The sequence below is a fragment of the Electrona antarctica genome (assembly GCF_951216825.1).
Source record: "Electrona antarctica genome assembly, chromosome: 8".
Taxonomy (NCBI): Eukaryota; Metazoa; Chordata; class Actinopteri; order Myctophiformes; family Myctophidae; genus Electrona; species Electrona antarctica.
Window position 1 is genome coordinate 8,830,501 of NC_136789.1, and position 72,089 is coordinate 8,902,589.

Sequence of the window (72,089 nt, forward strand, 5' to 3'; positions counted from 1 at the left end):
ATTTTAAAACAAATCTCGAAAAAACTTTGAATAAATTTTTAAACAAAGTCTTATACGGTGCGTCCCTGGCACAACATATTTTCATATGGTGGTCTGCAGCCAAATACACTTTTTTTTTGGGGGGGGGGTCCTTTGACAAAGTTTGAGAACCACTGCGCTACGTTATGGTGAAGAACTGACCAGTAGTGTTTGACAGTACTCTTTGTGTTCTCTCAGGACAATAGGGATGGGGGGGGTAAAACTGGACGTCCACCCCCACACGCCCCACCATTCCCACCCCCCCCCCCCCCCCCCGTCTGTTAAGTCCACGCCTGGTGACCCTTAACCCCCGCTGTCATTGTCCACCTAAAAATAATAAAATCTGTTCCGGCAAAACGACTGGCTGAGAGACTTCTGTCCTCATTGTTCTTATAGCATGTGTGGCTCTTTCTTCCTCTCTGCCCACTGTCCCAATCAGTGGTGGAAAGTTAAGTGCATGCATTTACTCATGTAGTAGAACATTTAGAGATAGGCCACTTTTAATTGTGTTTATAGGCGATAGTAGTCCACTACATCTGAGATATTGTACTTTTTACTCCAACTACAATACAATGACAGCTTCAGTTACCTTGTAGTATTAGTACAACACATTAAGCGATACATTGTGTATAATCATAGGTTAATCGAACCACAAATTCAAATTAGCCTAATAGACCAATTATAATTTAAATTGTGAAACGGTCCATTCTGCAGTCTTTTTACGTTTGTAAAGTATATATTTTGATGCCAATATGTCTACATTGTTGTATGGCTAATGCTTTTACTAAAAAAAAAGTACTTCTTCCACCTCTGCTCCTAATATGGAACATCAGCACTAAAGCCTGATGTATACTTAGTCATATAGCCGTGTCGCGCATAAAACATTTTGCAGATCTACAAGCTCACATCGCAATGCGCTGTGAACTCGTAGATCTGCTATTTTCATCGCGGGACACCGCTCTGCCACAGAGTATAAATTATTACGCATAAGATTATGCCAAGATTATGCTGGATTCTTCTGGCAGATGGTGCCTGTACGCCTCCCGTGCCACTCGCCCTGGCGACTTTCCATTTCTTAATGAAAGAAAACAAATAAGAATTGGGTTGGTAATGGATCCAGCAGGATTAAGCACTATAATTGTACTAAACACATGCTTAAATTTCAACTGCTCTGGTTTGGGTGCAGAGGTGGAGGTTGAGATTATTTTGGAGTCCTTTCGGTTTTTGGGGGTGGGGGGGTGGGGGGTGTTCACGGCGCATGGGGGATTACTGCCGAGTATTGGATGTCACGTGAGAACAAAGATGACTGAATACAAAGCGTTGGGTTACAACGCAGTTGCACGGTTTTGGTACAGTTTCTTTTTTGTGTGTGTGTTTTTTTTTAGACTGCATAGCAGGTCAAGTTATCTGTCACACGCATGTAGGTCAGAGAGTCACTCTGGGACATGTGAAGCTATGCCCGCAGTCATTTATGAAGGTGTAGGGTTTTCACTCGTCCAAAGCAATACCCCAGCAACAACAGGAAAAACAAAAGAAAGAAGCATTCATCCATTCTTTCGTCGTTTTACTCCCCCCCCACCCCACCCCCTCGGGTTGCGTTGAAAGAGAGACACACAAAAAAGTTCTCTCGCCTGTCAATGCTTTGCTCGTCCGAGAGCCGGCGATCATTCCCTGCCTGATCAATAAGAAAGAGTCCGACATTTCACTGTGAAGCGAGCGACCCCCATCGCCTCGATTTTGTACCCTGTGAAACAACACACACACACACACACGTCAGGTCTGTAACCCCTCCGGCCCCACCCCCGGTGCTCTTTGACCTATGTGGAGGGCCTGGCTGAGCAAAAACAGTGGTGCTCTCCCCAAGCCCCCGCCCGGCACCCCCACCCTGGCCCGGCAGCTCCCGTTTCACTCGGCCAATGAAAGAGCCTACTGTAAATAATGGAGGCCAGGCTGACCCTGGCCTTTGTGCGGGCCTGAGACCCCTGCATCCATCCTACTGTAACAGAGCCCACTGCTCACAATAGCCTCTCTCATGGGTCTTAGGCGGCTGGGGTCTCTCCCCAACGCCCACTCAGAGTAGGATTAGACAAAAAAAATGGGGGGAAAAAAGAGAAAAAAAGGGCCCCTGTCAGGTTTGTTTAGCCTTTGTCCCCCCGATGTGAGACTTGGGAGCCGAGCCGAGCAGGAGGGCACGAAGGGGTGCGGGGTGGGAGAGGGGTGTGTGTGTGTGTGTGTGTGTGTGTGTGTGTGTGTGTGTGTGTGTGTGAGAGAGTGAGAGAGAGGGGGCTGGTCTAAATCCTGGTAAAACCATGGGACCATGGGATCACGAATGCAATATCGAACCGATGACTCCCATAAATAGGCGAAGCCCAACGAAACAGGTGGGCTTCCCAGCAAAATTTGTTAACCACTTTATCCATTTATATGTTGGCTGTTCAAATAGAAGATATACAAGCTACATATTTTTTGAATACTCTTGAAGATGCTTGAAAATGTTCGAATCATTTTGCATTTTTTTATTCTCTTCTGGGGGTCGCCGACTCCCTGACCCTGGCACAAGCACTTTTCATCAAATGGGGATCCGCAGCCAAATACAATCAATTTGTGGGTCCTTGCTTGGCACGGAAAAATGGACACAAACACACGCATGTGTTTGTGTGCATGTGGAGAGAGAGAGAGGGAGAGAGATAGAAAGGAAGGTTTTGGGTCAGAGGCTAAGTGAAATATATCCCCACACTGAGACATGCAAGGCAGAGGATGCAGGAAGCTGAGGGCCAGAGATAAGGGGCAGAGACGCGGGCGATAAGGACCCAAACACCTGTTAGGGAAGCTCCAGCCTCACCGGACCCAGGCTCCCCGCCGCAACACCAAACACACACAGGAGACTGGCAATAAAACACAGCAACAACTACAAAGTCAAGAAGAACGAGAAGATGCCGGAACACAAACCCCCAGACAGACAATCAATGGCTCTGTTCTCCCCGTCAGAATGTTGTTGAAGGCAGGATGGGGTGGTGAAGGAGTGAAAATTTCCCAGAAAAAAAGGACAGAGGAGGGGAAGCATTATTTGTTAGCCCCCCCGAGGAGAGAAGATTGCTTTTACGGCTTTGCCCAGCTGATGGATGCTCAGACGGCTTTGGTGATCACACAGGAGGGGGAACAGTTAGGGGGCTAAGTATCTTGCTCAGCGACAGTTCCGACACGTAGATGGGCAAGGCGGCGGTCGAACCGGTAACCTTACGATTCCCCGACGACCTTGTCTCCAACCGCTCAGCTAAGGCTGCCCTGTAAAACCCCTGAGTGTTCATTTAACTCTGTGTACATACATACATACATACATTCGTACACTCAGAGAGCTGCAAATGGATTAATTAACTGTGACGTTTTTACTGTGCTCATGTGTTTTTATGTGTATCAGGGGTTTCGGGTGGGTTGGATAAAAAAAACAAAAAAAAAAAACAATCCAGTCGTATTTTACACGATGCTTAATGGCGTACGGCGGGAGCCTGCGGCATCATCTGTAAGGTCAGCGGCGAGACGGGAGCAGCCAAAGAAATGATGCTGTTTGAGTCATGACATGTCAGAGCCGACCGCTTCGGTGATCAGTCCAGGAAATGGAATGCCCCCCCCCCTCTCTACTACCCATCCCCCCCACCCCCCCCATCCTCATCCCCGCTATCCCGCTTCTTCTTGCCCGTTCTCCCCGAGTTCCAAACAGACACAAACACACAAAAAATCATCATCTGCGACGCGGGGTCCAGAGAGACCTCGCAGGGAAGCTTGACAGCCGGATTGGTAAACATGAGGCGAAGGATTAATATCTGTGTCGACGGGATGTCGTGAAGTAAGGCCGTTATCAAAATCATTAACAACGTGTCGCTAATCAGCTGGAGAGAGCAGAAGGTAGGAAAGTAAGAAATAAAAAGAATACTGCAAGACATATACAGTGAATCACTCTACACTAGGTGTGCAACAGTAGATCAAACTAATCGATTTAAATCGATAATTAAGGGTTCATTGATAATTTAGTAAAGAAATACATTCATATACATTTTTAGAACTACAAAGTCATTATAGAGTTATTAAAGATTTAATATAGCAAAAATAATGAAATATGTAGAGCATTTTTTTAATTCTAGTTTATTTTGCTAGCTTTAGTTATAATAATTTCTTCTTCTGTTTTCTACATGCATATAACCACATTATAACCATATAAAATGAAATGGGAGTTAAATGCTGCAATTTGTACAAATGACTCCCAACGACGAAGTGTGACTCCCTGTCCCTGGGACTCATCTAAAAGACCACCCCTTCATCCCGGGACCCATTACATTGAAAACCTATTTACATCTATCCCATTCTATCCCTATTTTGGTCGTTATGGGCAAAACATTTTAATGTAAAACTGTGAAAATACAAAATAGCCGATCTACAAGCTTAAAACATGTCACAATGCGACACATAGTAGTAAGCTTGTAGATCTGCTATTATTATTGCACGACACGTATGTGTGAAGTTTAAAATAATGCTTAAGTGGTTAATCCATTCGTTGATTTAGTTAAATGTTTAATATATATATATATATTAAACATTTAACTAAATCCGTTTCTTGATTATTCGCTTAATCGACTCAAAAAGGTTAAACAGAATAATGAGCAAGAAGATAATTGCCAGCTGCAGCCATGAAAACTGCATGAAGACATGCTTTCCTCCACGCACTGAGTGCGCATGCAGTTACCTCTTAAGTATTTACACATTGCACACTGCAACTTCTAACCAGAATCCCTATTCAGTACAAAGGCCAAACATTCCAGTGCTACAGGCAGACAAATCTCTCTTCAATTGAATCCAACCCCCACCTCACTCACATGTGGCCTCTAGGAGGGGGCAGGCCTATCCATCATCAGCTCCCTGCCTCGGGTAATCTCTCTGGGCGTCTTCGGTCAGCAAATACATAAATCAATTATGGTTTTAAGCTTTATGCCACGATTTACCCAACTGATCCCTCCTGGATTACAGCAAGGCTTAAAACGCATTGGTCGGCACTAAAGCTCTGTGCCGCCTTGACATTCACTGCGGTGCCCGTGCCACCGAGACTCGACCAGGAGAAAGTCATGAAGAGAGAGAGAGAGAGAGAGAGAGAGAGACACAGACAGACAGACAGACAGACAGACAGACAGACAGACAGACAGACAGACAGACAGACAGACAGACAGACAGACAGACAGAGGGGAACGCATGGTTTAGGATTCAATATGGGGTGACGTTGATGTTGTTTGTGTTATGGCACTAAGGACCCAGCACTATAACCTTCACAGAGCAATGAATCCTTGTCCATCATTTTTTTATGTACTGTGGTTCAAATGACACATTTTGACTGGCACCGTCAGATTATTCAAGGACTTATCATTACATCAACATTTTTCTGAAAATGTGACTTTTTAAAGCAAACACATCATGCATATTTGAATGAATTTGATAAATAAAATTCATACAATACAAATATGAAAAAGCAATGCATTAACCAATTAGGAGCAAGGCCATTTTGTTTATCAATTAAACCATTAAAATGCTATATATATATATATATTATATTTCACACCATTACTGGCTTTGCCCCATAGGAAATTGTTGGCTTGCTAACACACAAAAGAGATTAATTGATTTGGGACTACAGCTGATTCTATCCACAGTGGTTGGGGACCTTTAAATAATGTTAAAACGATCCGCTCTGTTGTTGGGACATTTTAAATTCATGCAGGCAGGGAACTGAAATGGTTGGCAGGTTTTCTTTCCAAAAGAAAAAATCTTGCCCACTTTTCAAACTTTTGTAGGTGTTAATTTGGGACACTGTGCATGGCTTTATAAATACATAAATAGACAGCAGCAGGTGATTGTGCTCGGCACAAACACAAGCCATTTAAAACTTAATAAAGTTAAGTCAGACGGATTCTTGTTTGTGAAAGTGAAAACATCTAGACAAAAAGCATGCAGATAGCCGGGAGTACAACTCATAGTCTAGACTCTAGATTGTAGCTAACCTTTTTCAATAATGCATGCCGTATACCTGTACCACTATACATAATACTATACTATAGAGATGCTCCGATAATCGGCCAGCGATCGGTGATCGGCCGATATTCACTCTGATCGTTAATCGGCATTTACCCTATCCATGATCAGCAATTTACCCTATCTGGAGAAACTGATCTTTTACACCATTTAAGTGGTATAAATGTCAATTAAATATATAGTATAACATCATTTTGCATTTTTGTGACAGGCCTAAACATTCTCCCCTTCCTCCCCACACACACTAGGAACAGTTTTGACGTGGGTTTTGACATAATCATTTTGGAAATTTCACATTTCACAAGATCAGTATTGTATTGGACCTATCGGTATCGGCCGATCATGAGAAAAACAATCGGTGATCGGTATCGGTCCCAAAAAACCTGATCGGAGCATCCCTACTATACTATACTACTTATCGTAAATATAGAGCCAAAACCTTACCGAGCTCAAGTCAAACCCTAATTCACAAGTGTGTTAACCACTTAAACCCTTTATATTTCATTGTCTGGGGTCCCCCAGGGAATAGGGATCTATACTTGGCCTTTTCACTCTATAGGCTACAATTTCGCCGAAAATAGCTGGTCTACAAGCTAGCAACATGACACATTGAGAGCTTGTAGATCGGCAGCTTTTTGCCAAATGCCCCCCCACCATTATGACATGGCCAGAACAGGGACACCGGGGTTCACCTGGTTAAGCACTCAGGATGTCTTACCTGAGTGCTCCTTTGTGACAGGTGAAGCTGCTGGTGGTGGTGGCGGGAGGGATTTTTATGACTCTCTTCTTTAGCGTACTATCACTCCATTGGGGCCCCTTGCCAATCTCTGGCCCCCCATTCACCAGGCAACAAAGAGGCTAATTAGAAGCTCTCTCAGTGGAAGCCTGTGGAGGGCTCTGATTTGATACTTCCCAGGGAGGCTAGGGGGCCTCTGTGGCGGCAGCTCTCTCTCTCTCTCTCTCTCTCACTCTCTCTCACACACACACACACACACACACACACACACACACACACACTCTCACACACACACACACACACACACACACACACACACAAACGTGTGAATACACTTGGGCTGGCCCTTTGGCTCGAGCGCGTTGGCTCATTCATTATGGTGGTCTTCTTCGCCTCTCTCCCCGCGGTCTGCTGGCGCGTTACAATCAGAGCGGGCCAACCGACACGTCTTCTTTCATGTGGCAGGGACCCCGGCGAGGGGATGCTAATGGGATATCGACGGGATCAGAACCCACGGCGTTCAGGTCCAGGAGAGCGGGAGGCTCTGCTGGGCTGTGCGTGAACTAGAACTAAGACGCTGTTGGCTTTTAAAGCCCAGATCATTCTTTAATTCAATTGCCTTTTATTTCTTTATTTTTATTTAAAAAAACGCGACAGGTTGATGAATGCATGTGCAATACCAAATGCCGTATACATACAAAGTCTAGCCGAGTGAAAAGTCATCAGATCTATTGAGTCAAGCCACTATTTATCTGCCTTACCCCGCACTGCAATTTTAACTATGCATGCACCTTATGTATAAATCATGATTATGTATTTCACATTGCTCCTATTGACATCATCCGACTTGCTTTTCTCCCTTTCCACCTTACTTGAACTGCAATGAAGGAGGTTGTACGATAAGATTAATTTCGCCAACTTTTTTCACACCTGTAATGTACCCACAAAGTTGAATTTAAACGGTGGTCCAATCAAAAAAGAAAAAAAAATTAAATCCCAGAAAACCTAAAGAGAGAACGCTCTCCCTACCGAATTCCACTCGACAAAGAATACAGTGCTCAACACCTCTGATCCTGCCAACAGCTCCTGGGAGCGCACAGATGTATATCAGGGGAAGTTGGGGCCGATAACGCATTTGCATGTCACCTGATAACCGACTGTAATTACCACTACACCCCTTCAGCGTGCGCATGCACGCACGCACGCACACGCACGCACGCACACACGCACACGCGCACACACACACACACACACACACACACACACACACCTTACAGTATGTGTTGCCCCCCAGTCCCTCCCAGCTACTCCCTCGTGACCACAGAACCCCCACAGGGACCAGAGATATGGTGGTGTGTGTGAGCGTGTGCGTTTCAGAGCAGCCAGCCCCTGCCAGACGGCATAAGCCCAGGCTCTGTCTGAAGAGCGCTTAACTGTGCCCCTGGTAAGCCACACAGGGGCAGGTGAGGGAGAGGGGCAGCTGCTCTCGCCAAAGTTAAGCCTGGCGAACTACTGTCAAACAACCGCCTCTGCTCTGCTCGTCTCAAAGCAGGCACTAATGCCAGATATACTGTAGGTATGGCCGTAATTTGACTTTTTCTATGACTATCGACAATATTTGTGATAGTCATAAATAACTGCTTTGAACTTGGCATCTCAATTTTGGGCATGTAATTATAGGCAGATATATGTTTTAATAATCTAAAAGCTCAAGTTCATATGTGTATTTTATATTTACTTGTTCAGTGTATAATTAAAGTTACAGAATCAATACAAACATTTACAAGCCGACTGTTAGTCACAACACGTCACATCTGTTTTGTTTTTTTAACAATCGTTCATTAAATCGTAAACCAGGCAAAGGTTTGAAATATTATTAATGATGATAAAGTAATACTCTATAGGCCCATTCATACGCCAGTTTTAGGTGATGCACCGAAGCCTAAAACACATATTAATATATACATACACACACACACACACACACACACACACACACACACACAGGTATAGGGTTTAAATGGTTAAAAACATGCTGCAGGTGGGTCGCGTGCCACCTGCCAATGTAGAGAACACCCAATAAAACTGCCTGGCTCTGTGCTCACTACCCAGGTGTGTGTGTGTGTGTGTGTGTGTGGTGTGTGTGCACGCATGCGTGCGTGCAGTCCGGTTGCACATGATGTAGCCCCCCATGTTAAGTCTTTAATCGATACATCTCCCCATCCTGACAGGGAGGACAGAGCCCAGATCTGAGATCAGAGCGATGGGGCTGTAAATCTTTACGGTTCAACCAGGGCCTTTTAGAGCCTGTCTATAATTGGGCCACAGCCAGCCGGCTTCGGCTCCGTGGCCATTGCTGTGGAGCCTGTCCAGCGGCCAATTTCTCAGAGACATGCACAAACAACAACAACACTGCTGCACCACCACCCGGCGAAGGTAAAGGAGTGTGGATGTTAAGCGAATAGGCTTTGAGCGAGGCCGTCCTCTGTTGTAGTCTGCGATGGTTGAGGGAGTTCTTGGCAGCAGGTGCCCTTTTTATTCGTGGGGTATGGGGGGGGGGGGGCTACGCTTTCCGAGGAGCGGTTGGTTTATTACACACCTACGTGTACAGTACCTGCGAGTGCTCTCTGGGGACACGTTTTTCTCACTGAGTGATTTCAAATGAAGGATAATCCAGTGCCCCCGGAATGGATGTCTTTCTACTACTAGGTCGTTTTCGGGAAGAAAAATCGTCTGGACAGCTTTGACTGTCTGGGCCCACATGAACCAGCCACCCCTGCTATTTCAATATTTCGGAGCAGAAATAATATGATGTTCTATATAAAAACTAAGTCACCGGGCCAGACAACTGATGCAACCAAATAAAAGGGAGTGAAATGAGGACACAAGTGTGCACGCGGCGCCCGTGTGCACACGGCGCAAGTTTGTCCACCGTCGACTGGAGCTCAACACAATATGGGTTTCCGATACTTCTCAAAATGAATCCTATGGTTAGCGGTTGGAGCGGTACTTACAGTGTGAAATTACACCCGTTAACAGCCAATTGCTGATAAATGAGATGGACGTTAAGCTCACGCAGAAATTACTTCTGTGGGTTTTTAACTTGGGTTGCAACTATTGATTATTTTCTTATTATTCTATCATTTTATCGAAAAATTGAGAAGACATTTTTTCGAGGGAAGGGTACATTTTCTATATATCAAATCACATAAAACACTATTGACCACTGTTGTTGCACAATGGTGTCATGCAACAATGCTATTTGTGAACTCATTTGGAAACTTTTCACCTATAATGACATTGCCCAAATTGGAATTGATTATCAACCACTTAAACCCCATTATGGTTGAGCGGAGTCCCTCAGGGATCTATGCTAGTGTCTTGTGTGTTTTTGCTCTACATTAAATATCTTTGTTGAAAATAGCCGATCTAAAGCTTTCCCTCGGAATATGGATCCTGGGGTTTAAGTGATTAATCCATTTGATTAAAGTATCAAGTGTATTTTTTCTATTTTTTTTTTGAGTGGTGCCTCCGCTCCATTACGCAGCTATGTGTGTCCCTATGTATACATGTCCCTGTGTCTGTCCGAGCACGGAAAGCTGCAACTATTTACAATTTAGGCATTTAGCAGACGCTCTTAATCCAGAGCAACTTAAATTAAGCAATAACAAAACATGGCAATACATCATATACATAAAAAAAAAATCACACTTGTGTGAACTGAGTGGTGAAACTCCGTGTGGGGGTCCCCGGGAGGTCCCCGGAACTTCCAGACCCACAGGGAGCCGGGCCGTTTCCGGTGAGCCGCCCCACGTCCGAAATGGTTGAGAAATGACAGTTACCGTGTGGGGGTCCCCAGGGGGTCCCTCTACTGTACTGTACTGTACTGTACTGTCACACCTGAAATCATGTAATGGCTGCTAAAAACTCAGCTTCCCATCATGCACTGTGCAGTGTGAAGCTCAAGACCGCCACATGGCTGCTAAAACCTCAGCTTCCCATCATGCACCTGTGCACAGTGTAAAGCTCAACAGCGCCACTTTGTCACCTGTTGGTACTCTAAACATACAGACAGACATATAAAAGGGACAAACATTGCTGTTCCTTGGAGTGGCTTCACCACTCAAAAAAGGACAAACATTGCTTAAGCCACACCAAGGTGTGGCTTCACCATTCAAAAATAGTTATCATGAATCATACGTAAGCTAAGAACGTAACAGTGGAATATATCATATATATCTAAGTTACATAAATTGAGCCTTTGCATACGCCTGTAAGGTCGTCGGGGCTAGGGCAAGTGCTACGGCAAGTGCTACAGGCCAAAATCGAGTCTGCAACACGGTAACTCTGTCACTTCGACCGTTTCGGACGTGGGAAGGCTCGCCGGAACAGGGCAGAGATTTTTTCCAAAAATAATCAAAGTACAGTACAGACTCTAGAAAAGAATACATTACAGAGCACAGTACAGTAACTATAACAATACATGTAGTTTGTCTGCATGTCTGAGTGCGTTGTGTGTGCGCGTGCACACCGTTATCACCCGAGTGGGGGAAAAAAAAGCTTTGGGCTCGTCGTATCCGGCGCCCAATCTGCTCTTGGTTTACAGAGGGGGAGTGTGAAGGGGTTATCTGTCCCACTCTGATATGCACAGATAAGGGCCCTTGCCCGCTGTTTAAACACCAGGGGCCCATGGTATTAGAGCACTGTGGCCACCGACCCCCCTCCTCTCCTTTCACCACAATGGAAGAGCAGGCTGTGGCTGTTACTGCTGCCGAGGGCAGCGTGTGAGCATGTGTCTGGGGGCGTGAGCATGTGTGTGCGCGAGTGTGTGCGGCTGTGCTCGCACGCGCGTGTGTACTTGAATTACTATACTTTTGAGGGCCAAATGCCCCCATCAGTACAATGTTTTATACTAATTAGATAGTATACAATTAGGAATATATTCAAGTTAGGGTTAGCATTATGGCATTTAGAGGTTAGGTGTGGGGGTTGGGGTGTTTATACTTAGTTTATACTTGTCGTGCACTGAAAACAGTAGATATAACAGGCTCACAATGCGCTGCAATTGTATTATAACTCAGGCTTTAGGGTTAGTGTTGAAATTGGCACCAGACAAAATTGCCATTCATAAAATCATCTTAAAATAATATATCCTCACAAGTATACTTAATACTGTGTGTGTGTGTGTGTATATATATATATAGATAGAGGTGGGGCCCATTTCCTCCACTACCACAAAACAAAATCTGATGGGAGGGCAGAGAGCGGAGGTTGCCATTCATTTACTACCCTCATTCATCTACCCCTCACACGCGAGTACATCTGCACACAAGCACACACGCATGTACGCCGGCAGCAATATGAAAAGACAAGGTTAAGGCGTTGATGGTTATCAGAAATCTTTAACGGCTATACGCTGCAAAGCCTTTCTGAAAATAGGTTTATTTATTTTTTTCCTCTTTCACTTATGTGATGTACATTACAGCGAGGGTCAGTCATTTGCATGAGAATGGATGTTTAAGTGAAAGAGATAAACCCAAGGCTAGTTCCCTTGAATTGGATGCTGTGTTTGGAATACCAAGCAGCGAGTCGCCCCCCCTGCCCCCCCATCCCCCCCCCCCAACCACCACCCGCCCCACATACACCCACCCTCCAGAGTTAGGCCGGCTTGCATGACGCATTTACTTTCCTAATAATCACTCAGAGCCGTCCCGCGTTGATTGTTTTTCGTGGTGCGAGGGTTACTAAAATATTTCTGTAATCCCGTCCCCCTGAAGTGGTGCGGGGACAACACTCAACCCCGGGCTTCCTTTAAGAAATAAATCTAGGGCTTGTCAAACGTGTCCCCGCATGGGCGGAAAGTGAGTGACAGAGGGAACGTGAAGGAGCTGGGAATAAGAGGAGGACAAATACAAGAAAAAGGGGAAAACAAACTTGTCATGGTGAGATGGAGCTTTGCTTCTGATTCAGTCAATTGAACTTGTGGCGGCTGCAAAAACAAGGGGCGGCCCTTGATTTTACTTTTCTTTCACTTATAAATCTAACACATCTATACCCGCCTCTGGACACACACACACACACACACACACACACACACACACACACACACACACACACACACACACACACACACACACACACACACACACACACACACACACACACACACACACACACACACACACACACACACACACACACACACACACACACACACACACACACCCCCCTCCCCCCCCCCCCCCCCCCCAACCCCTCCTTCCACACCACTTGTGGAGCCGATATATTATACAATTCATTCAGTCTGTTGTTGTTTTTTTATGATATAATCCAGGGCACAGAGGAATGAATGGGAGCAGGGTCTAAATTTATACAGGAAGTGAGTACTTTCTGGTGCATTCATTTTATCATGCGCGCACACACGCACACACGCACGCACGCATACACACCTAACACCAAGGACCTGTGCCACATCTGGAAACAATTAGGCTCATGTTTGACTTGACCTGCTTGCACCAAATGAACTCTGTCTTTTTTTTCTTCTTTTTTTACGTGTTTGCATTCAGAGACAGCGACGGCCGTGACATGGAGGGCGGCTGGGCGAACGACGTGTAATTAGTGACGAGAAACAAAGCCCCCGTGCGCCATGGGCAGCAGTCTGCTCGAATGAAAACAACTGTAATCACATCAAAAGTGTTAGCAGCTTGGGGTCTATGGCAGTGGAAAGGTACGAAATTGATATATTACAAATCAGTGGGCCCACATCGGGACTTGTTGAGGACACAGGCATCTGTGTGGATTGTAAGTATGAAACGTAGTAGTGGTGGTGGTGGGGGAGGTGGGGGGGGGGGGGGGGGGGGGTCGGTCAGCGCACCAGCCCCTTTCATGTGCGGCAGAACAGGGCAGACAGCGCATGACGCAACATTTGATTTTTCCACACTTCAGACGTCTGAAACCTGTCAAGACATTTGAAGTACGATATCAAACGGCCGACATCTCGGAGTATCTGCTCATCTAAATTTACCCATTAGTATTCTAAAGGGGAGGGGGGGCCGAGGCGAGCAGATCAATGCATGAAACGGTTTGGAAATCTCCTTTGATACGAGATTTCCCAGCCCGGGCAAATTGATGAAATTCTGCATGAAATGCAAGCAACCCCATCTCACACGACCACCGATTCTCAAGCAGAGGCTGCTATAACCTGCTATGACCTCAAAGATGTCCATGCTATGTTAACGCCATCCTGTAAGCCACATAAATAACAAAAACATCCATCTGAATATGCCCGAAACGTCTTCATAAAAACCTTGTAGTGAGCAATAAACATGAACACCACTTTCAACCTGATGTCTCAATTTTTGGGCAGGTCATATTTTTTTGAAATGTAGCAAAAATAGCAGATCTAGGCAAGCTCACATAGCATCACGACGGTGAGTGAACAAGAGGGCATAAGTGGCTGAGCTGTATTATTTTAGAAATCTATACAAATACGCTACCACATCAATAAATAATAATACAATACCAGTTCAAGCTACTGAAAATAGTGTTTGCATTCTGAAATCTGAATACAGCCGTGAAGGGGGAGAGGAAAACAAGCCACATCTAAATAACTTGTTCTACATAAGGAATCACCCAAGGACACTTGTCTCAGGAAAACATGGCATCATTCTGTACTAGTTTGATGTCTTTTCTGAAGACAACATCAGGTGACGCCTACGGACTTGTCGGCTAAGGACCCGCTCTTAAAAAACGGGAGTCAGTGAGCGGTGGGTGTTCAAATCCTCGGGTGAACTTTAACCGGTGCACACTCCCATTGATTTAAGCAAACATTTCAGGCTGCACAGGTGGCCTTCAAGGTGGAGAATGCCAATGGTCACAAAGCAAAAACAAGACAAAATAAAGTAACCCGACGGAATCAATGAGGTGATGATGCAACAAAGTACGTTCCAAGAACATATTTACACTACTGTAAATGCTCTCTTTTTTTTATCAGTTACTGTACCTGCTTCTATTTTAACAGGCTCATTCCATTGCAGTTTGTTTCTTTGAACCATGCACGACAATTTACACATATTAGGGATATTTGACATTTCTGACCCATTTCCCTTTCTATCTCTATTCTTTTCCCTGTGTATTAAACTGCAAATGATGGTAGCTTGTATTACTTTTTTGCTGCACCACCTGTAAACCTGTGATGTGAAATTAAATCCTAGTAGTTATTTTTTCTTCCATAGTTGTATAAAAGGTTGTGAAACAATAAATGCAGTACTCTACCCCACCCCCGACCTACCCTCACTTGTCTTAGAGCCCAGGTTCGGCACTCATTTCCTGGGCTGGACAGTCTGGTCTGACCATAAAGCTAATATGGGCTGTCCTAGTGACCCCCTGGGAAGGGGGGCAGGGGGGTGGTCAAAGTGTGTGTGTGTGTGTGTGTGTGTGTGTGTGTGTGTGTGTGTGTGTGTGTGTGTGCGCACCGAGGGTGGCTACTTCTCATTAGCCGTCACCCCTCCCCTCACAAGGTGTTACTATAGACTTCCAGTCACAAGGGCAAGCCTGGAAGTCATCAGAGGAGCGGACTTCATGATAAATCTACTTGGGTAGGCCTCATTTTTTGAGAGGGAGCATGGTGTGTGTATGTGTGTGTGTGTGTGTGTGTGTGTGTGTGTGTGTGTGTGTGTGTGTGTGTGTGTGTGTGTGCGCAATTGTAGGTGAGTGTGCACGTGTGAGTGGGCACAATCGCCCTACAGCAGCAGGACGAATCGCCACAAAATTCAAGCAAACTCAAAACTCAAGGTTCTGAAATGCCATAGTTCCAAGGTTAAAACCCCAGGTCAGAATCAGGCAACCCAACACTGCATGTTCTCCTAACCACATGAACCCTCTGGGCATGTAAAAATAGCCCAACATTGAGCGTAAATATGCAAACATTCGGGAAAATGTACAAAAAGTACAAGCACACAATGAAATGAGCTTGCAGATCGGCTATTTTCGCATTTTGACATAACAATTAGATAGTTTAAGTTGTGCAATCACGATAAGATATGGAATGGAATTTGAAAAAATAATTTGTACGGTATTTCTACTGTATCAGGTGCTACTTTCTAGCAGTGCAATAGTTTCTCCAGTATTATCCCACACATCACGACCAGTGATTTACAAATATCAAAGGCACATCACAAACAAAAACTTTCTAAATGTGTAAATAAATTAAACCTAAATTGAATAACTGGGAGAAAATTAAAATCATAAAAAACAGCCTCAAGGAATGAAATGGAAGGGAAGGAAGGGGAATTCTGTTCAGCCTACCTATGCTGCTCCACGGATTCGTTGTCTGGCAGTTCGGCGCCGCAAACATTGCAGCGTTCGTGCTGGTGCCTGTGCCCGAGGTCTGGCTTCATGGCCACGCCAGCCAGCTCCCCGAGCTTGCTGAAGAATTCCCTCTGGATGAAGCTCTGTGGCAGGAGTCCCCCGTACGCGCTGAAGTCCATGGACATGGCCAGCGCCGGCGACATGGGCAGCGACGCCATGGACGGCTGCACCATGGACATCATGACATCTTTGTGATTGTGCGGCAGGGCGTACAGGGAGGCCAGGTGTTTCTCTGTCATGCCCGCCATGGCTTCAAGCCCCATTTGACCGAGGTCCGCCTGATGCTGGTCGTCGCGGACGTAGTGCAGTTGGCGGGCGCTGGTGATCACGCTGCTCCGCGTCGGCGTGCCGGGGCCGTCCCGGTTGCGGTCCTCGCCGGCCCGCTCTCCGTTGCTGGAGGCGCTGGACTCCATGTTCTGCGGGTTGTCGTGTCCGTTTCCGCCCACGTCCATCATCTCCGTCTTGATCTCGTGTGGCATCACGTGATGGTGGTGGTGGAGGGAGTTGGCGTGGATTAGGTGCTCGGCCCCGAAGCCCTGCTGGAGCAGGGACTGGCCGATGCTCATCAGGCTGTCTACGGCCGCTTTGGTGGGACTCATAGTGGAGAGGCTGAAAGAGGTGGAGACCGAGGGGCTCTGGTCGACCATGCCGGCGATGCCCGACCCGTGCAGACCGCCAGGCGGGTAGCCGGCGCTCTCAGTGGAATGCTTCTTGGAGTTCTTGCGGTTGCCCTTGCGCTCGTCGTCGTCCTCCGTGCTCGCGTCGTTGGCGTTGCCCTCCGTGTCGTTCTCGTCCGACGACTGAATGGTCTCCAGGATCTTGAGGCATTGCTCCTCCAGGTACTCGATCTCCAGGATCTCCGCCGCGTACAGCAGGTCGTCCAGGTCCTCCACCTTGGCCTGGAGCGTGGCCGTGTAGGCGTACTCCAAAATCTGTTGGAAGGTCTTTGGCGAGAGGAAGTCCAGGGTGTAGTGCTGGCTGCTGCGGTGGAAGAGGATCTCGAACATTTTGCTGGTGCACGCCAGGACCGTCCGGTGGGCGTGGAACTCCTGGCTGTCCACCATGATGACCACGTCGCAGAGGGTCCCGGCCAGACGCATCTGGTTGGCCTTCTGCAGGATGGCCGTGGGGTGGTTGGGGTTCTGGAGTTGGATCATGCCCATTTTAGTTAAATCCATGATGCCGCTGCGATCCTCCGCGAGGCCAACTCATGAGGCTTGCTTTCCCCGCTCAGCTGTTTATTAGTCTGTTGTCTTTGTAAACAGGAAGTCTATCCTGGAAGAAAAGAGAGGAAAAATAAGTCAATGCAAGACAATTCTGACAGTGCTGAAAATGTTGAGCAAGCCTAATAATCTTTACATTTTCAAATACCAACATCATTAGCAAAGGTTCGAGGAAAAGCTGTGTAAACATTGTTGGGTGATGAAGAGTCCATAATTTCAATTAAAATAAAATGGTAAGTCTTGGTATATTATATGGCATTTAATTTATTTATTAAGATATAACAATGTATCAGAATCAAGAATCAGATCCAATGTCACATAGAAATCAACAGTATGCCAAATCTCAGATCGTAGAGAATGGTTATGAATTTCAAACTAAGCAATTCACATTCAAAATGTAGCAGAAAGACTCTAGATTCCATGGAGAAAATGAACAAAAGAGAGACACCAGCTCTAAGAGACCAATAGACTGCATATATAAAAAACAAAACGAAAAACGAAATGTCCATCCTTCCACATTACTTAAATAACAGCCATATTCTTAATGTGTTCAGTTGATGGGCGGTTAAGTGAACGAGTGGGGTATCTCACTGCACGCCTCACAAAGACATTGTGAAATGAAATGGCATCTCACTCAGTATTCCCATCACAGAGAAGAGCAGAGAGCCGAGGAGGGCTAGAGAAGTGAGTGGCTGCCAGAAATGGTTTGAAAAGAGGACGAGGCAAAAGCAGACACCAACAACACTACATTAAATACAGTAGAGCACCAATCAATGTACAGTATATAATCTGTCTGCACATGAAGCAACTTCATTACACAGCTGAACAGGATCAACCTGTAAGCCCTATTTTAGGTGAACTATTTAAAGGGTTTCTGAATACAATGAAGTTCCTGCAACGTATATATCTCTTTAAAGAGGTGAATGGTTAAAGAGAAAGGGAAAAGAAAAGGAGATTATATTACTGGCTGAAGTGGCTTTCCTAAACTAGATAAACTAAATTGCCATCCTGGTAAAGTTGACATTAATGCAAATTAACCACAAATCTCATAGATAAACACGTACATTTAACCACAGGAAATGTCAACAATACAGACAAGTCTGTTCAATTGCATTTGCAGTATAAATGCATCAATATATCTCCCTAACGAGAAACAAGTTTTTCAGCTCTCGTTTGCTTTCCGCCACAGGAGAGCACTATAGAAGGGATTTAGACAACCCCCTCCCCAACACACACACACACACACACACACACACACACACACACACACACACACACACACACACACACACACACACACACACACACACACACACACACACACACACACACACACACACACACACACACACACAGAGAGAAAATGTTAAAAGTTAAATGCAATGTTTATTAATGCAACACAAAGAAGTTGAAGAACCCTAAGCAGGTGATGGCTAACACAAATAAGAGACCATATTAGGCTAAACTGAAAAGTGGCAGCTATTATTTGCCCTGAGGAGTGCATGCAATAGAAAATAAATACTGTGTTGTCTAGGACATTGGACAGTTGTTTATCTGAGCTAAGCTATATTGATAAAGTAGAGAATGATAAAACTACATGTTATCTTACAACTGCCTGAGTGTGGATTTAGCCACACAGTCAGCAAAGGTCATGCATAAAAAGCCCAGCATTATCTTTATAACAGGAATGCCAATTTAGCTGCGATTTATGACCCCGGGGAATTATCAATGCCTGTTGCACGACTACAGTAAGGCTATTACGTTCACTCAACGGGGTGGCTTAACTTCAGTAATACGGTCTGCGTATAAATCGAAAGTTGTTGGTTTAGGATACTTTAGCCTTACGGATCACAGGTTAGCTTTCAAGGCTGCCTGTTGAGGGACATCGGTGCGTCTAGACGGCGCGCTAATATTGGAGAACCGAAGACGGACAAACGGTGCTCTGTACGCAGCAAACGTGTCAAATGTTGCATTATTCTAGGTGGATGCAGGGCGATTTCTTTCGAAAATAACACACGGGATATTGAAAATAGCGCAACCAGCCACAACGTTGCCTAATCGAACGGCAGCCTTTATCAATCGGATCACGATTAGTCTTAACAACTGTAGCTGCATGCATGCCCCCGACCGTCGCGCACCTCTGACTGCAACCCAGACAGTGACAATAAAGAAATAAACACAGACCCGCATGCATCTTCCACGCAGTGCTTTGTCCAAACGATGTCCTCCTCCTAACATGCAGTTGTCCAAGAATAAACGCTCGACTCACTCACTTGTCTCAAGAGGACACGCTATAGCTGGGACACGAATTGGGTGCTAAAAAAAAAGTAGACGAGACCCGGGGATCCAGCAGCAGCTACCGCTTAGGATTCAGTTCCGTTCCATTTGTGATTAACACTCTGACACAGGTGGTACTGATAAGGGCACGCTTACATTCTTAGTTATAATTTTACATCATTCTTCTAATCAAACGGGACAATTAACTAATGATATCTTCAGCTTGAAACGCACAGGCAGGAGACAGAAGAGAGACAGACAGATCAGTCTCGATAACAAATCAATTTGCATTTCATCCGTTGACAATTTCCCACCCCATAATAAACAGGACGCGTGTCATTATTATGGGGATTATTAGCCTACTATGTCCGAGAATCGTATAGGTTTTGCCTTCTCTTAAATCAATCGAATCCCAGGTTATTACACCTATCGGCTATAATACACTGTAGGCTACTGATACGACAAATGGCTCTATATCAATAAGGATGGATTCAGTTGAGACTATCACTATACTGTCAAATGATGTCACCGTGGATAAATGAGCGACACAAAGTGCGTAGGATATAGTGGCAGACTGTGACGGTAAAGGGTCAGGGCGACATTATTCCAGCCGAAACGGTCAAAAGGCTATAATTTGTCAAATAATAAAGTCACATGGAAAGAGAGAGAGACGACAGCGAGCATCATAATAATGCCTGGCTGTCTGGGTCTCAGTACAAGACCAGACCTCACGTCCGCTTCCAGCGATCCCCCGAATACTAAAACAGACGCTTACGTCAATAAGACCGCACATCTATTGCAATAACGTGTGTGTGCGTGTGTGTGTGTGTGTGTGTGTGAGAGTGCGTGCGTGCGCGCGTGCGCGTTAATAGAAACTTCAACACCTTACAGCAGCACGGACGGGGTTATTCTTATGGCCAGGCGAGACTCGCCAATATTCCACTCCGGTGCGCATATATGATGCTCAGTTAGTTGCACGCAAAAAAAAACTTGCTCGATACTTTTTCACACAACTCCGTGCACACACTGTAAGTTGACATGAGGTTGAAGTGGGGACAGCAGCAGCAGCGGCGGCGGCGGCGGCGCACATTTTTTTTTAACAGCAAAATAAATATGGGAAAAAAATGTACAAATGTGAATGAAAGTACATCGAGGAAACATTGATAGACTCGCTGCCGGCACTCCGGCGTGTGGTCCATATTGGGTGTACTCACCTAAGTTGCACGTTTTTTTAGATTCCGTATGTGTGGATGTAGGGGCTGTACAGCATAGTAGCAGCGCAGTTCGCAGTACCCGCTCTCTCACACACGCTCTCACACACGCACTAAAACTCCTTTCTTCTTTCAGCTTAGCAAATCAACACATTGGTGACGTCAGCCGAGCCGAGCCGAGGCTCTCTCCTGACCGAATCCAAGCTAAACGCTGAGAAAGTGAGACACCTAGGGGGCTGTCTAATGTTAATGTCTGCTGTAGGTCTACAGGACGCCAATTACACTGCCTTGATTCCTAATCCTACTCAATGCATGCATCATGTGTTCAACTAGCACTTTCATCAGGACCACTCCTACTACCACTGCCACCACACTAATTATTATGAATTAATATAATACTGTGATGACATTATATTCATTGATTGATTGATTGATTAATGGAAAATGTTATTAACAGATTGCAGAATGGGTACAGTACAGTCAAAGGAAGGTAAAGGTCAATTCAAACTGCTAAGAGGATAAAACCAGAAAAAGCAGTAAGACCTGTTCACATCATTATTGTAAATAATAATAATAATCATAATTATTATTATTATTATTATTGACCAACAAACAAATTATAGGGTGCTCCTTTGAATGGGTTTGTGAGTGGTAAAAAAAAAGATATCCTAAAAGAACCCCTTTCCAACATCTGACATACACAGTTGTTGTCTAAAATCATTAGTTGACGACCCCTCATTTGTAACTTGATAGGCTATTGCGTTTGGGCCTTCGGGCTGCTTGCGACACACTACTGTGTTATGGTGCTGCGGGAGGCTCTTGTGTTTTGGTAGGACAGCTTACAGGAAGTCCTGCAGTACAGTAGCCAACTAACAGTGTATGTATGTCATGATTATGACCTTAGCTGCCTGACTCAGTGGCGAAACACTTATCTGCATAAGCATATTGATAACCATGATATGATGATTGTCCACTACTGTATCAGAGGGACTGCTTTACTCTTTTTTTGTTGATAGATCAACAGTTTACAAAGTTCACATTAAAAGAGTAAAGCCAGGGAGAAATTCAGCAATGTATGGTCACCCCACCTGGCATACACCATACAGGCAGCGGTGGCCGAACGGATAGCGGCGCGGTCTAGATACCGGAAGGTTCCCAGTTCGAACCAGCCGTCCGACACGTTAAAATTACCACCGCTGAAATGCCCTTGAACAAGGCATCAACCACTACGATGAAATGTGTTCTATGAGCAGGGCCTGGCTGGAAACAAGTTCTTGAGCTTAGCCCAGATACCCTGGGTAAATATAGATTTCATTTCATTTCATTTCATTACAGTAGGCTAAAATCAACAGCACTGGAGGGGAAAGTACCTCAGCACAATACCATTTTCAATACTTTATCTACACTACAGGCTCTATTTTCGTCCAACCCTTTATCCCTAAACTACTTTGCCTTTTTCACTATTTTGAAAAACATTTTTGAATTAGTCACCATCTACAAGCTCACAACATGTCGATGTAGATTGGCTATTTTAACAATTCAAAAATGTTTTTCAAAATAGTAGAAAAAGGCAAAGTAGTTTAGGGATAAGGGGTTTAGCATGGATGAAAATAGAGCCCTTACATCTCAGAGGAAAATGTCGTACTTTTTACTCCACTACAATTTGAAAACTTTAGTTTCACATTATTTTGTAGAATTTGGATTATTACAAAACATACATTAACCATATTAATGGTAATGTATTTTATTGTTCACTTGTGTTTTTTGTGGAGACTGTGGATGAAAATTTGAATCACTGCTAAATCTGGTGCATTTACGCTACATTGTGTACTGTTAATATACTCTGTTTCATCAAAATAAACAAATACAGTAAAGTAAGCCGTATTTTATACTTTGTTAAAAATAGCTGATCTATAAAAGCTCACCGCATCGCAGTTTACAAAGAAAACCTGCATTTCCCGCCAGTCAGTCGGTCGGTCACGCCTCCATATATGGTCACACCTCGTGACATCACGCCTCCATATATGGTCAAGCCTAGTGACATCACGCCTGCATATATGGTCACACGTAGTGACATCACACCTCCATATATGGTCACGCCTAGTGACATCACACCTTGTGACACATCACACCACCATATCTCTGCTGTCCGGAGGAAACCTCATAACTCAAAATGTTCATTTTTCAGGAAATGAAAAATATACATTTTTAAGGAAAACAATAAAACCTTATATTTTTTAAATGATGCAATACTGCCTCATCAAAGTTGGTGTTGTGACAAGATAGTCAATTACTTGCATGAGATGGACAGAGGTGGAGTTAGCTGTTTTAGCAGACGGTTTGAGGGTCCAATGGAGTTAAGAGGTTTTGTCCAATGCATTTTTTACTATTTTCCATTGGTTAAATATTTTCTAAACGACACACAGACGTAAAGGGTGTTCAATAGCACTGATTTATAGAAAAAAAAATCAAAAACCTCAAAAATGGAGCTATGAGGTTTCCTCCGGACAGCAACGAATATGGCCATCTCCATATATGAAGAGCACGACACTGACCTCATCAAACCCTAGATAGCCATACATGGAGAAGACTGGATCATCACTTAGATCTGCATATATGGAGCCAGCCAGCAACTCTACATCTGACCTCAAACCCTTAGATGTCCATATATGGAGCTGACCTGTTTTGACACTCCATATGTTGATCCTTCCCTACCCGTCCTTCCTCTTCGATGTCTCCCTTTTGACTGATGCAGTCCATTTAAACTCTAGACGGGCCCGCCCCAAAGTTATTAGTGCAGCCGCGCCCGGCAGCCGGCGAAAACAGAGTTCTCAACAGGCCAGAAAATTAAGGCCCGGCCCTACCTGGGCCTTCATCAAACCCTGTACACTCAAGACACTTCCCCCACTGCCACCCTTAGATCTCCATATATGGAGCTGACCTGTTCTGACATTCCATATGTTGATCTGACCTCATCAAACCCTGTATACTCAAGACACGCTCCATATGGCCAGTAGATAATTCATTCCATATGTTGATCTGACCCCCATGCCAATGCGCCAGCGCTCTCGCCCAGCAGTTTGCCGTCGTCACCCAGGCAGATGTGTCGCTTCTCGCCCCCAGGGCGTCTTACTGGTGTGTTGTGTGTGTGTGTGTGTGTGTGTGTGTGTGTGTGTGTGTGTGTGTGTGTGTGTGTGTGTGTGTGTGTGTGTGTGTGTGTGTGTGTGTGTGGTACTTCGGGTAAAAATGTAAATGCAGAATGTATAAAAAGTACTTCTACATTGTAGTATTGCTACTGTACTATTCTTTACAAATGTGAGTATTTCTTACACCACTGATCAACAGCAACTGGTTGGACAAGTCCAGTAGGTCAACAGAGCTCTATTTGGGCCGACATCTGTGAAATAAATACAGATGTCCTGATCTATACTTAAGAATGCCAAGAAAGCCAGTCCGTTATGTCTGAAACACTGACTGCACCCCAAACATGAAACAAACTACATGACATTTTAAAAGAAAATTACCATATTAATTAACAGTAAACTGAAATGAAACAAGTGGTGGTCATATTTGTACTTGAGTTAGCGTACTGTATTATGTATTCAAAAGTATGCTTTTAATGGGCTATCGTCACAATATTTGAAATTCAGCTTTAAGGACAACTTGACCACTTTTCAACTTATCTTCATATAATTGGTCCTCACTAACAATCATGATAAAATAGCACAATTCTTTTCTACTCAGTCTGTCTCAGAGGAGGGCTGTGGTCAGTTCAGAAACCCGTCCACCAGTGACATCATCAATGGGGAATACAATCTAATAGAAACTACAAGCTTTCTATTCCTGAAAAGTTGCAATGCGAAAATAGAAGCCATCATTCTCACTATAATAGAAATCTAAATATATATATTTTTGAAATGTAAAAAATAAAATCTGCCTAACGATGATGTGACTTGTGGACGGAATTCTGAACAGCCCTCCTATGACTGAGTAAAAGAAATGTGCTATTTTATCATGAACATTAGTGAGGACCAATTATATGAATAGTGGTGAAGTGGTCCTTTAAGAGGTTAATTGATTCATAATGTGCTTTTTCAATTCCTAGAAATGTAGTGGAGTCAAAAGTTCAATATTTGTCTCTGAAAAAGTAAGTATCCAAAACAGCAAAGTAAAGTACAGATACTGAAATGTACAGACATTTTCTTAAGCACACTACTCAAGTAAATGTACTTAGTTACTGTCCACCAGTTCCTGAAACCTCCCAACAGAAATGGACCATTTCTTCCCTCTCTCGTCTCAACTTTCACCAAACATCATCAGTATGCTGCCAAACCAGGCCTTTAGTAGGCGAACAGGTATGGAATTTCACATCAAGAGGAATGCAGTGACACAATTAAAAGCTATATCAAAATGGAGTCAACATGGGATGGAAATAGGGGTGGGGTCTGGTCTGGTGTCCCCTGATGTACGAGCAGTGGGAACCTTTAGATGTATCTGAGCGGGGATCACACAGGGTGCCTCATCACCTTTGAGCTGCATGCGGTACAGGCTGAGCATATGTTTAGCCATGGATGAAGCAAACGGCACTGCCTTAAATCTTGACCCTAATCCCCCGTTTTAGCGAAGGAAAAGGGAAAGGAAGGCGGGGGCTAAATTATGAAACCACACCCAAGAACAATGGCAAAAGGTTTAACCTCAAAGATTTCCCCAAATTTACAGAAATAGTCAGTGCAATTTTTGGTATTTGTCATACAATGAAGCAGCATAGCAAGGACTAAAAATCATGCACATGTGGGTAGCGTCTCTGTCGGGTGGAAACCTCATATGTCCAAAGCTGTTACTTTCCAGGATTAAAATAGAAAAATAGCAGATCGCTTTGCGCCATGTTTCAAGCTCTGTTATTTTTGATACTTACAGTGTGACACTGTACTATGAACAAGTAGGGCATTGATTTATGGAGAGAGAAAAAATGCAGCCTGTGATGTTAGTCATCTATGACAGTTGTTCTCAAAGAGGGGTCCGGTTAACACCAGGGGGTCCTTCAGTGGATTTCAGAGGGTCCCAAGCAAAATCATTGATAGTTAACCAAATGGACCCCTGTGGGTCTGTAACTCTGAGAGTTTGGTTCCATTTGGTTACGAATGAAATGGAACCAAATGGACCCGTAACATTATCATGGGTTAAAGTTTAACCCATGAGAATGTTTAACCATTAAAGTAACAGAGAAATCTGAGGTCTAAGATATTTAAAATGGTATCAAATGGGGATCCGTGGTCTAATGCATTTCAAAATGAGGTTCCTTGAAAAAAAAGAAATCACTGCTTTCTTTTTCTTTTCAAATGGGGGTACATGGGTATATCAATTTGTGGGTCCTTGACACAAGTTTTGACAACCAGTGATGTCTGGTGTCATACGTCATAGACCTATCCATGACATATGAAACCAAATTTGGATTCGACAAAAGAGGTATTAAATATATGTGGGGGGGGGAATAAAAAACACATTTTTGAGGTATGTCTGTGGTCTACCAGCAGCGTGCACAAAAAGCTGTGGACACAGATCGGTTGGGAGATTAGCAGTGGTGGAAAATAATGAAGTACATTTTACCTAAGTACTGTACTTTAAGTATTTTCTTTAGGTATTTGTACTTTACTTGAGTATTTCCAATTTCCAATAATTCTACTCCACTACATCTCAGAGGCAAATATTGTACTTTTACTGATTAACAAAACATACATTAACCACTTCAGCCCTACTGTAGGCTATACATTTCAGCCATTTGAAAATAGCCGGTCTACAAGCTCACAATGCGTCGCAATGAGACACATTGTGAGCTTGTAGATCAGCTATTTTCAAAAGATGTTTATACATTTGAAAACTTGAAATGGCACATTCTGCATAAGGGTACTTTTACTTTTCGTACTTTAAGTACATTTTGATGCCAATACCTTTGTACTTTTACTTGAGTACATTTTGAATTCCAGACTTACTTGTAACGGAGTAGTTCTATATTGCAGTATTGATACTTTAATTAAATAAAGAACCTTTTTCCAGTTAAATAAAGAGTACTTTTTCCACCACTGGAGATTAGTTGCAAGCGCACAGATACACCCTCTTCTTCATGCTACTGTGATTAAACATGTTTGTACTATCGGCAATGGAGTCCGAGAGTGACTTTCCATCGGTAGACTCAAATAAAGATACCCTTGTGTTAGCATCCAACGGCAACGATTGGTAAAGTTATCAGTTTGGTGGTGGTGGTGATATGGAATTACCCGGCCGTGATATCTCACGTTAATTGCAAGTTTTCCAATTCAAACCGTCAGACTAATTACTGTGATAAGGCCCTAACCTCCACTTAAAGGACAGAGATAATTGGCACAATCAAGAATGATCAACCACAACTTATGTAGCATATTTGTCCGGAGGATCGAGATACTGGCTGGTGAAGTAATTACCAATGTCTAAACGTGTGCGTTAATTTGCTCCTAGAAAACTCGTACTTTGTAGCAGCGTTCAGCTGTGTGTGCTGCTGATTAATGTCATACATTTATAGGTCATTAAGGTTTTCCCTAGCGTTTTAACCCAGTGGTTCTCAAACTTCTTCCTGTTAAGGAATATGTATATGGCCACGGACCCCCATCTGAAATTGTTTTGTGCCAGGGACCCCCAGATTAGAAGATTTGTGTTAAAAAACTGAAGACACTTTCAAGAATTTTCAAAAATGTTAAAAAAATAGCAGATGTACAGGCTCGCAGATCCAGATATCTGTGAGCTTGATGCTGCATTAAACACATTTTGCTGGCGAGGGGGTAAGCCTACTTTGAGAACCAATTTAACCGCTTGAACCCCAGCATCCCTATAGTAAACAACCCCAGCATCCCTATAGTAAACTAGGCGATCTACAACTCAGGTCAGCTACAAAGTATAGAGGGGTCTATGTGGTGAAGAGGCTTTATGTATCAAAAATGCGCTGTTTACTCACAAAGCTCACACAACATATGTCAGGCTATAAAATATGCCCAAAGAAAACTATTGAGAATTAAACCATGGCTGGGGGGGTTCTTTCGGTGGAAGTCACGAACACGCTTCGCAATGTGTGTAACAGATTTTTATCGGGGTACACTAAAAACACTTAGGTCGGTAAGTTTAACCGACAAGGGAAACCTGGATGATATTCATGCCTTAATGGGGGTTAACATCAACATGGCCATGGCTGACCAGAAACCCCAGCATTGTGTGGGCTGCTGTGTGCAGGCATGGTCCACGGTGGAGATGGAGTGGGGGTAGGTATGCGCCCCACACAGTGGATCTTTGTGAAACTCTGTCCATACAGCCCCGCTGAATGGATTCTTTTTACACTTGTGTAAACCTGGGGGCGTCTCCGGCACCAAGGCCACACCTCTCTGACCCCTGACCCCCAACTTTGACCTTTGGTTGGATTTGGCTGTGAGCGACTCTTTGCTCGCCATGTGCTCAAGGCTAAGCCCCCCCCTCCCCCCCAAAAAAAATCTCTTTGCTGAGATCTTGGTTTGCCCGCACCTATAAAATATGTATTTGTATTAAGAAATATTACCAAGTCATTCATGATATGTACTATGTACTGTACAGCATGCATAATCGCTTCCAAATGCTATCCAACAACATCTTGTATCAATACAAACAGATAATTTGATGAATCATACTGTATGCTAAAAGTGGGTTCCGGGGACCGCCAAGGGTCCTTGCAGGATACATATCAAAATACATTTTGGGGGTCTTTGACTTGGAAAAAGTTTGAGAAGCACTGTTGTAAACCGTATGGGTCTTTTTATGGTGACTCTGCAGGAGGCAATAAGAGGTCTGTCAGTGGGTGAGTGTCCGGGGCTAATCTCGCAAAACGCTGGACCGACAGGCGCCACATTTCTTGCACCTCCACCGACTGTTTTTCACATATATTTTATACCTATTGATATACCCGGCTTGAATTGTTTTGCATTAGCATACAATGCAATCTACATGCTGTCGTTCAGTGCAACACTTAGCAAACAGTGGATTCTCCCTGAACCCTAAATGACCATTGCTTTGTCATGTTTGCCCAGTTGCAGGTTCCCCCGATTGCCTTCAGTCACTGTCTAATCTCAAAGAATGGCCTTAGCTAGTTCAGGTTAATGGGTGAAATGGCCATGTTGACCTAGGTGTTTTATTTACCAAGTGCTTATTTACTTCTCCATTCCTAAGCCTTCACCTGCACGCTTAGAGGACAAACTACAGCGACGGAGAGGAGCGCCTGGATCAATACTCCTCTTGTCTCGTCTGACCAGCAGAATGGCAGCCCGACAAACCGGGTTTGTGTGGTCAGTCTCAGGTGAAGAGTGCCTTGACCTCATAGCTCTGTGGCAATCACTTCTCAGCTAGGCACTTATAAGCGCAAAGACAATGAATTAGCGATTATCTAAGGGTTGTGTGTGGTTTCACGTCGACTCTGAATGGCCCACATACCAGAATAAGATAGTAAGTAAAGACTTAATTTCTAAGTAAATGCAGGATGGGAAAGCTTTTATATTAAACTACGGTACAATCTGCAGTGTTAAGCCATATTTTAGACATCATTGTACAATGGTGTCGAATGGTGAAAATAGCCGATTTGCAAGCTCAACGCCTCGCTGTGTGAGGCATTGTGAGTTGCATCGCGAGGCGGTGTGAGATTGTACAGTAGATTCAACATTTTAGATACATTTTTAACACGATTTTATCCTATAAATAGACATGCCCATAAGAGGGACACCAGGTTGGAAGGGGTTAATTCAACTCAGAGATTGTGAAAATGGGATTTGCCTGTGTACTTAGAACTATCTAAGAGTTTCCTATTACTTTAAAATGTATATGCATGGATCGGTGATTCGGATCCAAATAATGAAAGTGCTCTTGCAATTTATAGACCAGTCCTTTAGGAACAACAGGAGATGGCACACAGCTTCTGCACTGGGCGCCGTGGTCGGAGACATAGACCAGTCCTTTAGGAACCACGGGAGATGGCACACAGCTTCTGCACTGGTCGCCGTGGTCGGAGACATTACGGGAGATGGCACACAGCTTCTGCACTGGTCGCCGTGGTCGGAGACATAGACCAGTCCTTTAGGAACCACGGGAGATGGCACACAGCTTCTGCACTGGGCGCCGTGGTCGGAGACATAGACCAGTCCTTTAGGAACCACGGGAGATGGCACACAGCTTCTGCACTGGTCGCCGTGGTCGGAGACATTTAGACCAGTCCTTTAGGAACCAGGGGAGATGGCACACAGCTTCTGCACTGGGCGCCGTGGTCGGAGACATTTAGACCAGTCCTTTAGGAACCAGGGGAGATGGCACACAGCTTCTGCACTGGGCGCCGTGGTCGGAGACATTACGGGAGATGGCACACAGCTTCTGCACTGGTCGCCGTGGTCGGAGACATTTTCTTTGTGCGCTTCAAGTGGACTCTCAACTCTTCCCATTAGTTACTGTGACGTGCCACAAATATGTACGGACAGATACTCAATAACACAGCCTTGCATGGCAAACAGGCCTTAGTATATACTGTAGTCCACGAAGACACAAACATGGTTCTCTGTGTGCGTGTGTGGTTTTATCCTGGCTATTGGCTTGTGCATATTCTCTTTCAACAGTCAAGTATTCAGAAAATAAATAATCAAATCAAAAACAATCTCAAAATGAACAATGTTAGCCCAGATGAGATGGGCAGAGGAAGGACATCACAAATTAGCTCATATACAGGCTCCCAACACGTCACGCTTACTGATCGGCAGTGGTGGACAGTAACTCGAGTACTGTACTTCAAGTACATCGAGTGTCTGTACTTTACTTGCGTATTTAACATTTTTGTTTACTGCACTTGTGACGTCCACTCCACTACATTTGAAAGACAAATATTGTACTTTTGAAATTTCTAGGACAGGAAAAAGTTATCAAATATAGTGAAAACAGCAGATCTATACTAGCTGACAATGTGTCGTATCGCAACATGTTGTGAGCTTGTAGATCAGTTGTGTTCATTGTTCACTAATTGTGTGACCATTTCTGGAAAAGATCTTTCTGGGGGAAATGTCTAAATTTCAATATAGCAATGCATCGATATAAAAAGAAAAACTATTTAGTAATTAGCACTTTTGCCTACTTGAGTATTTTGTAAGTATCTTTAAAAGTAACTACTCCAGTACTTAAATTCAAGTACAGATTTGACAACAACATACAGTATCCATCTATACTTATAAGACATACGTACTCAAATAGTGAGGTTGAGTACTTTGTCCACCACTGCTGATCAGCTATTTTTGGCTTGCGACAGTGTTGTGTGGCGAAGTACAAACCGGTCTCGACTTCCTCTTTATCTCGCTCAGATCAAAGCTGCAAGGGAAAAGGGAGAAGCGAGGCACTTTCCGCAACACATTTCAATTAGCTGCCGTTTTGCCATTGCTTTTATATCAACCCATATACAGTATGACAATGTAATGAATGAATTAATTCCCTGTTGCGCTCCAAGTCAAAAGATTCTGGATCTGGACTCTTGACACAAAGAAGCGCAGACAGACACAAAAACTCCCACAAGCATTGTGGCAGGATGATTTTCTCATCAATAATGAATACATTTCAGCCCATTTAAACACTTAACCAGCGTTAGCTGAGCTCCTCGCCTGTCTTGAGCGAAGGCGCTCGGAGGGAGAGAACCTAAAGTTACGTGCTTCTGAGAAGGGATCAGTTCTCTCCCATGCCCTATAGAGTCCTCTGTGATGTACAGTCTGAAGCTGAGGCAAGCTATCGACCGGGCATGAGACAGATTCTTACTGTACATGCCTCAGGGTCTTTCCTGAGGGAACCTATTCACAGCCTGTGGGAAGTACGGAACTTGGACTGATCTACAAAGAGAGCGTTTTGATGGGTGTACCGAGTTAAAAACAGCTAAACATCTTGGGCACAGACAACCACAAAGCAGCTCTGGATAAGTCCTTGGAAGAACAACACATTTTAAGCTGAACTATGGTAATGACTCCATTCGAAGAAATGTCTTCAATACATGCAGTTGGATCTAGCCATATGTAGAGATAGTGTTTCAACAGGTTTTGCTGCAACAGCAAATTATAGGATCATAAAACATTAGGCATATATAGCCGTTGGTAAATTGTAAAATTGCATTTGTGTCCAAGGTGGTATGACATGCCTCAGGTTATGGAGTCGTTTCACACCTTGCCTCAGGTTATGGAGTAGTTTCACACCTTGCACATACAGTAGCTTCCAGCAACCAACTGTAACTATTTACAAGCTTACAAGTTAGTTAACATGTAAATTGTCTGTCCAGGATCATAAAACAAGTGCAAATATTAACTGATCCACTTGAGTGTAGGAGTTCCAGCCTGGGTTTTGAGACCATTTCTTATCTCACAGCCCTAATAAGAGCCAAGTGAAGGAATTAGTTTTGTAGCAATTAAGTTGTTAAGAATTTCTGGCTATTGCATCTGTTGCAATTTCTTGCTTCATAGTTTAGTTTTACAGTTTGTCATTATTGCTAATGACATTACATAACAATTGTTGTCTCCGTCAGGTGTCACTCTTCAGAAACAAACGCGTTGTTTTGCACCGTGTTACAAAAAAAAACTAAAAGTATGGAGATACTTTCTGCCCGACAGCAACGATATGTACTGTTACTGTAATATTATACATTATGTCCTAAACCCTGGCCATGCTGTCTACATCTCAGTGACACTCAGTGGCTGAATGATCATTAAAGATGGGGTGCCATAGTTTTGTACTTTTTCTGTTTTGTATGTGTCTATCTATGGAGTTGACATTACTCTAATAGAGCCCCAGGTGTGGTTATAATAATAGAGTCAAAAGGCCCAAAGTGGCACACTAAAATCAGTCCCTCCCCTTATCATGCAATGACAACAACAACAGCAGCAGCTGTGGGCAAAGCTTAAGTTCAGGTGGATGGTGCTATGGTGAAAAGGTGTACTTAATGAACTGGTGGGTGTGGCCACATCAACATAAACTATCTGTACACTTTGAAACAAATCTTCCTCCTAGTATCTAGTAGAATAGATCATAATACCTGATGATCATGTTACTGTCACAGTACTGTCTTTAATTATTTCCTCCAGATCACTGGCCGTGTGAGCTGCAATCAGCTACTTGTGTGGACGTTTAAGGCTATGTGATATTTAAAAGAAGGAGGGAACATCATGATAAGAGATCTTTGGAGTTCTAGCATACTATAGCTGAGAATGTTAAGAGGCAGGCGCGACACACACACACACACACACACACACACACACACACACACACACACACACACACACACACACACACACACACACACACACACACACACACACACACACACACACACACACACACACACACACACACACACACACACACACACACACACACACACACACAGTTTGATTCCTACCATCCTCTCTCTGCATTCTCCTTAATATCCTCTTTTTTTTAGACAAGAATGCCCAGAGCTGGGTACTGTAGGTTAAGTAACAGCCCTGTGTCCTTCAATTAATCTGGAGAAGGCAAGGGTAGTGGGTTTCTGGCACAACTTCACCTACTTCCAAGGTGCACGGAGAAGAGGGAAACAAGTCAGTCTAAAAGAGGTCAAAACTCCAGCAACACTTATAGTATAGTATATGGAACACATGTTCTATTACAATTGCAGCGATCACTAGCCTCTTGTCCCTCCTGGCTCCTACGCTGTGGAACGACCTCCCTTGTACAAACCCTGTACAGTCAAGACACTTCCCCCGCTGCCACCCTTAGATCTCCATATATAGAGCTGACCTGTTCTGACTTTCCATGTGTTGATCTGACCTCATCAAACCCTATACACTCAAGACACGCTCCATATATGGCCAGCACAGAATTCATTCCATATTGTTGATCTGACCCCCATGCCAAAGCGCCAGTGCTCGCCCAGCAGTCTGCTGTCACCCAGGTGGATGCGTGCACTCGCCCTTGCCCCTCAGGGCGTCTTACTGGTAATAATAATAATAAAATACATAGTTTACAAACTAATCGCATGCTTTTCTGGGTTGCTAAAGATGCTTACAAACCTAATAACTAACGAATAAATGAATGAAACAGTTAAGAGAAATAGTACAGATTAAACATAGAACAGAGTAAGCATAGTAAGCACCGCTCCATCTTCTACACATGGTCCACATCATAGGGATGAATCTCTGGCTAATTAGGTTTGCGGGTCGGCCTGCCTTTCTTCACGGATGTCTGAACCCCTTTTCACAGCAGCCTTGGACACCCTGCCTGGTGAGGTAAGGAACTAACGCTAAACCTCCCTTTAAAGACGCTGGTCTCTCGCTGTTTCCATTCAGGCCAGAACTTATAAAAAGAAATGTCTTTCATCTTTCTAACTTGGGACCGCCTCATTCAAACACCAAATGAACAGGACTCAAGCCATCGTAAATATCAACAATTGCGTCATTGACCACTTAAGCCCTATATACTTCTGTAGTATGGCAAATAGCCGATATCCAAGCTTACACCCATTACAAATCTGCTATTTTGGCTATCTGGGAAGAAGAATATACCGTATTGTGTGTGTGTGTGTGTGTGTGTGTGTGTGTGTGTGTGTGTGTGTGTGTGTGTGTATATATATATATAGTTTACATTTTCTTGGAAATCTTATGACACTTTTGAAAATGATTTGCCCACTTTCAACCTATAATGACATCACAAAATAGGTAGGCCATGTTGAAAGTGGTACAATAAACAATAGTGTGTGTGTGTGTGTGTGTGTGTGTGTGTGTGTGTGTGTGTGTGTGTGTGTGTGTGTGTGTGTGTGTGTGTGTGTGAATGACCCTGGTCTCTAAAAATAACATTATAGCCCCCTTCCTAGCGGGACAATGGGGAGTCAGTGGGAGGTTTGAATTGTGTGCACTGCTTTTGTACGTGTGGATCAATGTTTGCTGATCATGTGATGACACATTGTGACGTGGTCCTGACTTGTGCCTATAGTGGAACAGAATGCACTAGGAATACATCCTGTTCTAATGTAAAAAACAAACAAAGCACTAAGGAGGGTGTATCGCATCCCAATCTACTTTTTTTTTAATAGTCTATAATTGATTTGATTGATTTAATTTTATTTATTGTACTCCCAAGATTTAACAATATTTCTTATGTATTTTTACTCTTTACAGCAGGTGCTCTAACTAAAACATTAAGATCCTTAAGTGAAGTGAAGTCGAAGTGAAGTGCGATTGGACACAATTGGTATGCTGACCTGAAACCTGTACTTTCTGATCTGGAGCTTCTTACCTATCAGAATATAGCAATGTTTTATTATAATAAGATTATAAGATTTCTTTTTTATGAGACTTTAACTATAAAACATCACATAGCTGTAATCATACAAACTCTATTATCTAATTATATCTAACATATCTATTATGGGCAATTGGGCATGCCATAGTAAACAAAAATGTGTCAAAAAAAGCCAAAAAGCCCAAAATGTTGTCTATGGCTGTGTGTACACTTCAACACAGTTCAATTAAAACTGATCATTACAATTTGGGACATCCTTCAAGGTTCAAGTGGTCAAATAAAATTATTCACACAAAGAAAATGAAACCATTTGGCCCTGATGGAGGACATGGTGTGTTCTCTTGGACACAAAGACACATGGAGCATGCACGCACGACACTCACACTCACACTCACACTCACACTCTGGAATGGGGGATCTATATATCAAGCTAATTTATTTTTCACACAGTTCATAAAAACAGAGACTACAAAAAGGAGAAACGCGTCCCTCTCCTTCACCTCTACCCATCCCCTCACTCCCCTACCCCCCACACAATCATACGCGCTGCATGCATGCACAAATACACACCATCGGGGTATAGGAACCCAACTGTTCCAAGCGCAGCAGAATTCCACTCAACACTGTACCCCCTCCCATCCCTCTCTCTCTCTCGCTCTTTATCTCTCTCGTTTTAAGTTTGCACTGAGCAGACGGTTTAATCTAATGCAACACGCAAGTGGTACATATTGCTTTTGTTGGGGGATCGTTCACAAAATAAACTCAAAATAAACTCAACGTGGTAAACTACTGTCAGTTGTAACTCGGAGGTAATGTAAAACCCAAATGGACCCTTGTTACGGGTCCATTTGGTTCCATATGTGCCAACTCTGAGTTAAATGTGACGTGCATGTTTCCCTTTTTGTGCATATTGTTGTTATCATTTACAAAATACATGCTTTGGCAGAACTCAAACTTGCGTTTCCCTTTCTTTCGTTCTTTTTGTGGTGAGCAAAGGCCGTCCCCTCCATAGTACTTAACCACTGGACCGATGGCAAACGACAAAGTAATCATATTACAGTGAGCCTGAGAAAAAGAGACTTCCAACCGCAGCGGACAAAGAGCTAATCCTTAAAACCCACCACTGCCCCCACTTGGACCCCCTCCGTTTCCTCAATAACGTCTGTCCACCCGTCTGCCAACCATCACCATAACCACTTTCAACCTGGCCATCCCTAGTTAAAAAAACCAAAAAAAGTTCACATTTTCCAAAATAGCGTGTACTCTTAATGCCCGACAGCGAGTCCCCGGTTCGATTCCTGGCCATCCAGAACAATTTCTGCATGTTACTCTCCTAGACCCCTATTCTCTCTCGGTTTCCTCTCTCTCTACACACTACCCGTCAAATAAAGGCCCAGAAAAGACAGTTAAAATAGCAGATCTACAAGTTCACAACGCGTTGTAGATGGGGATGGGCCATTTCCAATACTTTTGCATGATACTTACATACGACAGTATAAAATAAGGCTTACATAACTAGAGTTCTCAACAGGCCCGAAAATTAAGGCCCGGCCCTCATCAAACCCTGTACACTCAAGAGAATGTCCCCGCTACCACCCTTAGATGTCCATATATGGAGCTGACCTGTTCTGACATTCCATGTTGATCTGACGTCATCAAACCCTGTACACTCAAGACATGCTCCTTATATGGCCAGTACATAAATCATTCCATGTTGATCTGACCCCCCATGCCAAAGCGCCAGCGCTCGCCCAGCAGTCTTCCGTCAACGAGGAGGATGCGTGCGCGCAACCTCGCCCTTTTACCGTTGGCTCTCTACCAAAGTCTCAAAGCATGTCCTCCTCATTAATGCCCCTCATTTGCATAAAAATAGAGTAAAACTTACAATAGGGAACTAATGACTAATGACTCATACTCCCAAAACAGATAAGACTGTAATTATGTAATCTTATACAATGTACGGCGTTGATTTTCTTGCACTAATGAATGGGAGAGTGGCTGTCGGGTCATGGAGTATTCTGAATATCGTTGCTGCCGGGTGGAAACCTATTCTGTCCAAATTCAAATTGCCTATATTCTACAAGCTCAAAATGTGTTACAATGCGGCGTATTTTGAGCTTGTAGATTGGCTATTTTCGCCACTTTTGTGCAACACTGTAGTATGATGAATTACAGCATTAAAGGTAGGGTAAGTGATTTTCTTTGGTTAAAATAAGTGTTAAAAAGCTCTATTGTGATAGTAACAGGAGTCTTCATGTCTCTCCAGCTTTCTATTATCAATTTCAAGGTCAGGATACCTCTTATATCCAATCAGGATAGAGAACACAGTCAGGATACAGATTAAACAAATGGAATTGTAAGTGATGACACAAAAAAATGAGCAGAAAAAAATTGGAACACTACACCTGATTGGCTGTAATTTTGTCAGCTACCTGAAAATTATTAGTAATTAGTTAGTTAAAAGTATTAGTTAAATAAAGAGCTGGAGAGACAGGGAGACCCCTGTTACTGAACAAACACTCTATAGCAATGATTACTATCAGAATATAGTGCTTTAACCTTTTAACAAAAACCTTTTCACTTACCCTACCTTTAATTTACAAAAAAAAAAAGATTTAAAAAGTTGAAATATGGAGATAAGAGGTTTCGGCCCTACAGCAACGATACGGATGTCACATTTCAAACAGAAAATGTACAGTGAGTCATAGAACATCATTGTGGATGCTTTTACACATACAATTACAATTTCCACTTTTCTTTTTCTATTTGTCACCCCCGGAGCTGTATGTTATTGTGACATCACTGATAACAATGTGACTGTAGCTACAAATAACTGTCAGGAAATGTTCACAAATAATAAAAACCTTCCCCTGGGCATGATATCACATTTAAATGATGGTAGTGTACAATTATTTTAAGCTTTAAGACAAATATTAGCCAAAGTCTGCAAATCGTTATGACGACTCCAGGATTCCTCAGGCCTAACTCTCGTGCTGCTTCTCTCAGGTTACAATAGGCAGACAAGTGGACCCTCGAAAAGAGACATAATGATAAGCCATTGGTATATAATGCACATAATCTGCACATAATTGATACATTGGAGACTGCAGTTGAATAGCAGAGGTCATAATCCTTTGAGAATAGACTAGTCACAATCAGTATGACTGCATTGCTTGGCAGCAGAAGTGGACAAAGTACTCAATCCTAGTCAAAGTATAGATACTCCTGGTCAAATATGACTCAACTACAAGTGAAAGTTGCTCTGTCAAATTTGAACCAGAGTTAAAGAACTATAGTACTTTCAATAGTACATGTTTTTGCCAGGTGCGAAGCAGCCTGGCCTACATTTTCACGCACTACTGACGACTGTAAAGCCGACTCTAAACACAACCTAGTCATGATTGGCTGCCTCCTAGAGACCTAGTCATGATTGGCTGCCTTCTAAGCCAATGGGAGTCTGAACGGCCCAAAAACCAAACCAAACCAAAACCAAAAACTTACTCTGAACGCTGCAACACGGAGTGAGTGGTAACAGCAGCTAATGTTATGAGCTTACTGGAGCAACAGGAAAGCCATAACAAAACAGTGAGTGAACCAAAAAAAGCACGTCAGAAACTAACAAAAACGGCCGCTACAAGAGCTTGCTGTACCTGGCAGTTATGACTGAGTTATTTTCTTGTTTTAATACTTTCACAAAATGACAAATTACAAAAGTCCATTTTCGTTTTAATATCTATGCATTGCTGTATTGTCCTCCCCACCCTGCCCCAATTCAAAGATTTACCAGAAAATGCAAAGCGTTGTGAGCTTGTAGATCTGCCATTTTCACTATATGAAATGGGGATAAAGTGGTCATAAAGTCATAGTGAGTCAAGTGCTTTTGAGTCAAAAGTACAATATCTGTCTCCTGTATAAGTATAGTAAAAATGCTTTAAAAATACTACAAAGATACTCTTTGCTTTAAATATAGTACTCAGGTAAATGTCATTTCTAGTGTGTCCGCCACCTCTTTGCAGACAGCATGATAATATACCAGCCATTCAGTTGGGCAGAAAACCTTTACTTCATCATAGAAGAGTGTCGCACAGAACTAGTGAAAAATAGCAGATCTGCAAGCTCACAATATTCACGTTTCACACGACCATGTGTGAAAAATCACGTTCTAACTTGTGAGCTCGCAGATCGGCCATTCCTTTTCATTGTCATTTTTCCTTCTGGTCGATAGCAACTGGTGTTCAGCATTAGAAATGTATTATATTTTCATGGCCTTAGGTTGTATTGCATAATGAATTGAATAATGATTATACAATATGTATAGCAGTGATGCAAATCGCCTGAATCCTGCATCCTCACTAAATTAAGAAAGGACAGAATCATGTCACCCTCTGGGGGGTCCTGGGATGCAATACTGTACTCAGTACTGTACTCGTTGAAGTAGGACTCATAAAATGTCCCTGCATGGGACCCATCTAAAAGACCACCCCTGGGTCCCGGGACCCATTACATTGAAAAGCCATTTACATCAAATCAAATGTTTTATGGTCACGAATCAGTGAATCACCAGGAGCCTTGGTTCCAAGCTTAAAATGATTCATATAAATATTTTCCGAAGTCTCTATGGGTAAAATGAATGGGCTTTCGATTTGTAGCACCACAAAATGGCCGCCACTGCTATGCTCTTACCTATGCCAGTCGGGGAAAGACTCGTTTGCATGCCCTATATGAAGATCCCCACGCTGGGCAAGACCTACGCTGTAGAAGCTATCATTTTTTTGGGGCGGAAGTTCTGGGATTTTGGCGGAAGTACCGCTCAAGGAAATTACGTTAATGCTTTACAAATCAGTTTACATTCTCCGTGAATGAAACACGTGTTGTGATTGGTCGGAAAAATATCGTATCAGGAGGGTATTACCCCCTGATACGATCTGACCGATGTTCCGGACCGACACTTCCGCCAATAGCGTTAAGTTGTGACCAGGCTTTTCTCTTCGCAGATGAGTAAGGCTGGGACCGAGGCTAGGAGATTCCTGATATCATAACAGTGACTGACGTCATAGACTGCTAGCCCCCCCCCCCAGTACTTCACTAAGTACTCTGACAATGGTTATAACTGTACAACAGGTATTTGCATCACTGGAGGGGAATGCATTACCAACAGGGCATTCTCATCTCCTTCCAGTAGCAATAATCTTACTTTCCAATTTTATAGGGGCAATTTTGTCACCAAAACGTAAACATCTACAGTATAGACATCACATGCTGGAGTGCCACTCATTCAAGCACTTGCGTCATATACGCTGAAGCCATTTTCACTCTGTTTGGTTTGTCAGAAATGTAGGCATCATCATGTAGTTCTGATATATATTATACGTAGTTGAATGAAAAAACATGTGGGTTTTCAAAGCAAAACACTGTCATCTCTGTCGGGTGGAAACCTCATTATGTGCAAAACCTACTTTTCAGCAGTGGTGTAAAGTAACTAAGTTACATTTATTTAAGTACTGTACTTAAGTACAATTTTGAAGAATTTGCACTTTACTTGAATATTTCCAATTTCCAATACTTTTACATCTCAGAAATGTTTGTACCGTGTTATTTTTTATTTTGATTATTATTACAAAACATAAATTAACCACTTCAGCCCTATTTATGCCTACATTTCGGCCATTTGAAAATTGACGATCTGCAAGCTCACAATGCGTCACTTTAAAAAAAAAATCGTACATTTAAAATTCCGGACTTTTACTTGTAATGGATTATTTCTATATTGCATTATTGATACTTAAGTAAAACATTTGAGTACTTTTTCCACCACTGCTTTTCAGGGTTCAACTTCAAAAGTAGAAGATCTACAACTTCAAAAGGCGCCGCTTGTGGATCTTTTGTGTGACACTGTAGAATGATCAAGTACGGCACAAAAAAAAGAAAACAAAAAGTTATCCATGTGCACAACTCAGCTGATCCTCACCTATACCACCCCTTTGGTTTAGATGGAGACTCATGAGGGACAACAGATGGTGAACCTAAATCACAACAGTGAGAGTATAAGTAACTCATTTCACCCTATAGTGTCACAGTCCCACCCCTACCATGGCCCAGGAAATGATTCTCCGTTCATTTTCCTCATAGACATTTCAGAAAGTATTTATTTAAAGACGTTTACGCCGCGGACAAAGCCAACTCGAGTCGTGACAAATTTTTGGGCCGAACAAATAATTAGAAAGAAGAAAAAAACGGCAGGTTACAACACTTTTTTTGTTGTTTTTCTTCTTTGTAATTATTTGTTTGGTCCAAAATATTGTTTGTGTTATGAGTTGTCACGACTCGAGTTGGCTTTGTCCGTGACGTAACCGTCTTTAAATAAATACTTTTTGAAATGTCTATGGGAAAAATGCATTGGGATTCATTTCCTGGGCCATGGTAGGGGGCAGGACTGCGACGCTCTATAGCTACATACTGCAGCCTATGATGACAATAGTGGACTTTAGTCAGTGGCGTCCAGTCCAGGGACCACTAGGGGTCCTTGAACACATTAATCACTTGAAGCTGCACATTCCTGTTCTGTCCGAATCCAGGCCTCCTGCGCAAAAGCTGAGGCCCCTTAGAAAACGGCAAAATAAAGTATCGTTTGCTGGGGTCCCTTTAGACGAGAACAGCGTTCTGTTCGGGGGTGAAAACGCAACAAAGTGAAAACACCTTCCAGAGTAGCCTCGGTCCCAGCCTTACTCATCTGCGAAGAGAAAAGCCTGGTCACAATATAAGGCAAAGTGCATAGGCGGAAATGTTTGGACGGAACATCCGTCAGATATATTCCCCCCGGATAAAATATTTGTTTGACCAATCACAACACTTAATTCACGGAGAATGTAAACAGATTTGTAAAGCGTTAACGTAATTTCCTTGAGTCAAATTTCAGATATGCACTCTACAGCGTATATTGTGCCCAGTGTGCTTCCAGAGTGGAAATCTTTGAAAATGCTGTTTCCTCCCGTCTCCATGTAAACAGGCAAAACGGTGAATCCACTAAACTTGTGACATCATGGCTCACATGGTTTCACAACGCATATTTGTTTATTACATTGATGCAGAGCCGTAGGCGATATTTCGAGTTCCTAGAATTACACTTACTCCAAATATCGCCTACGGCTCTGCTCTGTATTGACTAGCGATGGTGAATGTAAAACCATAATGTAAACAACAAGCCATGTGATAGGAAGTCAAACTGTAGTTCGACTGTAGTTCCGGTGGTTCTTGTACATGGGTGACTGGTCTATCTGGCAGTCAGTCACCGAGCGACCTGGCATGCACATTACAGTGTGTTCAGTGATTACAGCGCGTGTAAAAGGTGAATAAAAATGAGAACACATTGGGGCTTTGCCGGTTTGTCTGCAGTCCGTTTCCATCTAAAAGTGACCTGGAATTTATTTATTTTTACCACTGAGCCAATAATAGAGCCTGCCTGCTTGATCAGGGGAGAAATTGAATTAATTTATGTCAAAGCAGAACTAAAAGACCATGTCTAACCTAGGATCTAAAAGTCTCAATAGGAGAGCAGGGATACCAAATACAAAAACCTCAAAGGTTATATTGTAGTAAAATATTTGAGCGTACAGATTCGACAAAATATATGTATTCCCAAAAAGTTGCACAATACCGCTTTAAGCCCCATTTAAAAAAATAGCCAAATTGCGAATGTACATGCTCACTGTGTCATGATGCTATGCACGTTGAGCTTGTATATAAAAGGGATTCTTGCTATTTTTTTTAAAGATTTTGCCTATGACATGCCCAACATAGGGACACCAGATTGAATGTGCTTAATCTCACTGCAATTTCTTTCACCAGCTAGAATGTAGCCATTCCAATGAGAGAATGCCCTGTATATGAATGACTGTCTATTCATCAGGTCATAGGTTCTCCCCACCTACAGTATTACTGACAGGTGTAGAATCATGTAGCCTAAGGCACCATATCTTTTCTCATGAGGGTCCACTATTATACCTGGCCACACATATTTTCACACGTGCGAGTCCACAGCCTAATAGCCTACATACATATCAATTTTACTGTACATGAAAAGGTTTGAGATTATAATTCACTATATGATCTATATCAATGGGTTTCTGAAACTCTTCCCAGCAAAACGAGCATTAATTGTCTCCAACTGTATGCCTACTGCTTTTAAGCGAAACAGAGTCAATCCTGTGGAGACGCCTGCAGTCAATGTCATCAAAATCAATCAATCGGCCAGGCTGAGGAAAGCACAGCACTCACTCACCAGGGAGACTCCATGCCCAGCAGCTTACATTGGACCTCTGAACAGTACACCACAGCACACTGAAGCCACAGAGGAGCCGAGAGCTCAACCTCAAACAAGCCAGGCTAATTTGGAAGCTGTAAGAGATAATACACGTTAAGCTATACACAGAAGTTAACAAAAAGAATGCTCAAAAATGATTATACTGCTTCCTCAGACATACATGGCCACTTTACTTACCAGCAAACTTGTAAATTATATTAATATTTCTGTGACAATACAAAGAAACGTTGCCTTGGCGCTATGTTCATCAAACGTGGAGTTATTTGCTACACTATTTGCAGGTGCCCTGTACAGCAGACATTCTGACAGGAAAACACATGACAGCTGAAAGTAATAACATTAGGCCTATAGGCTAATTGTGGGTGTGTTTCAGTTCCACTGTAACCTCGCGTCACCAGAAGATAGTGCTGTCACTGCTGTGTTCCCTTGACATACACTCACCATAGGGGGACACTAACATACAAACACACATCTCGATAAAACACACCCGCAATTGAATTACATTATTACCTTCAGCTGTCCTGTCTGAAACGCATTAAACGGCCATGGTCGGTGCCGGCGTGACACCATATTGGTAAGGGCAATTTGGCATGACGCGCGCGCACAGACGCGCCTCGATCAGAGCAGGGAGCAGGAACGTATTAAAAATGTTGATATTCATACGAAAATACATTATGTTAAATAGATAGTTAAGAGTAATACATTAATTAAATAGAACGTGGTTTAGTCTCCATGTAGCTACTATAGGCTACTTACCCATGAGTTAGGCATGCTGCATGCATCGCATGGTTTCAACTTGCAAAGCCAAATACCAAACTGAGCACTGAGCAGTCAGCTGATCATACACACTTTTTACTGTAATAACCTTTACACACAAACCTATATCAACACATACAGCCTATACCCATTTGTTCCCTCAAAATGTTGAAAGCCATGTTGTTAAGGATGGTTTGTAGGTAAATATTTATTTTGCATATTCATTTAGCCTACCCAGTGATAATGATGAGGGAGGCCACTCCATCAAAATTGAGCTAGCTAGAGCTAAACCAGCCGTCCTGACTCCTGGGGAGCCAAAGAATGGGAAAAACACTATTAATAGCCTATTGATATTAAAATCATTAAAAAGAAAAGAAAATGTCATGGCATTAAAAACCATAGTTCCATTGACCTATGCAGTGGTTTAAAGTAACTGTACATTTACTCAAGTAGCCTACTGTACTTACTGTAAGTATAGCCTACAACTTAGGTAGGCTATCCAGTGTTCAATACTTTTACTTCTACTCCACTACATCTCTGAGGAAAATATTGTACTTTTACTCCACTAACATTATTTGAAAACTTTAGTTACTAGTAGGCCTACCTTAAAATTGTACTTAAGTAGGCCTACACTACTTAAGTAAATGTAGGCCTGCTTAGTTACTTTCTGAAAGCCTGGTGACACAAGGTTAGTTACTTTCTACTTCTGCTGATGAGTCAGACATTGGTCACTCATAACGCTTCAGTCTGCCTAACAAGTTGGTTTAAAGTTACAGAGGGGTTGACTCACTGACAAAGTGCACATCACATGACCGCAAAACACACATTTACCATCTGTTTGTTGTGCTTACATTTAGGCAGCAACTAATTTACATGTAGGGTTATGGCACTTCAACTATTTACAAACACGTGTACATAATGTAGTAACACCCTTAAACGTCTCCATTTACTATTGCAGCAGGTGCAGATAGCATTCATGTGCAGGGTTGGGGGGGGAGGATTCTTATTTAAAGTCCTAGCTATATGGTGTGGTGGACAGTGGACACACGTCAACAGATAGACACTGTGATTAGACTTCATGCAGTCCCTCTGGTGATCACCAGCTATAGGATCCCAGATTACGTTAGATACACCTCCAGCCATTTTTTCTCGTCTCTCAGCCTCTTACTCCTCCACCACACAGAAGACAAGAAATCCATCTCACATTCTTGGCTAATTAATAGTGCATGTTGTGTTTAAAAATGTAAACCCTTTTTTAATCCTTACCTCATTTTTGTGCATGCAAGATTTGTGTTGTTAAAACGTTTTTTGTTTAAAAATACCAGATCTATAGCTCACAACGAGTCTAGATGCGATTTGCTTTTAATGAACTCCTTTAGCTGGGGATAACCTGGAACCCTCACAAGGACCACTGGGGGTCCCCTGACCACACTTTGAGAACCACTGTATAGAGTTATCTTCTGGTGTTATCTGGTGTTTATCAAATCATTGAAGCCTTTTTTCCCCTTTTCTTTTCATTCATTGTGATGTTGGAAACTCTTATTAGGGATCTTAACACCACCACCACAACAGCAAACAATCTCCTTAAAAGAAGCCAGCGGAGCAATGGTGTTGAAAAGCAGAGGACCATTTAATGTTTGTACCTGCGTGTCAACCTTGTCTGACTGCCATGTTTCTTTCTGTCTGTCTCTGTTCGTTGGCCAGAGGACGAAATTGGGCCACAATGCTGCCAGCTGCATGCGGCCACACGCTGTGAGCAAAAGCTATTCATTTAAGAGGAGTTTTTGTTCAGCCTAAGAAGTGAAGTGGGAAGTTATTTCTTTGAAGAAGCCCCCGTCTGAAGATTTGCTGATAAAAAAAAAGAAGAAAGAAAAAGTGAAAGTTCTGTAATTTGCCTCTGCTCCGCCTGCATTTTTGTGAATGGCTTAGTGCAGTATAGGCCCAAGTCTAAACAAAGTACCCCTATAGTTTTAGATTTAAGAGCTGTATTAGCCCCCAAATGCATACATAGTTTGAATACTGTATACTTCTATTACGCTGGGGATTAATAAACCCTATTATTTTATTATACTGTATATAATTGTTCCCCTTTTTTATAGGCCTACTTTTCTTGTTCTTTTCCATGCATTTGCTCAATTTGAAATCATTTTGACTTGAATCTTTGCATCATCACTACAGTAGCTCATTATAAATGGATAAAATAGACCTCATGAAATTAAATGTATTACTTTTTAATTCATAACTCCTAAACTCCATACACCCTTTGCATGATCAATTAATTGATTGATTGATTGATTGACAGCTTGGGAAAAAGTAAGTCCTGGTGGCTTGTTTCCATTGTGGTCCTGTGTATTCAATTCATCAAGACATATAAAGAAGATGTACATGTCGCTAGCAGCAATATTTACTATTGGTTTTTCAGAGGCAGGTTCAGTCTATAGAAAAATTAAGGATGCATATTCTGGCGGGAGATCCCAAAGACTAATGTTCTCTGTAAGCACAAATAAAATATTTTGCAACCACAACACGACAGTAGCTACATGTGGGAACTGAGGAAACCTTTCCTTTGGGAGGAAATATGACGCATGTGCGTGTTGTGATGTAACACTTTTATTGTGATTAAAAGGTTGGGAACTAGCAGAGATGAGGCAGAGTGTTCTGGATAGGAATGCATGGCTGACTGGTTGGCCCCGCTGGCTGGTTGGCTGTACTGAGGGAACAAGCCTGCCTGAGGACAACAAAGAAAGGAGGGGAGATGGGGGAGCTTGGAGGCTAAACTGCTGAAACGTGGCGCAGCTCGCAAAACAAAATGTGCAAGAACAAAACTTGAAAAGGCAAAAAAAGAGAGAGAAAAGGAACCAGCTAAGAAAAGAAAGAAAGAAGTAATTGAATGTACTTTGGATTAAAACCTCTATCTCATTGTGCTCTATCTATGGGGTTTAAATTGTGCTGGCATGCTGTCCTAAATCGTGCATGGAATGAATTGGCCAACTCATCGTGTTTTTTTAATAATACTGTAATAAAGCAACACCTGCATGTTTGAGACAAGTTCAGTGATACGTTTTCAAAATGTACGTTTTTAATGAAAGAACTTTTGTTTTATATATATATATAGCCTATATACAAGTTCAGTGATACATTTTAAATTTTTTAAATGAAAGAACTTTTATATTCTACTTTCCCTTTGTAATTTCCTATGACTGCAGGTCTGCTTTATGTAAACTAAAAGTGGAGAAGTACACACAGGCAGCGTTCAGTTTTTATGCACCACATATCTGGAACAAACTCCCAGAAAACTGCAGGTCTGCGTCTGCTACAACTCTCAGTTCTTGTAAATCAAAGCTCAAGAATTTTCTGTTTGCCACTGCCTTTTACTTTTTGCGCTGCGCTGTAACTATAATTTGTAGTAGGCTATTTTTTCCACAGTTTTATTTGAGCTTATTCTTATTTTCTATTATCTCAACTATATAATGTATATTTTTAATGTATTATGTATTTGTGTGTCTCATTTGCACTTTTTAAAATGTGCTATACAAAATATAATCAGATTACAATGCATCACGAGTATGTATTCTAATGCATTAGACATGGATTTCATAGAAAGTACATGGTAGCAAGAGGGGTAATAAAGAACAAAATGCTTTCCCTTTGGACAACATCATTGAACTGAAGAGGGATTGGTTGATAATGTATTCATATTGAAATGGTTACGTTCAGGATCGTGACCAACACACTACGGGCTCTATTTTTTATCCCTAAACAAAATACTTTTTTACTATTTTGTAAAACATTTTTGAATAGTTAAAATAACCAATCTACAAGCTCACAACGTGTAGATGTAGATTGGCTATTTTAACTATTCAAAAATGTTTTTTTTAAATAGTAAAAAAGAAAAGAAATGTAAAGATCTTTAGGGATAAGGGGTTTAGCATAGACGAAAATAGAGCCCTGTATGTACAGTAACAGTGTTGCTGTTGCATTATTGAACTGAAGAGAGATATTGGTTGGTAGGATGCAATACAATTGAATTGTTTACATTCATGACTATGTAACTAAATATCTGTTACTCAGATCAACTTTAGTACTTTTAAGTACAAACAATATCTTACATTTACTAATATTAAAGTCAAGTAACTTCAAGTACTTCTAGTCCTAATTTGGCTACTCTACTGAGTCTATACTCTACTTCACATCTGTCCTGAGTCTGTGGTGTTGCAATGAGTAAACCAAAGCATTCTGTTTAGACAGGTAGTGGGCATGAGGCTCATGCCTTTCGCTATCTCTGTGTGAGATCAATCCTAAGCTATAAGGCCGACACTGGACCTTTGTTACAGCGTGGGGGGAGGGATGGCTGTACTGAAAAGGACCCTAATCTTGTGCTCTGTGCAAAGTTAGGGTTTAGTAGTGGGATAGTTCCGAGAATGGCAATAAGATGTGTAGAGGAGATGGGGAAATAGCCTCTGCAACAAAGAATTGAGAAATGATTTGAAACACGATTTATTTTTTTATGATTTAAGTCCTACATTTTACATTGGAGTTTATGGAAGAATACTTTTAAAGCATCTTCCAAATAGAGGCCGAGTCAATTAAGACAAGATTTGTCCCTCTTACATTGAGAATAGACATTACATTTGTGGCTAGAAATCAATATGTCGTATCACAATAAGCTGCAATAATGTGGCCACTTAACCATAACATTAGAGTTAATGGAAAAGGTAGGCCTTAATCTATTTTCTCCCATCTCAGCCCACTTGGCAGTCTGTTGTGTCGCGAATATAGACACTACAATTCATAATTCAAGTTCAATATTTGGCCTATTAACTGCCATTGGACTAATGGCAGCCATTTGAGAAATGTATTGACTTCTTCCTCTAAGTCAGTCTTTCAGAGAGAAAGACAGGTATACGTAGGCATGACAACTGCTTCTATTGTATTTCTGTTTACTGAAATGACTAATTCCCTTCTTGGATTTGTTCTTTCTTTATCACACGGCTAGAAACCACGTCTGCCAGTGTCTGGTGACAGTGGGTATCCATGCCAGAGAATTGAGTTTGACAGTGGATTAAAAGGAAAGCCATTCATTAAGGCTCCGTATAAGACCACGTTGTGGTGTTATATGAAACTCCAAGGCCCTTTGATCTCTTGAGCTGTAAAAGAATGTCCTGCAAACGGAATTGTGAAGATATTATTATTTGTTTGTTTGTTTGTTTGTTTTTGTTTTTTGTTTGTTTGTTTGTTTGTTTGAATAGTTTATTAGACATAAATGTAAAAAGAGCAACAGAGTACAGTCAAACACTTATTCCAAAAGGGATAGCACCTAAAAAAAGTTGTTGCAGTCTTGTTGCCTTTTAGGCCCTATGTTTGTTTGTTTGATATTTTGTTAATTTGTTTGTCTGTTTGTTTGTGTGTAGAATGTGTAAAAAAAACCTACTTGTCTGAGAGGGGACATAATAGTTTTTCTTAGACAGCGTTGATGAATGACGTTTTATTAAATAGCAACACAAACATTTGGTGAAAAAAAGAAAAAGAAAACATTTGGAAGTAGTTATATTTTAACAAACATCTGCCTGGTTACAGGTGATTTTCACCAGTGTTCCAGCAGTCACAATTTCATTAAATGGAGTCAGACTGCCACCTATTGTAAAGTGTGAAGAACGGCATGCTCATTATACAGCATGTGAATCACTAGACTGTATCTTCTTTTAATAGTTGCATATGTACTGTTGAATTGATATGTCAGTTGAATTGAGTTGGGACTAGTAAACAAAGCCTAAAAGACAGATTAAATACAACCACAAACAGACAATACTGTTGTTCATTGTTTCAAGCACTGCTCCCAGTGTCAAAACTGGGAACAGGGCACACTCTAGTGGTACACATTTAGCATAGCATGATGGTGCTATTGAAAATAATACGGTATATAATAATGGTTTATTGTCCTTATTCGGATTTCAGAATAATGCAACATATTTCAGTGGAATCCATACAGTCCCCTACTGGGCAAAGCAATGAACGTGTGTTCCCTAGAGTTAAATCTTCATGGTTTGGTATGTGAATGCAAACAAAAGACAAGATCTTGGCAGACAGTTTGTATAAATGTATAAATAATTGATTGTCCTCTAAACTAAACTAAACTCATATAGCTACATGCAATGGAGCATAGTCTGATAATGATCAAAGACCAACTTTAAGTTCAATTGTGGGTTCAATAAAACATGGAAAATTCACACAATGGGAGCACTTGTATTTGTTGCAAATAGCATGCAAAACTGCTAACCAACTCCACTCCGCCAACAGAAAAGTGTCTATGCATGGGTCAGGGTGCCCCATACAACTAATGGTTTTACCCAAAACACACACACATAAAATAAACAATTACATGAACATAACCAACAGCATTAATCACAATAGACACTCAAGTCCCCAATAATAACACAGTTAACACAATAACAGAACAATAGAAAACATAGGAATTCTGGAAAGTCCCTCAGCCATGTTCCACTGACAAAAACAATAATTCTTCAAACGTATTGTCACTAACAGTGGGGTTAAGATTCTCAGAAAGTGTGTAGTCTATAGAGGGTATATGTGACATCATCATCATATACCCGGAAGTTCAAAGTAATACGATTTGTCACACACGTTACCGCAGTGAAGTTTGTTCTCCGCATTTGACCCATCTCTTGGAGCGGTGAGCCGCAGCCAAGGAGCGGTGAGCTGCAGCCGTGCCTCGCTCGGGAATAATTTGATTAGTTGATTTGACCCCCCAATCCAACCCATTGATGCTGAGTGCCAAGCAGGGAGGCATTGGGTCCCATTTTACAGTCTTTGGTATGACCCGACCGGGGATCGAACCCCGACCTCCCAGTTTCAGGGCGGACACTCTAACCACAAGGCCACTGTCTGGTTAGTTTTGCTGGAACGCCTACTGAGTGGCAAAAAACTACTTTCTGGCCTTGACAGCTCATACATCCAAACAGAAAAGTCCTATTTGTTTGCATTAAATAACATTAAACAACATAAATTCACTTTGTCACTCAATTTGCCACTCGATCTGTCATTCACTTTATGCATGCGCATACCCTCTATTGTTGGGGGGCAGGGGAGGCGAGGGGAGGCATGCCTTATATGTCAACATAAATGGTTCAATGACATAAACCACTAGCTTGTTCTTTGCCAGGTTCGGGGACCACCTGGAGTCCAAATGGACCCTTACTAAAGTGTCAATAGCCTACTGCAATATACAAATACTCTGCTACAAGTAAAACAATTAAAAATTTACTTCAGTAAAAGTGCAAAAGTATTGCTATCATTAATCAAAAGTAGAAAGTTCTCATTATGCAGAATGTCTCATTTCCCAAGTTTTCAATTGTATGAAAACTCTATTTTCAAATGGAGAAAAAGTACAACATTTGCCTCTGAGATGTAGTCCGAGTAGAAGTAAAAGTATTGAAAATTGGAAATACTTTAGTAAGGTAGAAGTACCTCAAAAAAGTACTCAAATTGAATTAGTTACTTTACACCATGCCCACAGGTCTCTGAGGCCTGACTCACACCTTCGCATCTAGCATACAACATTGATGTCTGTCCGTCTGTCCGTCCGGTCCCAGGGTAATCTAGTAAGTCTACTATCTACTAGACTTACTATCTAATCTTACTATTCCACTCGGTCCGGTCCGTCCGTCCATCCGTCCGGACCGTCCTTCTGTCCGTCCGTCCATTGGATTCCTCTTTCCGCTCATATTAAAAAATGTAGTTTAATTAGAAGTTAATGGTGGACAGCAGTAGGTGCAACGATCTGTCCTATACCACACTTAACCTTGCACCTGTATGACAGCTGGGTTACATATTGTTATAGTCCATTTATTAGGCTGTTGGAACCATTCCATTTCTTCCTCTCAAATGTAAGCCGACCCTTCCCTTCCATGGCATGCTTCACTTGATTTATTGCATTGTTGCATTGCATTGTAAAACAAGCTATACTGTATTTTGTGCTGCACAAGGAATTTTCTCTCAAAAGAAAACAATTTCAAAAAGTATGTTTTTTTCTTTTACTTTATTGAACACAAGAATTCTGGCAGAATGCAAAGTCAAAATGTTTTTTTTTTCCCTTTCATTTATTTCTTTAATCAGTTAGTACTCCATATTTACACCTGTGACAGTGGGGGGGGGGGGGGGGGGGGGGGGGGGGGAACAGAGAGAGAGAGAGAGAAGTTGTACCAATATTTCAGTCTAGCTACGGTCTGTATACAGAGAGGAGGTCCCAGAGTAGGGATCGTGTTCAATAATAGTTCACAATAAACAACTGTGGGAGAAAATGTTAAACTGCTGCATTTTACAGACTTTTGTGTGGCTATTCAATGTGAGATAAAGAACCCTTGCAGGCATAATCACATGAACCCCTGTATAATTCAATGTACATCAAGTAGCAAAACAAGCCCATCTACAAGCTCACAACCCATGGCGATGCAATGTGAGCTTGTTGATCTGCTATCTTTGCTGAATGTTCTCCTATTGTACACCCAGAATAAGGACGCTATAGGGTTCATGTAGTTATTCATCTCTTTCACAAAACAATCAATGCTCTCTTCCTTGAAAAGGTCTGCCAGCCTGAAAGACAACGGTATGTGAGTATAACTTTGATTGGACAAGGCAAGGCCAAGAAAGAGCTATTGGAGAAATTCTCAACATTCATTTCCGAGGTAACAAAGATAGGACTTAATTGGAGCCATCATTTCCTTCAAATTGTCTTGGCACATGCCAACAAACTCTCACATAAACTCATGTAGAAATTGGTCCCATTTTCAACCTAGTTGAATCATTTCCGTTCCGAGTTTTTCTATTATTATATTTGTGTAATTCCATGATTACGATAATGATGAAACATAATTATGTTGATATTTTTGTTGCTCCTTACCACTCGTACAGTAAAACCAGGAGTGATACATGCCACTTGGGTTACTGTGATAGTTGTGTGGGAGTGTAAGTACAGACAACTCAGCTATACTGTAGTCCCAGTTTCCAGAAGGTGACACACCTGTTTCCTGTTCCAGTTAATTCTCCCATAGCCTCATATGATTGGCTCAACAGGAGAGTTAAATTGAACTTGATGCACAGTAGTGTGTGTGTGTGTGTGTGTGTGTGTGTGTGTGTGTGTGTGTGTGTGTGTGTGTGTGTGTGTGTGTGTGTGTGTTTCCAGTTCAAACCTGCTGCTGAGCCAGTCAAACAAAGCTATGGGGAAAATGAACTGGATGTGTCACCTTCAGAAAACTAGCACTTCCAGTTAACGCACAGAGCCAATTCATTAGGCTCTTTCTAAACGTTTGGATTCTTTAATTCGGCGTGAAGGAAATGTGATGAATACAAAACTTCTCCATGAATTCAAGGCTTCACGGGGTGTGTAATTGATCATTTTTGGGATGAAGAATTCCGTTAACACTTCAGACTATGCTGTGTGTGGTCTGCAGAGCAACAGATGGAATGCGAGTTAAGCGTCGTCAAGGTGTCTCACACATTTTGATTTAGCTGGCGATGATTTGCACATGATGCAACATTCATGCAGCGCCATTTATCTACAGCCTCCATAGATCCAAGTCATGTTTACTGTACAAGTCGTTTTTAAAGCAGTGGTTCTCAAAGTGGAGTCCAGAGACCACCCAGGGTGGGAGGGTTGGGAAGATTACTTGACGTGAAAATCAGTTTAACTGCTTTAGCTCTACTTTATACTTCAGCTAAAAAAAATACATTTAGAAGATTTTTGAAAAATCTTGAAACATTGTGAAAATTTGGGAATCTCATCTCTTATGGGGGTCCTGCCACAAAATCTCTTCAGATATGGCAGTCCACGGCCAAATACACATTAATTTGGGAGTCCTCGACATGAAACTGTTTGAGAACCACTGTTAGGACACTGTAAAGTACACAAAGGACTTGTTTAAATATACTCTGGTTGAGGAACTCACAACAGGAGATCATATGAACACCACATGACGTGAACACACTAATAAGCATTTCCATCCCCCAAAAACACAGGAAGTAGAACAATGATACAGCCATTTGAATATAGTTCATCCTTTTTTTTGCCATTTCTTTGACAAACCAACACCAGTGTTTTCCAAGGTACAATTGTGCAACGTAGTAGAAAAATAAGAAGTGAGATGGTGTGGTCTTTGTAACTATGGAGTGTGTAATGCATTGATACTGAGTCAAATGGAATGTATGCCACAATCTTCATATTCAAAGGCACTGTCTCTTATGGACTTGTTTTGCAGTTGTTTTTTCCCAACGTTGGTACTTTGTGATTCGTCGCTGTCGGGTGGAAACCATGTATCTCCCTATTCCATCTTTTTTTTCCTTTTTTTTCCTCATAAATGAATGTCCTATGTTTACGTATACCAATGTCGAGCAAAAGTAGCAAATATAGCCGGACTAAAAGCTCAAAGCGCGTTGTGAGCCTGTACTGACATCATGTCCAAGATTATAAATATTGAGCCAATGAAAAGTATTAACAAGAGCTTTGAGACTAAATAAAACTGCATTGGATCCACATTGGAAAACTGTCTCCTATTTCCTGAAAAGTGGCATGCAAGGGTTTTGGACATACAAGGTTTCTATACCTGACAGCGATGAACTTTTCTCACGGATCGTTTGGTCACCGGTACTATACCTGCTATATCTTTCACAATCAAACTATGCATTTTTCAACTCTATGACTAAAACACAACGTATTCACACTAGGATATTCACGCATTCACAGTGCACTAGCTTGCAGTCTAAAAGTATGAGGAACACTGTACAAAAACAAATTTCATTTCTTTCCAAATCCACAGGAGTGTACTATGGCTTAAATAAGAAAATTCAATAAATCATGTCATCGGATCTGTTTATGCATCCAAAAGATGCCTTGATTACACAACAGACCTATATTTCCTCCCTGACAATTTCTTTTAAAAAGGGGCCATGCTGTTGGTAGGAGCCAAGTTATTGTAATTTACGTGAGCTGAAACAAAGCTTGTACAGTATGTGGGGGAATAAATAGGACTGTTGAAAGGCTATTATTAAGAGCTGTTGTTTGTACATTCATTTGTACAGACATGGCTGCTATACCACATCATATCCCCCCCATAGGTTCTCCAGCTAAGCCTAGCCTTTGTTCTGTGCAAATCCACAAGCTCATCTATCCACAAGAATCACTAAATGGAATGGATCTGCACAAAGGAGAACATTTGGAAAGGACACAGTGGTGTGTGTGTGTGTGTGTGTGTGTGTGTGTGCGTGCGTGCATGCGTGTGTGTGCGTAGTGTGTAGTTCTGTCAGCTAGAAAGAGATGGAAAGTGTCTACTTACATTTGCCATAACAAATCAAAACATACGATAAAAGAACATTAACAAAAAATAGACTCTTGGAGTGATCATTTCCTTAACCCTAAACAGCCCGAACCCTTGCCCTTCTAGACGCAACGTCTTTCCACGGTGTCTTCTTGTGTTTGTGTCTGTGGCTTGGCTACACGCAAACTTCTTGTGTTTGTGTCTGTGGCTTGGCTACACGCAAACTTCTTGTGTTTGTGTCTGTGGCTTGGCTAAACGCAAACTTCCAGTACAACACGGAATGGAGAGACATCAAAGCAAAAACGGAGGAAAAGAACATAAAAGACATCAGACAGAAAAATAAAAATGGCATGCTATTGATCCTAATCTCTAGCCCTGGTAATAACATAAACAAGCAGAAATAAAAAAGGCAGTGATTTCTGCACATTATTTAAACGCAAAAATATCAACAACAAAAAAATACCCATAAATCATGGCCGTGGCCATACCGTATTACGAGGAGAGAATGACAAACTAGGGAATAGTGTTGGTAAAGCATCAGACTTAAAGGTGTGCACAACGTTGAAGGCATTTTCCTGTAAAGTAACGATACAGTCCAGCCATGGCAACCTAGAGCGTCAACGCATATTGCCTTCTGTTCCAAGAAAAATTGCGACGTTTGATGAAACATTCACAAATAAAAAAGGAAAGTGAGCTACAAGCATGTTTTGTTTTCTGTGATAATGGATGACAAAAAAAGGAAAAGAAACAGTAACTAAGGCATGTGCACGAGGATGGTTAAATCTTTCCTGTGTCTAAAGCCTGATCCATATGTCAGCGAACGGCCACGGTGTGCGGCAAAACAAGTTAGTTCGGTCGAAAAATGTAGTTGTTGGGTGTCGACGTACAACTTAGCCTCAACACTCTTGTTCTGTTTTTAGAAGACACTGTAGAAAGAAGCCCAAGTTTTGCTTTCAGCTTCCCTGTCATTGATAGGGATGGTGTGACGCTGCTTTAAACATTTTTTTTTTCTGTTACTGTACCTTACCCGCTTAACACCCCCCCCCCCCCCCCCCCCCCCCCCCCCCACCCACCCACATACACACACACACACACACACACCCATCCCATCCCACCCCCCAGATAAAATCCTCCCCGTCCCTCCGGGCCATGGCAGGAGAGAGGAGGATTACGCTTTGCTCTCGTTGCCGTTTGTCTGGGGAGCCTCGTTGGGGACCGTCTTCACCTCGGCGTTGGCGTTGTTCACCTCAGGAGTAGTGGTAGCGTTGGTCACCTCCGGCTCCACTTTAGCTTTGTCATCGTTCACAATCTTACCACTAGAGGGACGAAGCAGAGAGAGGGAGGGAGGGAGGGAGAGAGAGAGAGAGAGAGAGAGAGAGAGAGAGAGAGATACAGAGTCAAAAGAGGGAAAAGGAGGCCAATTCTGTTAATGATGGAACACATCTCTCTCTCTCTCTCTCTCTCTCTCTCTCTCTCTCTCTCTCTCTCTCAGACACACAGCAAAAAATGTCTGTTCTAAGCTGCCTTTTGTCTGTTTTCAAAAAAAGGGGAAGAAAGAAACGATGAATGAATGAAAAGGGAAAAAAAAGAAACATGCAAGAGGGTTTTCGAAGGAATTTTGTCTTTTCCCCCTCCTGGAACGGAATGCATTTCACACATAATAGGATCTCCCCTCACTATCCTGAGCTACACATCACATAAGAGCACACACGGATGTCACACCTAGTTTCCAGGGAACAATGGAGTGATGAGTGTGGAATGAGACAGGGCCGGTACAGTAGAGCACAATACATGACGGAATGAAAAGCCTCAGACATAACCTACAAACACGAAGCAAACGGCACACAAGAGGATTACACGCTGTCTGTCTGGGTCACGGAGCACGCATTCAATGGGGAAAAGCCACTTCTTCAGCGCCAAGAATAGTTTGTTTCACCGTGCGAATCGCCACATAAAAATGCATTTAGATGATGTTTTATGTTTATGTGTGCTGCTTACCTACACGCTCCACAAGGCGCGCTTAATATTGTGGAAAAAAATAAAAAAATAAAAAAATACTGTATATGCTGATGTGACTAAAATGGAATGTTTCTTCTGTAGTCTGTGATCCTGCTGTGGTCTGACGCTTTCAAAAGACAACACTGCCTCCTGCTGGTTCCTCTAGTCTAGAACACGGTTTCCCAAAGAGTAGGTCGGGACTCGAGTAAAAATCCCATTTAATTTTCCTACATTTAAAAATATATCAAAAGATTAAAAATAATACAAAATAAATCTAACCCTATTTCCCCCAAAAAAGAAAAAATATATATCACTTACATTATCATATAATTTACAAATTAAGAAGTATAGTGAAAATTGCTGATGCGTTGTGTGCTTGTAGATCATCTATTTTCACTAGTTTGGGTCCCAGGAAAACGTCTAATCTCTCTCTCTTTTGGGTCTCGATCTGAAAAGTTTGGGAACCACTGCTCTAGCTAGGACATTGATTCTCAACCTTTTTCATAAAAAAACATCACCACCCAGTTTGATGTGCATTAGGCCACAGACCCTCGTTTTGGATATACTATTTCTATCTCTGGGAGCGCAATCTACACTGCAAAAATCCTCAGTGTAAATTAACTTTGAGAGTGTACAAATGGACCTGCAACTTAACACAATCTTTGCCACGAACGTGGGACCTCGTTTTTCTCTCCACAACCTGCCTTTGCCAGAACGAGGGAACTCGCCTTTCTTTAATTTCATTTAAAGGGGAATTCTACTCATTTTCAACATTTTACTATGTCATTAATATACCTTAGAGCTGTTGTGTGGACATAATAAAAAAGTCCCCCCATTCTGTGTTTCCTAGAACTGGAGGTATGAAAAGAATCATTAACATGGTGAAACACATCTTGATGATGTTATCAAGATGTTTTTCACCATGTTAATGATTTGTTTCAGTCACCTCTTGAGCCCCATTGCCCCCGTTTACCTCTGAACAGCACTCAATAAATCAATAGAGACCTAATCAATCTGCAATTTCAATTTTGATTCTGCGGATTTTCCCCTGGACCCACCTGGGGCTTAACAGGTTAACTCTTAAGGTATACATTTTCCTTTACCATTATGTTTTGGAATTTAAGTTGCCTAGGCAAGTTTAGAGGAGCTAAACTTAGAAGAAAAACGTCTAACTATTTGATGGACCATACCGTTATATTATATGGTTACAGAAAGATTGGCCTACTTTTTGCATCTTTTTTTAACCTTCTTTTGTATAGTTTACTTGTTTGATCCCATTTTTGCAAACTGAAACTTTCAGACAAGACCTGTGGATACATAGGGTCAAAATAAATAGTGGTAGACTAAAAATACTTGTACAGAGTCTTGTCAAATTTGACGTGCGTGCATACAGTAAATACATTTGCAAGCGGGGCTTTGAAGTGATTTCAGGTAGGTCCTTTTGTAGTGTCCTTTTGTTTTCCTTTATGTTCCCTGGAACGAGTGGAACGACACCACAGAAGAACACAGGGCCACCGTTGAGCGGCAGACTGTCTTCACCCCGCTGACGGAGAGAGTGCTTGGCAGGTGGCACCGCACATACTCCCTCGGCACCAGCCAGGTGCTCGGAGCAGACAAGAAGCTGCCCACGCCGCCGCCGAGCGAGGGGACGGAAGATATGAAGGAGGACGGGGGGAGGAGAAAAGTGCTGAGCAAACTAAAAAGGTAGGAGAGAGAGAGGAAGAAACAAAAAAAATGCCCTGTAAATATTTAAACAAGGCCCACACTGCAGCTCATCTCCTGTGGAAATCTTTGTTTGCAGCTCCGTGTTTGGCAGGAGGCAGTGTTGTCACAGAGGCTCGCGCTCCTTAGGAAGTGGGGATGTGACTGCGACGGGTTCAGCTAGAGCCAGCATGCAGATGAGCTGGATGACTGATGTGTTTTTGTTTTCTGTGTGGGAAAAGTCTCAGTCCCCTCCTGCCAAGCACAGTTTGACCCCATAGAAACTCCAAGGACATGCTCCGAAACCTCAAACGTCAGCATGGATTTTTTTTGTTTGTTTGTATTGTGAAAAACAAGGGGCTGCAGCCTCAAAATATTACGGAGACTGGAAAGGTTGCAGGCTTAAATCCTCCAGAGCAACCGCGGCAATGTCAAAGGAGTGGGGGGGTGAGGGGGGTGATGCACTGTCCGAAATTGGATGCATTTCAAGGATATCAATAGTAACTAGAAAAGTCAAATTTTCTAATTATATTTGAAATGTGTACGATTTCACTTTGGCCATGGTTCGTTTCAACATCCATCTTTCCACTGGTTCCAGAAAGAAGACATTTAGACACACTTGGGATCAGTATCAAAATACTTCTCTCCAATTTAAATCACCTGGTTGCCACTTTCATTTTAGACCATGAGCTGACATCTAGCTACCGGTATATCCATATCCATTACAGTTCTACTCAGCAGTGTGGCCCGCATGTCTCAGGCCTAGCGTTTAGTTTCCCAGGCATGCTTCTCCAAGCCTAGTCCACTTTGCACCTGTCATGTGGTACCATGACGGCTAACCGACAGGTTTGACCAAGTGCAAGTGGTACAACATGTATCCTGTTGAACACTCCAGTCCTAGCCAGCAGCCTCTAGCTCATTTTACAGTAGTTCATAATACGAATCACGATAATGGGTGACATCTCATTACAAAACATAATGTCCAACCACTATGTGCTCATCCTGTGTTAACAGGTATAGCCGGAAAAACAGTCTGTGTCGCATAGCAGTGGTTCTCTAAAGTTGGGTCTGAGAACCCCTGAGGGGGTAACAGAGGGCCCCCCAGCTAAATTATTGATAGAAGACCAAATAGACCCTTACAGATCTGTGTACAAATGGACCTAGTATTAAAAAAGGTCTTTATTAAACGACCTTAAATTGTCACTTTAGAAATGTGCAGATAGGTACCCTGTATACATTACACATACTGTATACTGACTGCATGTTGGTTTGTTTACTGTGCAATCTATTTACCACTTGTGGCCACAAGTACTCCAAACAGACAGACAGACAGACAGACATATAGGCCTATGCATACAGACATACACATGGGGCCAGTCATTGGAGCGGATTCAGTCCGGGTTTTCTAACTAATAAAATGGTGATGTTCAATATTGTCCTAATCAGTTCATTTTGACAGTCTTAAAAGATCTCCCCCAGAGCCTCTTACATTGTACAATGTAAGTCAACGTGGAGCATATTTTAAATGTTCAATTTCTATTCGATTGAGACATTATTTTTGACTAGAGCGGTGCCCGGGGGGGCAGTGCCCATGGGAGCCTAGGCAGAGGACTTTTGTGGCGGTTCTGGACAACCGTGGGTCCGACCAACTTGACACCGGGCACTGCACTCCCTGTGGGGGTGTGGAACGTGTGTGTTGAATTTGAAGTAGGTGGGGTGAACGGTTCTTTGAAGTAGGTGGGGTGAACGGTTCTCGAGTTAGATTTCTTGCCCGCCTTTGTTATTACATCATGGCAAGGTAATTAGACAACCCAAACTTCTCCCTAAGTGGTCTTGCCTTTTAAGCTAATCATCTGGGGACCCACCATCAAAATCATTTGGACCATGCATGCCAAACTGAGGGTCCTTGAAATTAGTTAGTTTGAGTCCTATAGCGTGAACAACCACCCACATGTGAACAGTTCCCTGCCTATACTGATGCACCCTTGGGACGGGTCCAGCAGGCAGAAAACCCTCCACCCCCACAACGAACGGAGCCCATGCAGTTCTCAGCAGCCTAGTGAGGACAAATCCAGCTCCTAGCTCCTGTCTTCCTCAGGGTTCCTTTCAAAAACACGAGCAGCACAGTCCTCTCCTCGAGCCAGTGGCCAAAGTTTCAGCACGATGACTGCAGCTAAAAATGAGAGAATTGTGCTATTTCCAACTCGGCTCCGAGGGGCACAGTCAGCTGTCCGCCCCACTGACATGTGTCAACGCGATGTGGCACTGACTGTGACGTGAAGCTTGACATCTCCTCCTCACCCACCCGATTTATTGTGTCGTGTGCCTAAACATAGCCGATCTACAAGCTCACGATGCGTTGCGGCGCGGACGCATTGTGACCTTGTAGATCGCCTATCTTCGGTGTGCGACATCAGCAACCAAGTATAAACTCATATCGTTCCACATCTCTAGCATGGACGTCATTGGACAACTTTGTCGGGAGATAAAAAAAAAAAAAAAAGTATATAAGTATCGATATAAATATAACTAAGTATAACTATCACTAATAAACAAACCGTGAGGAAAAATAGAAAGTCTGTGAAAAGCGAACGATTGTTGTGAAACAACAGTTACCACTTTCAGACAAACATCAATAACTTAGAATGGTGTTAGATGTCATTGGTCATGTACTATGATCACTGGATGATGTGGCGGTGTCAATATTCAGGGCTGCAGCAGCCAATTGGCCCGGGACACTGTTCCATCCTTGGTCTCCCCCGAGAGGAGAACATTGCCCAGAAATCTAATAAACCTGCGGGATGGCTGGCTGACAAGATTGCAGTCTGGGCCCACTGAAGAAAAATCACTGCGGCGATCAGGAGGAAAGGCTCGATACTGTCAGCCATATGAAGACAAATGTCCCTGGTGACAAGCCCGGCTCCGTCAAGGTGATGACTGACTGACACCGGCTTTGACTTAAGACCCCATCATACTTTGCCGTGGCAGCAGTGTCGCGCATCGAAAGTGGCAAACCTACAAGCTCACTGTGAGCCACTTGTAGGTCTGCTACTTGGCACCGTAGTGCGACGGAGCAAAAACTTAAGCTTCAGCCTCAACTCCTTATAATGGGCTTAATGGCTTATATGAACCTACTTCTGGGCCGCTTCCCTACTTCCTTCACAGGTGTTACCGATGATACTGATCAATTAATTTCAAGGACCCCCATTACTCTGAGAGTAATGGGGGTCCTGACCATGGTCATGACCATTTGTCAATTTGGTGCCATTTGTACACTCTCAGAGTTAAATACCCATACGAGGCCATTTGGAACCCACTCAAGGACACTTTGAGACCCACTGGTGTAGCAGAGTGTTTCCAGTGAGCCAACATGCACAGTAGCAGCACCCTGACTCTGTTTGAGCAGAATGGAACAGTATTCATTAGTATCATCGGTAACACCTGTGAAGGAAGTAGGGAAGGGGCCCAAGTTCTTTCCAAAATGGTGTGTGTGCATAGAGCCCATTCATCGCTCTTCTTCTTCTTCTTCTTCTTCTTCTTCTTCTTCTCAGAGATGACAGAGATGAAATAAGCAGTGATGGAATAAGGACTCCCATTTTTCAATTAAGTAAACAAATAACAGGCCTGAATTAAAAATGTTACTAAAGTAAAAGTACAACAGTATTTGCGGTAAAGGTGGCTCGATCGGTCGACGGTTAATGTACTGTATGTTTTGTAAAAATAATACAAAGTAACTATAGTAACTAAAGCTGTCCAATAACTGTAGTGGAGTAAAAATAATAATAATAATAATAATATTTGCCTCTGAGGTGTAGTTGAGTAGAAGGAGTTGAAAAATGGAAAAGTAAAAGTACCTAAAAAAATTTAAATTTGTAAATTACAGTACTCAAGCGAATGTACTGTTACTGTAGCCTACTTTCCACCACTGAAGATAAGTGTGGGAGATGAGGCAAAGGGAAAGAGGGCTGATCATCATCAGACAAACTGCAATGCACCTGGGTTTTGCGTGCTTAGGGCATGTGGAGACAAGGCGCACATTTGCAATCATTCTCAGGGAAGAAATCCAAACAATAACTTTACAGTATAGTGCACAGCTGACTGTAATTGCTTCCCTACTGTTGACATGAAAGAGCCCCTTGAAATCTGGAGAAAGCCACGAGCGCTTGCAGGATTTCTAATTACTGTAACTACGGACCCGATAATTATCTTTTATAGTATTTCATGCCAAAACCTTAATCACATAATTCCATGCTTAAAGTGCTGTCAACTTAATTTAACTTAAATTGTGATATTAAAAGTTGATTAGTCATGTTCTTTTCTTAAATACCATAATATTTGTATTATGTCAGATCTCTAACATCCAAAAAGGAAATGCAAAGATTCAGAATACTTGCAAATTACAACAGAATTGGTAATAATTGGAAGGCATATTCTTCACCCACATTTACAAAACACAAAATGTTATTTGTTAGCAATATTGTGAACAATATTGTCTATTGTCTATTGTCCTTTTTTTTTTAAAATCATCGCATAGTACTTGCTTTTTGGGCAAGCTGGGCTTATAGTTGGTACGCATTCTTCACCTACTCTTCAATGATGTACTGTATGGTCTCTGTCGGGTGGAAAGTAAACCTCATATGTCCAAATCTGTTACTTTTCAGGATTCAAATTCATAAATAGCAGATCAACAAGCCCAAAACGCATCGCTTCATGCCACGTTTTGAGCTTGCGGATCTGCTACTTTTGGATACTATTGCGGAACACTATATGATCAAATAGGGCATTCATTTACAAAAAAAGTCACACAAAAAATATGGAGATAAGAGGTTTCTGCCCGACAACGCTTAGCATTGTGATGCGTTGTGCGCTTATAATCTTTGAAACCTTTTGGAAGTGATAGTGAAAGTGGTTCTGTCTGTGTGTTTTTTAAAATATTGAACCAAAGTTGTGACTAAATCCTAACTACATTGGAGCCACTGGCGCCAGGTTCTTCCCCCCCCCCCATTTCCTGACAAGTAACACTTTCGAAATACGCGGTCTCCACCCGACAGCGACGATATGTAATATATTGAAATTGAAATGCTTGCATCCAAAAAGACCTTTTGTCAGCCATGACGACGCAGCTCCATTATGTAACTTAGCAGCGGTGAAAGAGATTCCATCATGCTGAAAGTGGTTGACATTAGTGACATAGAAAGAGAGTGGTATATGGAAGGATGGAGGCCAGGTTTAAGAGGAGGAGGACGGTGTCCCCCGACTTACGTGGCCTAAGAAGGGAAAGACAGCAGCGGGTGGTGAAGTGGAGGTGGTGGTCGAAAGACAATAAACACACAGACCAGTAACATCCCAATGTTCACGCTAGCATAATGGGCCTCTTCCCCATAGATATATATAAGAAAGGCTAGATGGCTCACCCGCACTCTGGACAATGGAGAGCGACGTTGCTACGTGGCGGCCATCTTACCGAGGGGCAGCATAACATTGTGTCTATGGGGCATGTACTTTTTAAATAACAATAACTTGCTCAATTTTCAAACAATTTTCAAACGGTTTGGTTTGTTATAAACGTCAGAGACGTCCGCATACTTATATGCTTTTATATGACGTTCATATAAAAAACAACATTAAGCAGATAAGCGTCCTGAATCATAGCCACGTTGACAACGTTTGTAATAAACCAACCTGTTTGTAAATCCGTCAAGATTTGAGGGAGTTATGACTATTTTAGTTTGAGCTGCCATAGAACATAGCCCCTCAGCAAGATGGCCACCGGGTGAACTACGTCACAGACTCCGCCTTGAGCCATCTAGCCTTTATATATGTCTATGCTCTTCCCTACCTCCTTCACAGGTGTTACCATCGATGCTAATGAAGGCTCTGTTCCATTTCATGCACTGTATGTAGCACAGTGGTTCTCAAACCTTTTAGTTTCAAGGACTTCCATAACTCTCAGAGTTACTCCCCCCCCCCCCCCGCCCCCCCCTTTTTTCCCCTCACTGTATATATTTCTTTTCCCTTTTTACCTCCTTTATGATGAATTCCTGTTCTGTCTATAGAAGTGTCTATTTGTACGTCTCTAAATGTTTTGATGATTTGAACATGGTGGACCCTATTGGAAACAAGTGTAATGCTTAATTGGGTCGTCCACTCACAGTTAACAGCCTTTGTATTGAGTTTGTGCTTGAAATGTACTGTAATTCTGCAAACTGTTAATAAATTCTTCAATCAATCAATCAAACTCATTTAGATACCCCTCAAGGAACCCCTGAGACCCACCGGTGTATTCCAGTGTTTCCAGTTAGCCAACACGCACAATGTCAGCATCAGCCTTCATTAGTATCATTGGTAACACCTGTAAAGGAAGTAAAGAGGCACAATTTCTCTCCAAAATGGCTGCGGTGCATAGGGCCTATTCATGCCATCCTTCCAATGCAATAGCGGGGCGATTGGAATGCCACCAGGGTGGAACATACAGGTTTTGAGTGGCAGGCGATAAGAGTGTTCATACTCGTCTTGAGCTGCTGTGGTGGCGTCTTTGCCCAGGGGAACGACAGCGTCCTTGGCCGGCTCGTCTATTTGTAAGTCCTTACTCTGGCTGCTGCCGGGGCTCGTGACCGGCTCGGGCTGGCTCTGTGGCCCGTCCACTTTGGTGGAGGGCGGAATGGCGGCGGGGTCTGAGGCGGGGGGTACGGTATCGGACAAGGGGGCGGCTTTAGGGGTCTCGCTCAGGTCAACCAGGGGCCCCACGGAGGGTTCGGCAGCGGCGGCGGGAGGAGGAGGTAGGGATTTGGGCGGGCTGTGGGCGGGGCAAGTTTGGGGGGAGGTGGTCTCGGCCTGAGGAGCGTGGGTGGTGGGCGAGGCCGCACTGGCGCTCAGGGCGGTGCTCTCGCTAGCAGGGCTGCTCTGCGCCGTGCTAAAGCTCTCAGAGACCGAGTTAGTGGCTGTGGAGGGGAGCAGGTTCAACACCGTGGATGTGGTGTCTGCACCCGTGGGCCTGTCAGGTGAGGGAGGTGAGGGGAGGAGGGAAACGGAGAGAGAGAGAGAGAGAGAGAGAGAGAGAGAGAGAGAGAGGGGGGACAGAGGAGAAAGGCCAGGGAAAGTGTAAGGAAAGTGAGGGGGAGAAGGAAAAGGGACGGACAGAGAGAAATAGAAGGAGCAGAGAGGGAGTGAAGCCCAAGGCATATAAACACAGAGTGAGCGCATGTGTGCAGTCAGTGACAAAAAAACCTACAGAACCGAAAAGAAAATGTTAGGAACCAAGTCTTTTGTTGGGAGTGGAGTGTACATGCAAAAACATATTTAAAAAAAGGACGAACAAAGCATTAAGCTACAGTTAGGTGTTAGAGGTTTTTAAGGCACGAGGAACTTGATTAGCATAATTATGTCGCTGTAGTGACTTTAAAGGACACATTTAAGCCGGTTTGTGGAAGTTTCTTTTAAGCTACGCATAAGTAAGTGGTCCACATGCGGCTGGCATGTCATACTGTATGACAGCAAATCAACCTAGGTGCTAAAAGAGAGGCCTTTAGCTCATTTAAAGGATAAAGACGCTACAGTTTGCGTCGTCCTACTAGAACACAAGAGTGCATCTCTTCTTTTTGAGTGTTCTTGCGGTGCAAACTCAGTGGTCTAGGGATTCCCATGATGACACACTGCATGCCTACTAAATGGTAGAGAACAGCAAGCTGGTTTATAGATACAATAATTTATGAAATGACAATAAAGAAACACTGTAACGGTTCTCTTTAGTTATTAATCAACAACAAAGTAAAAAGTCAAATTAAATAATTACAGTATGAGGAGAATCGCGTAAGTGGCATGTCTTGCCACGAGGCGAGTCTACAGCAATGTCTTGAATAGCAAGTGATTAGCAATCTTTGGAGACTGCGCCAAACGACACGTTCTGTTCCGTTTTCCTGGCCACCAATATTTTTCTACTTCCAAATAGTCACTCATTCTCCAACACCATTTGGGACGCAGCAGTACATGATTGGTAAGGATGGATTCGCGGGGGCTAAAACAAAATACCACCAGGACTATTTCACTGTGGTCGTACACTTTACATACCAATACTTCACATCATGCATTGCGAGACGGTGTCCAGAGAGAGTATAGCTCTAGTTTGGGAGAGACGGTCCGCTGCTGGTACAGGGTGGGGTCTACTACTTACTCTGGCTCTGTCAAAGGAGTGGTCTCGGTGGGCTCAGTGGGTGCGCCTCCCTCCTGGCTGGGGGTGTGTTCCTCCTCCGTCCTGACCTCCACGATAGGCTCCTTGGATTCGTCCTTACTGCTGGGAGAATCCAACACAACATAAGCAGGTTACAGCGGGTACGCTTAAGCAATATTACACGAGAGCTCGAGAGGGGGTGGTTTAACGTCATTAATGCACTTCTGAGAAAGCAACGCAGAAGTGCATTGATGACGTTAAACCATCCCCTCGAGTTTAATATTGCAATTATTATACCCTTAAAAGTAAGAGAATCGCAAATAAAAATCATATTTTTGTAATGACAGATGTAGCCACTAAGACCACAAATGTCCCAAGAAACTAGCTAGCCTAGCAACCGAGTCGGCTGCGCTCTGGGAGAACAGAGCAGCTGAATTCTTTGTTTTGATTAGGTGTTCCATGATGCTGGTTTAAAGCACGGCTAGAAGGCTGTTTCAACCAATCAGATTGCTTCATCGAAAACGACCTGTATAATGATGGGTATTGCATAACAGGGAGGGGCATGAATGTATATGTATTCCCTATTTGCACCATTTGTGGGTCGCAGACACATTATTCCCCTTATTTTCTGTTTCCTAAATTTGGGTTTGAATTATTATTGTTTCAAAACATTTTAAAAAACCTTTTTTTAAATAAAGCAAAAAATGTCATGAATTAATAACAAATTTCAATGATTGCTTTTCAGTAATTTCATAAAGAAATCAAAGAAAAAACTAAGAAATTCCATAAATTAGAAAACAAAATGTATAAGAAGTAGTGAAAATAGCCGATCTAAGAGCTCGCGAAGCAACGCTTTGTGTGCTTGTAGATCTGCTATTTTCACTATAGTTTGGGTCCCCGGCAAACATCGAATCTCTCTCTTGGGTCAGAGGCTACAATGTTTTGGGAACCACTGCTTTGACTCACGTGAACGCCGCCTTGCCCTCCTCCACGTCCTTGCCCTTGGCCTTGCCCGGGCCAGCCTTGCCGCAGAAGTTGACAGCGATGCACATGAGGAGGCCGCACTTGTTGAGGAAGTAGCAGGTGACATCCACACCCACCAGCAGCAGCAGGAACACCACGATGAGGATGCCCACGATGGCGCCTGTGCTCAGGCCCGAGCCGCCGCCCGCCGCGTCTGCACGCCCACCACGACAGAGAGAGAGAGAGAGAGAGGCGAGAAAACGAGAGGCGACGAGGCAAAGAGCGAGGGATGGGTGAAGTATAAAGATGCAAAATGAGAGAAAGGAGAGGATCGGAAACATGGAAGACGGAGAGGGGAAAAATAGACAGATGAAAAAAAGAAAGAAAGATGTCACAAAGAGGAAGTTAGGAAGAGGGCGAGACACAGATGTGATGCTGATTCGAGCTGTTATTAAGCTATACCTCAGGTTTTTTGTCCCCTCACAGCTCAAGTGTGTTGCGGTAGTTCAAAGGGAATTTCAAATGAATTCATGGCATGCATGTTATGAACAGGAATTGCCAAGGATAATGCTAATTTCGGCCGTTACTTATTTCAACAATGTCTTAACGTTAATCTCCACATCTCTGTGTCACACACTTTCTACTGCACCTTGCACACAAAATGCATTAGTTGCACGAGTTAACTAACAGACACACATCTAGATCAATATATTATGAGTTAACTAACAGACACACATCTAGATCAATATATTATGCATTCACGTTGCACGACTCAGTCATCTTGGGAACTATATTAGGCACAATAACAAGGGTCATGCACAACAGTCAACTGTGGGAAAACACAATGGTAACACTTTGTTTGTAAGGGGAGCCTGGGAGGATACATGTAGCATGTGTGATGACCCATCCTGGTTGTGTTTGCTGTTAATACTGTTCTCTGTTCATGTGCAGGAGGAGGGGACCAGCCTGCAGGGGTGTGTCTAGATGATGAGGCACACCTGACTCCAATTTGGCTCAGGAGTATTTAAGCAGGCTGGTCAAGGCCATTCTCCCTCTCTCCCCTGCCAAGGAACATTGTTTGCTCTTTACTACTTTGGGTTAGTTTTGACCTTAGTTACTGCACTTGCACATACATTACACTTTCACACATCCACACAGGCACTACACTACTGATTCAACTGATGACTCACACCCCACGTTACAGTAAAGTATTCTTTGTTTTGATTAAGTTTATAATAAATACCTGTTTTTGGCATTTACTCCTGTGTGTCGTCTCCCATGTTTGTCATGGTTAAGTCCGTTCATGACAAGATGGGGGCTCGCCGCTCTAGCTAAGTTTGTTGGTAGATATGGTTGTTATCTCCGAGTGGAGTTTTTTTCTATCAATTGTTTTGATGAACTTAAGCTTTGTTTGTTTGTTTGGGAAACAAATTGTTTGGGGGACACACATAGGAGTTGGTATTTTGTTTTTGGGGGGGGGAGAGCATTAAGAACCTTTTCGTTTTTCTTGTATTCTCTCTGTGTGCAGGTTTGATGTTTTAAAGTGCTTAGTCCTTGGGGTTCCAACTCCCATATAGCTTTTGAACAGTGGGTCTCCATATGGGACTCACTGTTTTTATTTTCTGGGTTTAGACTGTGTTCCACACAAGCTGGAATGCGGTGGTACCACTGAGAGGCCCTTGTTGGAGGGGGGGACTCGGGAGGGCCACTGAAGACTAGGGTGGAGACAGTCAGTCAGATTTTGTAGGCAGTTTAGGTAGGGGAGTTGGGCTCTGGGGTCTTTTGCTACTTTTGGTTAAAGCCTGTGCACAGTTTTTTTTGTTTGTTTTTTTTGAAAAAAAAAGGAAATATGAGTTCAGTTGAAGAATTTGTTCAGGCTCCATCTGTGGAGCTGCTGGATAGATGCACAAAAGAGCAGCTATTAAAGATAGCAGAACACTACAACATTCCTGTCCGGCCTACACAGTCAAAAGTTAGGGTAAAAATAGTTCTGATCGACTGTTTGGTGGAAAAGGATGTATTATCAGAGGAGGCGGTCCCATCGGAGGATGAGAACCCAATTGAATTGAGGTCTGGTAAAACCTTTTCTTTTTCTTCAGGGCAATTAACTTTTGAACAACAAAAGGAATTGCTTCAAATTAAACTTGAACATGAGAAAATTAAACTTCAACATGAGAAAGAGATTGAAGAGATGAAGCAAAGAACTGAATTGAAAAGGTTGGAACTGGAGCAAGAAAAGTTTAACATGAGTGCTCATGAAGCCAAGCAGTTTAATGTTGGTTCTAACCTACAATTACTTCCCAAGTTTTCAGAAAAAGATCCGGATTTGTTCTTTTCCCTGTTTGAACGTGTGGCAGATGCCAGGAATTGGTCTGATGGTGAGCGCACTCTACTGCTTCAATGTGTCCTCACAGGTAAGGCCCAGGAGGCCTATGCTTCTTTATCAGTGATGGATAGTCAAAGATATGAGGTTGTTAAAGGAGCAGTGTTACGTGCATACGAGTTAGTAGCCGAAGCCTACAGACAACGTTTTAGGAATTGGAGAAAAGAGGAACACCAAACATATGTGGAATTTGTAAGAGATATGTTAGTCCAGTTTAACAGGTGGTGCGTAGCATCAGAGGTTAAAACCTTTAATGGGCTTCGTGAGTTGGTTACTCTGGAACAATTCAAAAACTGTGTGCCAGTTAACATTGCTACGTATATAACTGAGAGGAAAGTGAAAACCCCCCAAGAGGCAGCCATTTTGGCTGACGAATACTGTTTAACACACAGAAGTGTAGTTGGTGACTGTATGTCTCAGTCTGGTGGTTCCCTTCGTACAGGAAAGTGGTTTGGGGGGCAGGGGGATTCAAGTCTTTCCAAGTCTGAACATGGTTCCGGGAAACAGGACGATGCTAATGTTTGTCATTTTTGCCATAAAAGTGGACATTGGAAAAAAAATTGTTTTGCTCTTAAAGCTAAGGAGAAGATGTTAAGTGGTGCACCAATCAAACCATCCGCGTTGGCTGCACCGGCAGTTCCCTCACCGCAGCTAATGGTTAACATGGAAGGTGTTTCTGATATCAGGTGTTCCACTGGGGGTGACCATAACGCTGAGTACACAGCATTCCTTTCGGAGGGTTTTGTATCACTGCCTGGTGGAAAGGCAGTTAAAGTTAACATCTTGAGAGATACAGGGGCATTACATACTTATGTCCGTCACAACGTCATTCCATTCTCCTCCATTTCAGACACAGGCGATGTCATTTTAATGCGAGGTATGGGTATGCAGGTAATTCCGGTACCCCTACATAGAATGAACATTGTCTGTGGGTTGGTCAGTGGGGAGGTGGTGGTGGGAGTCCGTCCTGAGTTACCAGTGGAAGGGGTGGATATAATCCTTGGAAATGATTTGGCTGGGGATAAAGTGTGGGCTGAGGCTAAATCTCCAAATGTGGTTACCCAGGTCCCATTACAGTCTTACACAAGTACCCACCCAGGGGAAACTGAGGTTTTTCCGGCATGTGCCGTAACTCGCGCTATGAGGAAAAAGGATGAGTCTGCTGAAGAGGGAAAAGAGGGTGCAAAAGTGTTGTCAATACCTGTACCTCTTCAGTCCATTTCAATTACGGAGTTAGTTCAAG

General features: G+C 42.7%; 2 protein-coding genes across 2 annotated transcripts in view; both read right to left on the minus strand.

The window, feature by feature from the left end:
* Positions 1 to 15,977: 15,977 nt before the first annotated feature.
* On the minus strand, positions 15,978 to 43,875 carry LOC306927761 (zinc finger and BTB domain-containing protein 16-A-like). Its single transcript, XM_079507608.1, has 3 exons — positions 43,729 to 43,875; positions 43,510 to 43,625; positions 15,978 to 17,470 (listed from the first exon to the last, which is right to left on the minus strand). Exon 3 carries the CDS (start codon positions 17,371 to 17,373, stop codon positions 16,129 to 16,131), a length of 1,245 nt encoding a protein of 414 aa, XP_079363734.1. The 5' UTR covers positions 17,374 to 17,470; positions 43,510 to 43,625; positions 43,729 to 43,875; the 3' UTR covers positions 15,978 to 16,128.
* Positions 43,876 to 56,757: 12,882 nt separating this feature from the next.
* The window catches only part of LOC306928350 (neural cell adhesion molecule 1-like), a 323,025-nt gene continuing 307,693 nt past the window's right edge, over positions 56,758 to 72,089 (minus strand). Inside the window, exons 16-18 of the mRNA XM_079508391.1 lie at positions 68,467 to 68,677; positions 67,504 to 67,620; positions 56,758 to 56,950 (exon numbers count right to left, since the gene is read on the minus strand). Of these exons, the coding sequence (XP_079364517.1) occupies positions 56,803 to 56,950; positions 67,504 to 67,620; positions 68,467 to 68,677 (476 nt within the window). The 3' untranslated portion in view covers positions 56,758 to 56,802. The remainder of the gene's footprint in view (positions 56,951 to 67,503; positions 67,621 to 68,466; positions 68,678 to 72,089) is intronic.

Excerpts from the sequence above, each read along its gene's own strand:
- LOC306927761 (XM_079507608.1), bottom strand. The coding sequence starts at position 17,373 with ATGGATTTAACTAAAATGGGCATGATCCAACTCCAGAACCCCAACCAC.